Source organism: Rhineura floridana, chromosome 7 (genome assembly GCF_030035675.1).
Source record: "Rhineura floridana isolate rRhiFlo1 chromosome 7, rRhiFlo1.hap2, whole genome shotgun sequence".
Taxonomy (NCBI): domain Eukaryota; kingdom Metazoa; phylum Chordata; class Lepidosauria; order Squamata; family Rhineuridae; genus Rhineura; species Rhineura floridana.
Genome location: NC_084486.1, coordinates 22,100,062 through 22,169,491, shown reverse-complemented (window position 1 = coordinate 22,169,491; position 69,430 = coordinate 22,100,062). Strand labels below are relative to the sequence as shown.

General features: G+C 40.6%; 2 protein-coding genes across 7 annotated transcripts; one reads left to right on the top strand and one right to left on the bottom strand.

Annotated features, from left to right (window-relative positions):
• Nucleotides 1-2,497: 2,497 nt before the first annotated feature.
• On the top strand, nucleotides 2,498-6,092 carry LOC133388761 (twist-related protein-like). 2 transcript variants are annotated; one of them, XM_061635043.1, is made up of 2 exons: nucleotides 2,498-2,978; nucleotides 4,297-6,092. In XM_061635043.1, the coding sequence occupies exon 2, from the start codon at nucleotides 4,478-4,480 to the stop codon at nucleotides 5,072-5,074; it is 597 nt and encodes a 198-aa protein (XP_061491027.1). In that variant the 5' UTR covers nucleotides 2,498-2,978; nucleotides 4,297-4,477; the 3' UTR covers nucleotides 5,075-6,092. The 2 variants fall into 2 exon arrangements, with proteins under 2 accessions (XP_061491027.1, XP_061491025.1); XM_061635041.1 differs by having other exon boundaries at nucleotides 4,156-6,092.
• A 7,716-nt stretch (nucleotides 6,093-13,808) lies between these two features.
• Nucleotides 13,809-68,946, bottom strand: WAPL (WAPL cohesin release factor). Of its 5 annotated transcripts, XR_009763898.1 has the most exons (21): nucleotides 68,757-68,946; nucleotides 64,085-64,605; nucleotides 50,497-51,528; nucleotides 44,261-44,382; nucleotides 43,294-43,389; nucleotides 40,613-40,765; nucleotides 40,246-40,382; nucleotides 38,251-38,362; nucleotides 36,498-36,722; nucleotides 35,108-35,219; nucleotides 32,917-33,014; nucleotides 31,734-31,810; nucleotides 29,935-30,110; nucleotides 29,043-29,158; nucleotides 23,530-23,691; nucleotides 22,552-22,759; nucleotides 21,673-21,761; nucleotides 20,485-20,580; nucleotides 16,772-17,068; nucleotides 14,739-14,807; nucleotides 13,809-13,891 (listed from the first exon to the last, which is right to left on the bottom strand). XR_009763898.1 is itself a non-coding variant. In XM_061635038.1 (19 exons), exons 2-19 carry the CDS (start codon nucleotides 64,581-64,583, stop codon nucleotides 17,003-17,005), a joined length of 3,576 nt encoding a protein of 1,191 aa, XP_061491022.1. In that variant the 5' UTR covers nucleotides 64,584-64,605; nucleotides 68,757-68,946; the 3' UTR covers nucleotides 14,675-17,002. The 5 variants fall into 5 exon arrangements, 3 of the variants coding, with proteins under 3 accessions (XP_061491022.1, XP_061491023.1, XP_061491024.1); XR_009763897.1 differs by lacking the exon at nucleotides 13,809-13,891 and having other exon boundaries at nucleotides 14,675-14,807; XM_061635038.1 differs by lacking the exon at nucleotides 13,809-13,891 and having other exon boundaries at nucleotides 14,675-17,068.
• Between the last annotated feature and the right edge of the window lie 484 nt (nucleotides 68,947-69,430).

The window sequence follows — 69,430 nt, the reverse complement described above, 5'->3', positions numbered from 1 at the left end:
TTGACCATCCAGTGAGCCCAGCTGCATAGACATTTAAGTTGAGCTTACTTATGCCTTACTTCCTACTGGAGTCCTCCTGTCTTCAACAGGCTTCCCTCTATATTCAACAGGGTTTACTCAGGTTTACTTCTTACTATAGTCCTACTGTAATCAACGGGGCTTACATGGGTTTCTCACTGCATTTGACAGGGCTTACTGCCTACTGGCATCCTACTGCATTTTAACAGGGCTTACTATTAGCAGAAACCAGTAACGATTTGAAACTAATGCTGATGAAAATTAAAGAGGAAAGCACAAAAGCAGAACTATAGCTGAACGTCAAAAAGACTAAAGTAATGACAACAGAAGATTGATGTAACTTTAAAGTTGACAACGAGGGCATTGAACTAGTCAAGGATTATCAATACCCTGGCACAGTCATTAACCAAAATGGAGACAATAGTCAAGAAATGAGAAGAAGGCTAGGACTGCGGAGGGCAGCTGTGAGAGAACTAGAAAAGGTCCTCAAATGCAAAGATGTGTCACTGAACACTAAAGTCAGGATCATTCAGACCATGGTATTCCCGATCTCTATGTATGGATGTGAAGGTTGGACACCGAAAAAAGCAGGCAAGAGAAAAATCAACTCATTTGAAATGTGGTGCTGGAGGAGAGCTTTGCGGATACCATGGACTGCGAAAAAGACTATTAATTGGGTGTTAGAACAAATTAGGCCCTCCGTGGCGCAGAGTGGTAAGCGGCAGTAATGCAGCTGAAGCTCTGCTCATGGCCAGAGTTCGATTGCAACAGAAGGAGGAAGTCGAATCTCTGGTAAAACGGGTCGAGGTCCACTCAGCCTTCCATCCATCTGTGGTTGGTAAAATGAGTACCCGGCATATGCTGGGGGGTAAAGAAAGGCCGGGGAAGGAACTGGCAAACCCACCCCACATATATGGTCTGCCTAGTAAACGTCGCAAGACGTCACCCTAAGAGTCGGAAACGACTCGCGCTATAAGTGCGGGGACATCTTTACCTTTACCTTTTTTTAGAACAAATTAAACCAGAACTGTCACTAGAAGCTAAAATGATGAAACTGAGGTTATCATACTTTGGACACATAATGAGAAGACAGGATTCATTAGAAAAGACAATCATGCTGGGAAAAACAGAAGGGAGTAGAAAAAGAGGAAGGCCAAAGAAGAGATGGATTGATTCCATAAAGGAAGCCACAGACCTGAACTTCCAAGATCTGAACAGGGTGGTTCATGACAGATGCTATTGGAGGCTGCTGATTCAAAGGGTCGCCATAAGTCCTAATCGACTTGAAGGCACATAACAACAACTCCCCAGTAATAGTCCTGCAGCCTTACAGGGTCTTCCTTTTGCCTCCCGTGCGAAGCAGTTGGGCAGGGAAAAGAGCAGCTGCCTTTCTGATGGGGGAGATTGCTGGTGAGAAGCCTAGGCACACTAACCCTTAACCAATCCTGCCTAAAGCCCAATGGGCTCTTTGCCCACAGGACTACCCACAGGCTGGCTGCATGGCTGCTGGCTAATGCTCCAGAAAGGTGACTTTGCTCCAAAGGGAAGTGTTTCTCATTGATTTTCATGACTGACCAAATTGCACATCTTGCCAGTTTATACTGAGCTGGAAGAGGCAAGAGAAAATCTTGAAGACGTTGTTGTAGAGAGTTGCACTTTTAACTGGACAGTGTTTACACTCATTTATCAAAAATGCAGAAGCGGGGGTGGCCCCGACCAAGATAGCTGGGTGAACAAGAGGACATGCCTCCTGCCCCTTTAATAGTTGCACAAAAGAGGGAACTTCAGCAGGTGTTGTTTTGAAATTCTCTTCCACACACCTATTGAAGGGTCAGGAGGCCTGTCTTTTTTTTGCCTCCCAGGCCATCCTATTAGACTAGAGCAGCCTTTCCGAACCAGTGTGCCTCCAGATATTGTTGGACCACAACTCCCATCAGCCTCAGCCAGCATTGCCAATGGCCAGGAAAGATGGGAATTGTGGTCCAACAACATCTGGTGGCACACTGGTTGGGAAAGGCTGGTCTAGAGAGTCAAGAGGTGGGAACAGGAATAGCTAGTAATGACAGGCAAAGAACACTGATTAATTTGAGGGAGAGGATAAAAAGGCTGAGATTGGGAAATGGGGAAGAGTTGCATACCTGACCTTCAGACTCTTTCTCTTATGTTTAGTTTGTGCGTGCAGAATGAGGTGGCAATGTTTAGAGTGGCTATACTACTTCAAACGGGGAGGGGGGAATCCTGTCTTTAATGCTAGCTCATGTGAAAAGGCCCTTGCTAGTAACAATCTATCAGGGAGAACGGTTGTAATCCAGCCTGTTCCTTGCTGTTTCAGTTTTCCACTTGGATAGTGGGCTGTTTTGGTGTTACCCCAGACAACTATTCAGAAATGTGACCCACACCTACAGCCTGAAATGGTAGAGTCCACTGCACTATCTCAGAATTCTAATCCCCTATTTTGCAATATGAGAGCCAGTGTGGTGTAGTGGTTAAGGTGTTGGACTACAACTTGGGAGACCAGGGTTCAAATCCCCACAGCCATGAAGCTCACTGGGTGACCTTGGGCCAGTCACTGCCTCTCAGCCTCAGAGGAAGGCAATGGTAAACCCCCTCTTAATACCGCTTACCATGAAAACCCTTCATAGAGTCGCTATAAGTTGGAATCGGCTTGAAGGCAGTCCATTTTATTTTTTTCATTTTGCAATAAGCACAGACCAAATCCTAATGCAGGATTGCCATATAGGAACATAGAGAGCATGTCCCCTTAAGAACATTGCACCTGGGAAAGGGGACTACAATTGTGTTTTCTCCTGACTTGCTCTTCTTCCAATTTGCTGTGAAGAAAAAAAGAAGAAAATTATTTACTTCAGAAAGAACAGCACAACTGCAGGGCTCTTAAACAGCCAGGCGGAATCTCCAATATGCAGCCTGCCAATCCTACTCTGAGGGAATCACGAGGAGAGGTATCTTTCTCTTTTATTGTTATTTTATATCAGGGGTGGAGGACCTTTTTCAGCCCAAGGGCCGCATTCCATTGAAGACATCTTCAGGGGGCCATGTGCCAGGGGTGGGTGCAACCAGGCATGCAGCTCTCAGCTTTGTACAGTAGACTACATTTCAGCCATGCAAAAATTAGAAGTTTCTACACACATGCACATCTCCATTAGGGCAAATAAGAGTTCACAGTTCAAGGAGATGTTGGATCCAGGCAAAAGCGCTCAAGGGGGGCATCTTGCTGCCCCCCTAGGCTGTTTTAAGTGGAAAATAAAACATTGGTCTATCCAGCCATGGGTCTTCTGCATAACATGCACAGTATGACACAGGTAGGAAACCTCCAGACTGTGGGCTAAACCAGGCCATTTTTCTGAAACTACACACACTTGATGTTGTATGTGACATCAGTTGTGGGGCAAATACAGAAGCAGCTGCTGGAAGCAGGCCTGAGCCCGCCACGTACAGTAGGGCCCCGCTTTACAGCGCTTCGCTTTACAGCGATTTGCTAATACAGCAGTCTCAATTAGACGCAATTAGACTAAAGCCCCACTCATACGGCGCTTCTGCTTTTACGGTGGTTTTCGGGCATTACGCTCCATTCTATTCAATGAGTTCCTCTTTACAGTGGTTTTCGCTTTACAGTGGGGGTCCGCAACATAACCCGCCGTATGAGTGGGGCCCTACTGTATTAGGTGAAGAGTACCAGTGGGAAATTTTGATAGGTGGGTGGGATCACCCAGCTGTCAATCACCTGACATAGGATGATTGACAGATGGGTGGTCCCATTGAAGAGGGCAGTCAAGGTAAAGGTTCACCAAAAGGTTTGTTTGGGAAAGCTAGGCCTAAATCCTCTGTTTTTGGATAATTTAACAGAATCTATGAAAACAAGTTGTAGCTTTACAACCCAGTCTCCAGGGGAAGTTGTTCAATGAATGCAAGATTTCTATTTAGGTAGCTAATGATTATTTATCAGAATAATTTATTATTTATCCCTGCCTTCCAACGGAATGGGCCTTTAAAAAGTTTTTTGCAAACTCAAAACTGCGTGCGATCCTTCCTTCTGGAAAAAAAGAGACTGCTTAAATCTAATTACATTTTAGATTGGGGGATTAACGCCTCTTTCATTCCTGGTGCCACACTTCACAGGAGCATTCGACGGAAACTAATCCAAATTGAATGAACTCACTTAATAACTACCTCCACCCCAATCTCCCTCTCCTCCCTCTTCTTTCTTTGAGAAGTGACAAAACTTGTGGCTCAGTTTTAAACCCCGCTGGTTTTGTTTAGCCCTTTCTTCGCCGCCCAATGAGCTTCTCCACGTGTCTGCAATTCCCCCACCCAGGCTTCGCAATATAAACAAACCGGCCTTTGACCGGACATTTGCACGTGTTCTCCTTAAAGAACGAGTGGAAAAGAAGGGGGGGGTCGAAACCCAGAGAGGCAAAGTAATCTTCCAATCGGAGCTACAATGAAAGAGTTCTGCTCCCGACAGCAACCACTAGAGTCAGCCGGTTTTGAAATCTGCAACGCCTTAGAGCTCGCACAATGGAACGAGGAAGCGAACGAAGGAAGGACGCCGGTTCAGGAATATGCAAACTCTTCCCAGCCGACAATAGCACTTTGGACTGTACCCGACCCGCAGTTTCCCCGTGAATCCGGCTGTGTAGATCACATTAGGGTGGCATTAAGTGCCGCACGCCAACCGGACGAGACATCTGAGCTGCCTCAGAGGAAACCACTTGGGGCTTGGAGGCGACGCGACGAATCTCTAGGCGGGGCGTGGATCAGGCAGCGCCAGCGTTTGGCTGCCAACGTCCGCGAAAGAAGACGCATGTTGGGGCTCAACGTGGCTTTCGACCGTCTGCGGAGCGTCATCCCTACGCTACGAGGCGAGCGGAAGCTCTCCAAGGCGGAAACCTTGCAGATGGCGAAGATATATATCTCTATGCTGAACGACCTTTTGCAGGAGGTTGGTGATGGCACGCCCGGGCGAGAAGTCCAGACTCCACCACCACCCGGATGCGACAAAAGCAGCTCTCCTGCTTTCCAAGGATCAGTAAACTGACCCTGATAGGGACAGCTACAGAAGCAGATCTCTGCCCCACTCAGCCACACACCCCTGCAAAAACTACAGTAACGAGGTACATCTACCTGTGAATATGTGCAGGTCTTGGGCCTTTCCCATTCACTCGGAAACCCCCAATTATTGTCAGTGTGCAAACACTCAGGGGGCTGGGGAATAAAACTGAAAACTTGACCTGAAAAAGGGAGAGTCTGCATGCTGGCTAAGCGAAACGAAAGCTCTAGGAAGGAGAGACGTTTTTCCGTCTTTCCCTCTCTCTTTGCTTTGAAGACCTGGCTCTTCAGGCAGGCTTTTGGGGTGGGTTAGATTTTATCTTCATTGTTTTTAGATTTTTAATGCCTTTATATTGTATACCTATGTTGTACGTTGCCCAGAGTGGCTGGACAGCCAGCCAGATGGCGACTAATAAATTCAATAAATAAAATTATGTAGCAGAGAGCCATGTCCGTGGATGATGCTGTTCAAGTCATAAACACACTAGGTAGCCCAACTGAATACTACTGAGTGAACATGGTTGAGCTGTTACCTGGAAAAAGGTAAAGGTGTCCCTGCACTTGTAGTGCGAGTCATTTCCGACTCTTAGGGTGACGTCTTGTGACCGTATATATGGGGTGGGATTGCTAGTTCCATCCCCGGGTGGATGGACGACCCGTTTTACCAGAGATTCGACTTCCTTCTTCCGTTGGAACCGAACTCCGGCCGTGAGCAGAGCTTCGGCTGCGTTACCGCTGCTTACCACTCTGCGCCACGGAGGAAGCCCTATTTAACTCAGTCGAATTTACTTCTCAGTAGACGTGTATAAGATTGTACTGGTGAGACACTTTTGGGCTTGGATAGTGGAAGTAATTGTTTTGAGAACATCTGGGAACATCTTATTTATCTTAGCCTGTAAAGCACCATTAAAATGATGCAAATCTATAAGCAGTAAATGATTGGGGTGTTTTTTTTTCTTCTCAGCAGTAAGCCAGTGACAAAATGTTCAGTTCCTTTGCAATGTAATAAAAAGTGGCATTGTCTTATATTCAGAAGTGATGCTAGCAGTTGCTTGCAAGATTGGAAAATAAACAGGCAGCAACAGAAGTGTTGGTGTTGCTGAAGCCTTCTGTTGCACAAAACACAAGGGCTTAACCCTTAAACAGAGAATATAAAATATTTCTGAGCAGGTGGAAAGTACATTCCCCTCAACCTCTGAGTAACATGAATCTCCAGGTACCAGGAAGTATGTGAAAAGACTCAGATGATAAATTGCTAATCAAACTTTGATACACCTTTTCCTAGAAACTTAGCACTACAAGAATGTGACATTACTTTGCTGTAGGTGGCTGGTGAGAGATGGCAAAACAATACTTTCTTGCTGTGTGCTTTTGGTAAGTAGGAACAGCAAGCTCCCAATTAGTTAATTGTTTGTCATGACTCACTGTTGGTGCATGTCTATTTCAGAAAGGCAGAAGCTGTACAAACTCTTTATGTTCAATACAGCTCTGAAGCAACAGTGGCCAAAGTGAGGAGTTACAGTCCAATCCTACATCTGTCTACTCAGAAATGAGTTCAATGGGGCTTACTCCCAAAAAAGTGTGTATAGGATTACAGCCTTAAATGCAAAAAGTTGCAAGGGCATCTGTATCCTTGTATCACTTACAGCAACATACATTACAAATGTAATTGGTTTTATGCTAGCTTAACTCAGCACTAGAGTTCAGGTAAGATGACAGATCATCTGAGGCCCTTCTTCTTGGTCTACCTCCCTGAGATGCTTGAAGAACCAGCCATTTCGGTGGTGCCCCCCTCCCAAGCTATGGAATGCTCTTGCTAGGAAGGCACACTTGGCACCTTCTCTGTCCATTTTTAGGTGCCAGGAAAAAACCTTCCTTTTCACACAGGCCACTGGTATGCAGTCCCTTTGTTTGGGTTTAAAGTTTTGTATATAGAGACCACTGGATATGATGCAATTAATCACGGACTCTTAAGAGTTGGAAGGGCCTTCAGGGCCACTGAGTCCAACCCCCTGCTCAATGCAGGGATCCAAATTAAAGCATACCTAACAGGTGGCTGACCAGCTGCCTTTTAAATACCACTAACAAATTAAATAAATTATTGAAAATAGAAATGGGCTGCCTTCAAGTCAATTTTGACTTATGGCAACCCTATGAGTAGGGTTTTCATGGTATGCGGTATTCAGAGGTGGTTTACCATTGCCTTCCTCTGAGGCTGAGAGGCAGTGACTGGCCCAAGGTCACCCAGTGAGCTTCATGGGTGTATGGGGATTCAAACTGTGGTCTCCCAGGTCGTAGTCCAGCACTCTAACTACTATGCGACACTGGTTCTCATAAATTATTACAGTATTAAATATTTATTTTTTAAAAGTTACATCTTAATTGAATATCAGTCTTCCAATGAAGTGTAATATGGAGAAAATAGCCAAGATGTACACTTTAAAACAGTGCCTTTTTTCAAAATGCACAAGCTTCTGTCCTTCACTGTGATCTCTTTTAAATTAAGTAGTTTAAGCATCCTCTTCACAGAGACAGAGATGGTCTCTCTCACTTTAATGGCTTGAAATAACGCATAAAGACAAATTCAGGAAGGATAGGTTTATCACAGCGTTGGGAACCTGTGACCTTCCAAATACCGCCTGACAAATTGGCTGTGCTGCCTGGGGCTAAGGAAGTTGGAGTCCGACATCTGGAGGGCTATAGTTTCTCCTATCAGTAAGTATTGCCAGTGTTGAAGAACTTCTACACAGAAGCAGTATGATTGATGCTGGAGGCAGACATGGGATGAGGCTGTGCGCTGCAAGCCCTATGTAAAAGTCTGTCCAAGGCAAATTAGGTCACAGTCCTAGACATACCTACCTGGGAGGCAAAAACAGTAATGATCTTTTAAACGCCTCTTTACCCAAGCTTTCCTTGACTCTTCATTGTATTTGTGATAAGATGCAACTTCATTGTTTTTATCTTTTTAGGAAACTATATAGCTTTTTTATTATTATTAAACCACTTAATTATATTAAGAAGAATGTAAACAAAATGGAACTTACTTCTGCACAGGCATGATACGTCTGCGCTTTTAATTATTGCTTTTGGAAACAAATGAAATTAGATGGATCTCTGGTACAGGCAACGCATTCTTAGGCTTTTAAGTATGAACTTCAGCATTATCTCAAGGTTCTCTCACTCTCGTCAGCAAAATGCAGCATTTTCATAGCGTAGCCTGGGTGCAATTGCACAAATTATGTTTTTAAAATATATTAAATCCAGGCTGCTGTCTGTTTTGTGTATATGGATTGGAACAACATAAGAAGCAGCAAGGGAGTAAGAGGTCAAATTGATACATAACCAGAGGTTCGAAAACAGGGATGGGCAACCTGCAAACTTCCACTGTTGTTGGACTACAATTCCCACCCATTGGCTATGCTGGCTGGGGATGATAGGAGTTGAGAGTCCAATATCAGCTGGAGGACCACAGGTTTCCTACTCCTGGCTTAAAAGGAAGTAACATAACACTCTGAAATAATTTACTGGTACAGGCTAAGGATGGGTGAATCTATCAATTTCAGTGGCTCAGCTTCACATTTTTCCCAACTTAAGTTCACTCCATTTCTACATCAGTTTGCAATTTTTAAAAAAAAACTGCAGAAAAAATGTGAGTTTTTGTAATTTTACAAAATATACAAGATTTTTGTATGTAATCTTAATATACACATTTTTGTGAGCAATTTCCCCTCATAATGCACATTTCCCCTCAGATATTTGTACACATTTTTTGGTTGGAGAATTACATTACAAAATTTGGAGAAGTGTGATTTACTGTGCTTGTGTATTGCAAAATACACAATGTTTACATTAAAATGACTGAATTTCTTTCCCATCCCTAGTACAGGATATCCTTCACTGGATTAATTACTCTTGCTGAACTGACACCAAATGCCAACATCCAGCTCTCTCTTCCATTTCCATGTTCTGACCCCATGAAGGCAGCAAAGGTTCGGAATTAGTGTTAGTTGTCAGTTTTAAAATTGATATGGATAAACAAGTTGTGACTAAAACAAGCCAGGGTACTGTTGGTGATGATGTGGAAACGGGTTTAGCCTGGTTTTTGACTGAATTGTGCTTTCTCTTAAAAACGAGTTCTGCCATTTAGGCATCCATGTAATAGACAGCAGCTCTGCCAGCACACCAGTTGCCCCTTTTTTAGGACAAGTCAGATTTAGCCTTGGTCATTCATGCTTAATCAGATCAGATTTCAGTGTGATCTACAGAGGGGCTGGAAAACTGTAAGCAGCCCAAAATGCAACTACCCGAGTGCTGACTGGGGGGCTTGCAGTTCAGAGCATATAACACTGATTCTAGGCCATCTTCACAACCAAGTTGTTTTGAGACTTAACCTTTAAAGATCTAAACAACCTAAGATGAAGAATATCTTTTGAAAACCACTTTCTGCTATAGAGGCTTGCCAAAGTACTGAGGTTGGCTTTTGAAGCCCTGCTCACTCCTCTCCCCCCCCCCCAACAGAAAGTATGACAAGATAGCAACAGTGTGGTGTGGTGCTGAGACTATGTACCATCCTTCACATGCTGGTTCCTTTGCTGCTCATCTTATGACAGTGAAATAATACCTTTTGTCACCAGCCGTTTTGAGTGTTGTCTCTTAATACCTATGGCAGGCTGCTAATATTTCAATATGACAGGCAACTGATTTTTATATTTGTTTACAGTAAGTGTTTTTGGCTGCCGCATTTGTGTTTAATGTATCTCTAAATACCACTGGTGTTTTCTTTAACAAAAAGGCAGAATTTCCAAAATAAGTATCTTCAGGCACAGTTCCTGTAACACATGAAATTGCCTTATGCCTAGTAAGAGTATCAGAGTAGATAGATCAATGAGTCTTCCAGATCACAGCCCTACTTGAGATCCTATTTAGAGAGATATTAGAGACCAATGCTCAATCCAGTACATCTACTCAGAAGTAAGCCCTACTGGGTTCAATTGGATTTACTCCCAGGTAAGTGTGTATTGTATTGCAGCCCAAACCTTTAGGTTGCAAGGCACATATTCTACTACTGAGTCACGCGCCCCAGTGCACTTATTTCTGCCTTTAGTACACGAATGCACCTCAGCCCAAAATACACTGACCACTGAAGCTGCAACATTAGAAGCATGGAAAAGAGACTAATAATCATCCTCCCACCAAAAGAGAGTAAAGGTTCACTCTCTTCCTTCACTAAATCCTCATTATCATTGAATGACTTACTACATAAGTGCCACATTCTCCAAATACTAGGTTGTTGCCACATCAAGCCTTAGGCTTCTAGAAATGTGAGATAGTAACAGTAGATTTTCAAAGAAAATCCGAGATGAATTAGAGAAGCAATTTGCTTTTATTAAAATAATGACGGTCCTTCATAACTGCTGAAGGTGGCTCTTCCTAGACAATGTTCCAGTTAAGTGGATTTGCTAGAAGTGCTTATACTTGCCTTCTGAGTACTGTGCTGCTGTCAGCATATTTTCAGAAATAATCATTGTCTATTAGAGAGGAAGGAATAGAGGGTGAGGAAACCACTTGGAGTTCAAGTGTAATTTCTGTAAGAAGTTAAAATACGAAATTCAAAGCCAACATTTACTGCTCAAGGGGAAAATAATTTCTATATTTTGTAGCCATGACATGACATAGCTGTGAGTCAAACAGTCCAAAGCGCAAATTTTGCCCTCCAGTATCTCATTACGTGGCGTTAGACAGGCCATTGGAGAGTAATTTTTAAAATATATAATTGTTTTATTGTACACCCCTTTGGATGAGCTTTGCAGAGAAAATGCAGCATAGAAATATATTAAAATAAATTAAAAGCAATGAATATTCATTTCATATCTCTGCCTTCTTCTCCCTCCTCCCCATGTGCAATATGACATAAACTTACTATTCAAGATAGGTGAAGACTTTACATCTATAAAGCACATGGGCACAAGTTGCGGCCCATTTCCCCCAAAATGTTGTACAATTACAATAGAAGAATGATTCTCCTCCTGATCTGTACCTGCTGGTGTGCAGAGATGTCTGCCCTTCCTCACTCTAGCAGAGAGGGCCTTTGAAAGCCAAGATCCTGCTGGCTATCAGCAACATGACCCCTATATATAATATATTTTTCTCTCCCTGATGGGTTGAAGAGTCTGTTTTTCTAGCAAGCAGGGGAGAGAAAGAGAATGCAAGTATGTTTGGGTGCCAGTGCCATGCCCACTTCTCGCTCCTGCAACACCCACTGGCTTGCAGCCCATGAATACCCACGTTTGCATGTGGTCCTTGGGGGCACAAAGGTTGTCCATCCCGACAATAAAGGATTATATAAAGAGAGGACATGATCCTTCTTCACATGCAAAGGAGCCAGTAGGGATTTCCACAGGGGTTGGTAGAAGTCTGTTCTTTCCTCCACCCTCTGGGCAAGTTTTCTGTGTTGTCCGGTGAAAGTTTAACTGGCACATGAGACCTAAATTGACAGCTGTGAGTTGGAGAATAGAAGGTTTATAGATTTCAATTGGTGATGTGCAGGTTTAGAATTTTCAGTTAGGCAGTGTGATTGGCTGGGGCTGGCCTAATGCTGGTCAGCAGAGGGTTAGTTGGTTAGAGAGTTAGAGTTGCTGGTGCTTGGTGTTCGTAGAGTCAGCCAAAAGAAGATGACAGTAGAGGAAGAGGTTTGGGGAAGAAGACGACCTGAGAGGCAGGTGGAGTGGCTTAGTGACTGAAGATTTGCTGGGGATAGCAGAATCACTTGGCTCAGGCTGAAGAGACAAGGGGGCAAGCTGTCTGCAGCACTGAGGGGAGAAGTGAGAAGCAACTTGGAATTATGGTCTCTGGTGACTGGGAAGAGTGCCAGAGAAAAGATTGCCATGGAACTACAGCAAGACAAACAGGTACTTCTTTAGTTCAATAAAGGGTAGGAAAAAGAGGCTTCCAACAGAGTTCTCAGTTATAGTGCTGGTGAGGCTTAACTGAGGTGGAGAGAATAAAAGGGCAATTTGGCTTCCTTAAAGATGTCTTAGCTGAATATAAGCCATTGTTACTGTCACTTTAAATATCAAAAAGTATCCAGATAAGCTTGTGCAGTGTATAATCTTGTAACAAACGTAAATGCCTTTGTTAAATATCTGTTTCTGATTGGCTCTCTACCACACCTGTACCACACAATTACTGAGGTATCGCTATGTTACGGAGAGAAGAAGTGAGACTGAATGGTGACAGCGGCACAGGCTCAGGAAAACGATTACAGTGAGGGTTAGGCTCTGTTTTTATGAAGTACATACCTCCCTGTCCCCATCCCTCCAAAGGGAGCATATCCCTGTTCTGGTCTCCCACTATGCACAGAATATTCTAGCTCCAGAGCACACATTCCCCAGGGGTACGTGCGTGTGATCTGCTGTGAAGGAAAGTTTCCTAACTATTACCACAATGACCCTGGCAAGCAGGTTTTGACCTAGCTTTGCTCTTTATTGATATGATGGGTTATATCAGTTAGAGCTGACCCATTAAAATTAATGCCCCTAAGTTACGTCCATTAATTTGAATGGGTCAGCTCTACTCTGAGTAGGACTAAAATTGGATACAACCCAATGATTCCATAGATATGTTTGCTACCTGATCAATAGCCACAGCCACAGTATTACGAATAGGCAAAATGAAACTAAAATTAACCTTCAGATCCAGTATGCACTATAGCAAGAGTGGGGAACCTGTGACCCTCAAGATGCTGGATTACATCTCCCATCATTCCAGACCATTTGAGGCTGATGTGAGTTAGGTTTCAACATTCAAAACCACCGCTGCACTACATATTATTTCAGTTCAGCAAAGACCCATAGGCCAGCCCATTAATACATAGGACGACTATATGGCACACAAAACTAAATAACAGAAAAGTTTCTGCAAGAGTAGCATGGAAATTGTTGAGCATTTTTGAATTTTTTAATACTCTTTATACAAAGAAGTACCAGGATCTAGTTTATGTAAGCAATGCAGTCCTTCAGCCACCAAGGAGTATTTCAAACTAGTAGCCTCCAGTATCAATGACTATCTTATACCTCTACATTATTTTATCTAGCAAACAAAACATTGGCAACAGGGATCCCACTAGGGGAAAAATATTCTGGAACAGAATTCCCCATACTAGATGCATTGTTTATAACTAGTTATGTGGATTATTACCAACACAGTAAGAATCTCAATACCCCTATCAGTTGCTGTGAAATTGAGTTGTGAAAACATATGTGAAGATGCTGAGCCATGTGCCAGGTAGTTCTAAAATCAACATGTTTGGGGCAAGGATCACTTTCCACTGAAGAAAAACCTATAGCCTAAAAGAAGGAAAGTTACAAATCTTTACAATGATGCTCATGTAAAGAGGTTGCTCTTTGCCACCAGAGAGTCACTGATCAAGGACAGAATTAGCTAGAATTAGCACTAAATCTAAATCCGTAGAAAGTTATTAGTATGCAAAATAAATGTTGCATGCTTTCATTAATCAGCCAATTCATTTTCAAGTGATTTACAAACAACACTGAATGTAAGGTAAAATTACTGACAGCATAGCTGTGACTATAACATGAGAAGATAGAATATGGGCTTAACAGACAGGAAGCAGGTGCATCTCTCTCGATGCATCTCAGATTTTCAGCAAGAGCAAAGTTTCTAGCAGTTGTGTATAAAATGATAGGGATTGGCCTCAAGAATTTTCTCCAGCTGAGCTACTTGCCTTTATAATTCAACTTGTCCATAACGAATCATCTTGTTTGGCTACCTGATGGATGCAACTAGGCTGAAAAAGAGAATTACTTTGCCATTAATATTAGTATTCATGAACACTGCAATTTTTGCAGTGGCCCAATATTAAATCCTTATCATACCAATGAGAAATGCTGTTTTACCAATGATACTCAACTGATGTGAACAATGAGATGTGTTCTCTCAAAGGGCTGAAGCATGTTACAGTCACCATGGGGATACTGCTATGAACAGCCATGTGGTGGCAAGCAAGGTTGCCAGCCTTTAATCTGATCCTCTGTAGCTGTTCTTTTAATAATCGTTTGGTCTGCAGCAACTAGCAAGTGATACTTCGCCTTTGACGCCCTTTATATATTGAGCAAATGATAAATGTTTAGTACCTTCTGTTAGACACAACCCAGATCGGGTTCATTTTCTGACCAATTGGCAACCCAACGGCAACTGAACCCTACCCAAGCCAGCACTTATTGCACAGTGTTTGACCATCCCCTTGAGTCTTCTGATGTCTCCTCTACTAGCCACCACAATTGTGGAGTGGACAATATGATAATCTGCCAAGTTTCGTGGTAAAAGCTGCTTTAGAACATTATGAGTTGGTTGTGGATCACCTATCTGTTCAGTGGGCTCTCCATGCTCCAGCCCTTATTATGTTCAGCATACAATAACAGGTAAAAAACCAACTAACATCACTGTGCCACAGAATGCCACTGACTTTACTGCATGACAGTTGGAATAATTGCAAGACTGCTGCACCATCTGCTCTCTTAGGTTAAAGGTCAGTATCAAATATCAAGAAACTATGCTCATTATGTGTATGTTATGTATTGAAAGTAGCAATTTTTATTAGAGTTAAAATTATTTACAAAAACCAAAAGACATACTTCATGAAACTGGTACAAACTATTATTCCTGCCGTTGGCTTTTGCTCCAAAGATCACAGCTGAGAAATACTGTATAAAATAAAAATAGGATTGGATTCAGAAAAGTACTCTACTGTTCTAGTTTCCAATTGCGCTTATTTACATATATATTTACAGTGGAAAAAAGTTACTTTAAAACTTTAAATTTGAAGGTTGGCCTCAAGTACCCATATAATGCAGAGTTTGATGAGCTTTAAACAAGAAAACACACTGCAGCTTGCAGGGTGGTTTCCTTACCCTCCCCCCTAAAACCAAACAGTCTGCATGTTTCAGTGCTTGCTAATTAAGAAATGCTGAACACAAGACTCTAACCAATTCCCATTCAGGTTATTACCAGTGTAACAGAGAAGTGTGGCTCCTGATTCCTCCCCATCATTGCATCTATTTTTAATTATCCCTTGCCATTGCGCATACACAAAAAAGCCTAACTTAAATCTATATGAAATCCAACTAAAAATGAAAGCCATTGCTCTAAATTGTTAAAACTAAATGCCAAAAATATATCCAGTAAATCCTGCATCTCAGAAATAATTTACAAGTACAGCTTTACTAAGTTGCTCTTCCTCTCATAAGGAAGGTCTTCTGTCCAAGGGCAAATGCAGCCTCAGTATCTTTTCTAAGTTACACTGGTACATTGTAGGGGAGTTGTTTTTCAAGGTGATAAGAAAAAAATTAAAAAGCAGGACCAACACAGGATTTTGCTTCTAATCAGTCACTTCCTTACCAAATTCCCAACAATCTGCATTATCAAAAATAGGAAGACATAGAAGGCAGCCACTGTATGTAAAAAAAATTTACAGCTGGCACTGATACAAAAGCACAAGTTTGTAAGTTTATACATGGAGATAACACAAGATCTAAAAAGCAGGTTAGATTTTCTGTTATTTCTCCCACCCCTCATTATACACAGAACTAATATTTTTATGGCTTCAAGTTTTACAAATTCAATGGAGTAACATGATGCAACTACCTACACAGATAATGTGAAAAGTGTCTGTGATGCAAATGTCTCAAAATGTTTTGTGAATAATTCAAGACCAGCTTAATAAAAAATCATGAGCAATTCTGTCAGTTGGAACAATGAGTGCAAGAAGTCACTAATGTTCAAAACCCCTAAAAAGTTATTTAGCAGGGAGTTTTGTTCCGTTAAAGTCTCAACACAATCCTTTGCTGTGAACTAGAACCCCATATTGAACAAAATCTTCGCTATATTCAGCTATTTAAGGCTTTGTATTGTATGCATTTACCTGCGCAATACTAGAGAAGAAATAGAAAGATAATGTCAACTGGAAATATTAATCCCCATTAGTGTTTTAGTTCCACATTTCTTCCTTCAAACAAAATCAACAGCTTTTTTTTCTTTTTTGCTTATTATGAAGTGTAAACTACCCTTGCATTTACAATTACTGCATTTTTTAAAAAATATAGACAGCCACCAGCTGGGAGGGAATATTTTCTTCTTCCTGCATGCCTCTCTTAGAGCTATGAAGTGTTATGGTCAATCAGTTTACAGTACGTAGGCCACGACAATTTTAAAAACTGAGAAGTAGTTTCCAACAACCCAATTTTCAATCAAAACAGTATAAAAAATAAACTATCCAAGCCTCAACCTCTTTGGATTCCAACACATTTTAAATATAGACAGTAGTTAAAATCACAAAAAAGTATTTAAAAAATTTTCTATTTTTATGATTTTGGAATAATCTCTTTAAAAAGCAAGAGCAAATTAAACTCAAATCAGAGCAATGCTGCTGCCCAGAGTATCTTTATTAGAACATTTTTGATACCTCAGTAGCTAAAGCTGCCTTTGCACCTGGCTGGCATGAAAAACAGTGGCTCAACAGTAAACAGCAGTTGCACTACCAGCAGCAAGTTTTTCCCCTTTAAAGGTTGTCACAAACAAAGCCAGAAAAATAAAGAGGGAGAGTAAACCCTGCCAAATATATTTAAATACTGCACTGCATTATTATAAACATCATGAATTCTTGATTTACTTTCCTCAGATGTTTTCCCCCTCATTTTTGATAGTTGCAGATTGATGTGGTAACTGTTTCTCAGAAAAAGCTGAGTGTACGATTAAGAGACCAGGTAGCCTTAAAAATCCAAACACGAATGAGACTGATGAAATGCTCTTGGTGCTTCCTCAAGGACATCTTTCATGACTTCTTTCTTTGACAAAAGAGTAGAGCTCCAGCATTCGAGTGCCTGTTGCAGGACTTGAGTATCTAGCAATGTTCCAAGTATTCAATCACTCTAGAGATAGATTTCTGGCCTGTTGTTCCAACAGCACACTGAAAGGAGGAAAAATCAGGGCAGAGGTTTATCAAACATTACGATGTATCCCCCCCCCAAAAAAACCCTTAAAGATTATGTGAGTGTAGATCATAGTCAATGGAATTCCCCAAGCAAGCCAAGTTATATCAAGCAGCAGTTACCCATTTGCAAAGCAAAATGATCCATTTACAAAGTGCAGTCTGCATTTCATAATGTCTCAGCCTTATAAAAAGCCATCAGTTAACATCCATTGCCATTTACATAAATTTACAACCATCTTGCAACACTGTGGAGGCTGCAGTTTGTGGGGAGGCGACCTCCGGAGGACAGGATGGAGAGTGGGATATGCCTTTCCCAGCCCTAATGGGTAATCTGGAAGTAGAACTGGAGCACGTTGAAACTCCTGGGTCAAACAGGGACACAGCAAATGCAGCAGGCAGGCCCTGAAGCTGCTTCTTGGATCTCTGCTTTGACTAGCAAAGGTCCAGGGGAAAGCAGGAAAAGCAGTGGAGCCCTGAAAAGGGCTTTTGAAGCAGCTTCAGCAATCAGGGACCTCTGTTTCAGCAGGCATGTGTCCAGAGATAGTGAAGGAAAAACAGAGGAGAGTCAAACTCCTGGGTTCTCACAGGCTAAGTGATTCAGCAGGCGACTTCAGATAGAGTGGTATTCAGCAGAGTGGAAGTGGGTGACCAGGACCCAGAACCAGTGATTCAGCAGGTGATTTCAAACTGGGACTGGGCAACCAGGACCCAGAGCCTAGCACCAGAACAGCTCTAGGAGTCCAGTTTTTATACCATTCTGGACAAAAGCCTCAAAGGAGAATGCAAAACTGATTGGATCAGGAAGGTGTCCTTCCTTAATTCCCATACCTATTATGTGTGGTATGGTCAGGGTAATAATGGGCTTTTCTTTTATGAAGACAGGCAGTGGCATTCACTTTTTAGCTAGTTTGAAAACAATGGGTGTTGACCATTGAACCGCACTGTCACTGAGTTTGTTTTCCATCAAGTCTGAAAAACTGTAGCTAGGGGGAGTTATGTCTTTGCCCAGTCTGGGAACGGACAGCCAAGGCCGTTGCTATGGTAACCATCGCGATAGACTGGGAAAAGTTCTAGCAGCTATCTGTGTTGAGCTGAGTCTTCTGTGTATTGCCTCTGAACTGAGAGGTTGTCTTCTGTGTTTACCTTTGGAGAGAGATGTACCAGAAGGGGGGTGACTGAAGAAACTCTACATGTATTTACTCTTAAGCCTTTGGCCGTAATGTCTTAATAAAGACTCTTAACATGATCTAATGCTCTGAAGAAGTTTCTTGCTCAACTTAACTCCAACGTAATGTATGCTGTTTCACGCAACAACGCACACACGTCAACAATGGGCTCGTCTCTTGAGGGGCAAACTTTTACAATTACTTTGGGATTGCAATTGACTGGATTGCCAACGGGCAAGTCCTGTGCATATGACTGACAACATCCTCTCAGATGAGATTACAAACTTAACCCTTTCAGCTACTTTTTCTATCAGGTCTCAAGCAGCCTTTTGCAAAGTGAGCCAAACTGAAGCCATTTTAAAAATCATGTGGGCCATGTTGGGTAGGAGTCTCTCTCAGGTTTATAGGGTCATAGCCAGCCTGCCAATGGAATTGTTTTATATTTGTTTCTATTTTGTGGTTTTATTATTTATTTATTTTGTTTATTAGATTTATATACCGCCCTTTCTCCCAGTAGGATCCCAAACGACAAACAAAAGCACTAAAAACACTTTAACACATCATAAAAATAGACTTCAATATATATTAAAACAAAACAACTATTAAAAACATATTAAAATAAAAATCTTTAAAAACATTTTTTAAAAGCTCTAAAATATCTATTTTTTAAAAAAAGTTTAAAAACATATTAAAAAGCAATTCTAACACAGACTGGGATAAGGCCTGTATTTTAAAGGCTTGCTGGAAGAGGAAGGTCTTCAGTAGGCACCAAAAAGATGGCACCTATCTAATATTTAAGGGGAGGGAATTCCACAGGGTAGGTGCCACTACACTAAAGGTCCGTTTCCTATGTTGTGCAGAACGGACCTCCTGATAAGATGGTATCTGCAAGAGGCCCTTACCTGCAGAGCACAGTGATCAACTGGATATATAAAGGATAAGATGATCTTTCAGATATCCTGGTCCCAAGCTGCATAGGGCTTTGTACACCAAAGCCAGAAGTTTGAACTTGGCTCAGTAGGTAGGTAGCCAGTGCAATTCTTTCAGCAGTGGGGTGACATATTGGCGATACTCTGCCCCAGTGAGCGGTCTCACTGCTGCATTTTGCATCAGCTGCAGCTTCCGGATCAACCTCAAGGGCAGCCCCACATAGAGCACATTACAGTAATCCAGCCTGGAGGTTACCAGTCCATGGACAACAGTGGTCAGGCTATCCCGGTCCAGAAACGGCTGCAGCTGTCTTACCAGCTGAAGCTGGTATAAGGTACTCCTAGCCACTGAGGTCACCTGAGCCTCTAGCGACAAAGATGGATCCAGGAGCACCCCCAAACTACAGACCTGCTCTTTCAGAGGGAGTACGATGGCATTCAAAGCAGGCAACTGACCAATTATCCAAACTCAGGAACCACCAACCCACAGCATCTCCTTCTTGCTAGGATTCAGACTCAGTTTATTATGCTTTTATACTGATTGTGTATTTTTTTATTTATAAGCTGCCCTGGGTTTGGTTTTTAACAGTGGAAGGGCAGGATATAATTCTTCTTAATAAATAAATAAATAAATAACACTAGGGAGATTTGCTGCAGCTGCCATAGCTGATTTTGTTGGGATTGATCTTTGTTTGGGTGATGGCTGCTTTTGAGACTACAATAGAGGCAAGTCTGGCAGTAGGATTTGTGGAGACAGAGAAGTCTCTTGTCCTGTTCACTGTTAACTCCATGAAGTGGGGAGAAGGGGTTACAGCTCCTTGTCAGGTTGAACACTACCCCAACAGAGATGGAAGTAATGGGGAGCTATCATGCCAGGGCCTCTTCCCCTAAGTGTCCCCTTCCATTACATCAGATAGAATGGAACTGACTGGCAGATCTCTGTTTAGGTTTGTAGTTGATCAAGCAAGGGTTTCTCACTCCCAATTATTTAAAAGGACCAAAAAGACTCCTTAATAAGGCTGCTGGAAAAAAGAAAGCAAGCTTGGGGAGGAGACCAGGAGTGAATTTTTGCAAGAAAAGACTATGAGGTCAGTTCTGGCTGGGACTGCAAACATATCCTTAGAGGTGGCTCTGTGCATATCCATCCCACAAACCACTATTTTGCATCTGGCTAGTAGTTGTCCTCCTGGGATCCTAGTAAAAAAATAAACCATACCCACAAGTCTGCCCACGCTTGCATTGCGTGACAGGTGTACCAGTCATCTCAAGTGTTTTGAAACAAAACACTACTACTTACAGTAAGGTTCATGAAACTGAGAAACTTTTTGAGCATTTCTGTCATGATTGAGAAGTCCCCTTCAGGCAAATATGTCCTCACAGTAGTCACATTGATCTAAGGAAATATATGTTGAATTAGGAATGCTGAATTGCAATAAAAACGACCTCACAAACATGAAGCTAAAGTAGCTCACACATTTATTCATTTCATCTTGTTTGACAAACAACATTCTCCTAGTACCGATATCAAAAACCTATCCGCAACTCCTACAATGTCTTGATACAATAATGCTACCAAATGATCAGTAGCAGCCATTTTAAACTAAAATACAGAACTTTCAAGCCACAAATTTCAGCTTTTCATAGAAGTTGGGAGGAAACCCTGGATCTTAACTGAAAAGCTCCTTCTCTCTCCAGTTGCACACCACCTCATGTATAGAAATAACAATCTGATGGCTGGCAAATACACCACATACAGCAAAATGAAAAGGAGAGAAATCAGCATCAGGTTTGTACAAGGACTAACCCACATGATCAACTGTTTCCATTCTCTGAAAAAAGCCCCTTTAAAATGTGGCAATGCTGCTTTTATCATCTCTGTCTGTAGGTATTTGCAAGCACGTCTTAGGCACTCACCCCAGTTTAGAATTCAATATACCCCTCAGAGAAGGACATTAGTTCAATGGTAGAGCACATTATTTGAATGTAAAATTTCTCCAATTTAATCCCAATAATCTCAAGTAACAAGAGCTGGAAAAGACATTGGAGAGCTGCTGCCAGTCAGAGTTGACAATACTGGGCTAGATGGTCCAACGGTCTGACTCAGCATAAAAACAGTCTGCTTATACATTTAGCCGAGTTCTCAATAGTAAGACTGAATTTCCATTAGACTATACAATGGGAAGCATTAGACTTCTTCATTTTAACTGAAAATGCAATCTAAAACTGGGTTAATAAACTGAATAGTCTTGTCCGTTATGGAAACAGCACTTTGAGACGGCTTTAAGTCTAGGGGGTGAGGAAAACTTACTAGAGATAAGAATGTTTCCTGAAGCCTCTCGCTACACTTAAGTGTATCAACAATTTAACAGTTATAGTTGAAAACTGTAAAATATCAGTTGCTAGGACCCATTTCATGAGTTCAAGAAAGCCTGTTTTACCCAGCTTTACAGACCCATTTGATAATCATGCAGACAAGTTTTCTTACTGGACTCTCCTGGCAGAGGCAGCCCAGAAGCAATGCTGTGTACGAGGCCACAATGCAATCTTCCATGTGCTTCCCAGCATGCTGAAGGGCTATAAAAAAAACCCAATAATATCTGAATTATATATATATCAAATTCAACTACCTTTTAACGCTACTTCTGTAGTTATCCCAGTTGCTGACAAAGTCATCTTCCCCGAATACTTATAAAGCAGCTATTTCTATACAGACACAAAGTAAAATTCTACCAGTGAAAGTCCCCGTTTCTAACCCTGGATGCTATCATTTCATGAAACACAATTACTGCCCAGGGCACTAGCATTACCCCCATCCTCTCCCCGATAAGCACTGTTAAGTTTTAACAGACATATCTAGCTGTTGCATATGCATAGCAGTAAAACAAGTTTGGGACAGGAAAGGATCAAGTGGAAACCATAGAAGAAAGGGAAATAGAAGACTACAGAGAAGATAGAAGACAGGAACATAGCTGAAAAACAATGTTTAAACAAACACTAACACACGATTTGAATCAAGAGAAACGTGACAAAGGTCAAAAGAAATTAAGTAGCAGATGTAAAAAAGTAAAGATTAAGCTCAATTCTATCTAAAATGACAAGATGTCAAGGAGCAGTTTTTTGTATTTCAAAAAGGAAACTGTTCTTATGAAAAGAAACTAAAGCAAGGCTAGTAAAAAGGGAATCAAGCAAGTACTTTGATCCTTCCTTACCAGAAATTAAAGGCAGAAATTAAACTACAACAAGAGCCCAAACTGTTATAAAAAGCTGAGAAAGGATCCTAGAAGTGCAACTCAGACTGCCACTCAGACATTGTTTAATTTGGCACTTTTTTACTTTGCTGTCTTCCCCAGCAAGCCCCACCTACCTTTATTAAGATCAAGTTCTTCTTCATCTTCTTCTTTCTTATCCTTCTCCTCTGCATTCTCTGGTTTTTCTGTAGAAACCCACTGGATCTCTCCACTTGTTTCCTGCCACTCCCCACTCTTGTCATGTTGTGCAGTAGGAGCTTCTTTAATCAGCTCATCAGTTTGGCTCTCTGCCAGCTGGGCTGCTCGTTCACGCTCAAGGAACAACTGGGAGAGAAAATTCCATTGATAAATGAGTCACAAGCCCAAATGCAGTTTTGTTATTGTTTTAATCCACGAGAGAATCTGTTCACAGATCTTCCGTGACATGTCTTGTTCGGCTCTTTGAAAAACTAGAAACAGCTACTGAGGCTGTTGCTATCAATGTGATCAGCTGAGGGACTTTCTGAGTTCATCTGGATGATGCCAGTAGCAAGTGTTCACCTGCACTTGGTCTAAAAATAAAGCACAAGACTTGCATACGCCCTTTGTCTTTATGCTTGTGTGCACGCACTGCCTCTCAGGTTTGCCCATGTCTTGCGCTACTGCCATTTTGTTCAGTTCAGCCATATGGGTTGACAGGGTGCAGTACAAACTATTTGTGCACTTGGTCTGGGGGACTTCCTATACAAGAACACGTATCAACATATCAAAATACAGCAGGTTTTTTTTTTGTTCTGGGGCTGCAGCCAAGCACTTCTTTTAGATATATTCCCAAGTATAAAAGTCCTGTGCTATGTGTGTGTAAGCATCACAATAACAGCTACTCACTCAGCTGTGGGAAGAATCTGCATACTAACTCCAGCTGCTAGGAGTGTACCAGCAACCTGAGTACAACACAAATGTACTAATTACAGTGGATGGGAGTGGGGAGCATTTAACATTTGAGCATTAGAGCTACCAGCACTGCTCGTTTCTTCTTCGATGGGTGGTTTTTAATATAATGCCTTGGTTGTTACCGCACTTCACTTTTTAAAAAATTTGAAGGCGTGATTTACCTGAACTAAAGCCTGAACAGCAGCCATCTGTCCAGATGTGTTTAGGATGTCATCGGTCTCTCCCAAGCAGAAGGAATCAAAGGAACACGATGTTTCCATATTGACAAGACAGTGCCGATTTCGTGCACTGTACTCTACCAAATTGATTAGGAGACCCAAACCCTGCAAAAAAGAAAAATATAGATAGTAGAGTACAAGAACTTGTACTTTCTTGGCTCACAGATGTTATATCCCAGATATCAAGGTGTTCACAAGCATGGCCATTTCTGGCAAATGCACGCAGTTGCAAGCCTCATGGAAACTTGGCTATTGTACATACACCATACCTCACAAAAGATTCTTGCCCAATTATACTACATGACAACATTAACTTACCTTGAAAATGTCTGTCCTAAATAATTGAAACTGGTGTTTCTAATGTAATCAGGGTGGTGGTGGGGGTTTTTTGCAGTGAAAAGATTCACTTCTCCTATACATTTTTCTAATGCAGAAGTAAAGGAAAATTAAGTTCAATCTAGGAGTTACACACAACCTCCTGAGATCTGAAATTCCTACAGATACTTTGCTACAGAATCCACCAAGTTCACCTCAAATTCTAATCGCTGCCAAAGAGCATGGGAATTAGTACACAGGTGCCAGCTGGAAACAGACATTAGTGCAAGAATCAGCTGTAGTGCCTAAACTATGGAATAATTTCCCCACTGAGGTTTGTCAGCAACCCCACCCCCGTTTTGCATGCCAGACTCTTAAGAATATTTTGTTGTGGCAGGCATTTTTTTAGCTGAGCCTATGACAACTGCTGCTTACACAGATTTAATGTTTTATTATGCTGTTTTACTGTTTGGTTTATTGATACTTTGTAAAATATTAATTTGCAATATTTTATTGTAAAGTGCCTTGAGTTTGATTTTATTATAGAATGGCAGTACATAATTGCACCTTGGTACACCAGTGAACTAAGAGCAATGAAACAGGCTGGACGGTGGCTATAGAGCAAGTGGCAAAAGACTTGCCATGAGGCTGACTGGGCATGAATAAAACCATAACCATGCCTACTGTGTGACAGTGAGGGCAGTGAAGAAGGCCCACTTCCCTGCCTCCATCACATACTCAAGTAGCCATCCAGTGGAGCTTTTTCATATAGTCAGGGGTCCGTTGACATCAACTCCAGGAAATGGTGTTTTAGACATTTGGAGGCCCACTATGAATTGTTTGCAAGGCACTTTGAGGGTAAAGTTGCTCGCCTCTGTAGTAATCTTGATGCCCCTTCCACATCTACTGTAGTCCCCAGTGAGGTGTCCAGTGTAACATTTGCTGCAATGTCTTGGAATCAGTTTCAGTTGATGTGGCCTGATGAAGTGGACAAGGTGCTTGGGACAATGCGACTTAGCAATGTGTCCTCTCAATCCTTGCTCTTCTTGGTTTATTGAAGGTTGCCAAAGGGGTATGACCGAGTGGATCCAGGGTATGGTCAATGCGTCTATGTGGGATGGAGTGGTCCCAGCTGCCCTGAAAGAGGCGGTGATCCAACCACTCCTGAAGAAAGCCCACCCTGGACCCATCGGTTTGTGACAACTACTGCCCAGTCATAAATACCCACTTTTTAGGGAAGGTGATTGAGAGGGCTGTGGCTCAGCAATTACAAGTACTCTTGGATGAAACAGATTATCTTGACCCATTCTAATCTGGGTTCAGTCCTGGTTATGGGACTCAATCAACCTTGGTCACCCTGATGGATGACTTTTATTGGGAGAAGGATAATAGGAGTGCGACCCTGTTATTCTTACTTGATCTCTTGGCAGCTTTTGATACCTCTGACCATAGCATTCTTCTGAGCCAACTTGGTGAGATGGGTATTGGAGACATTGTTTTACAGTGGTTCTGATCCTACCTCCAGGGTCATTTTCAGAGAACATTATTGGGTGATTGTGTTTCAGCCCCTTGGCTGTTGTGCTGTGGGGTGCCACAGGGTACCATCTTGCCCTCAATGCTGTTTAACGTCTATATGAAGCCCTTGGGAGTGGCCATTAGAAGATTTGGGGCAAGGTGTCAGCAGTATGCTGATGATACTCAGCTCTATTTCTCTGTAATGTCTGGGCCTCTGCCTGGCCTCGGTGGTGGGCTGGATGAGGGCCAATAAACTGAATGCTAACAAGGTGGAAGTGCCGTGGGTTGATGGTTGTCCAGTTTGGATAATTGGTCAACTGTCTGCTGTGGACAGGGTTGTACACCCTCTGAAAGAGCAGGTTTGTAGTCTGGGGATGTTCCTGGATCCATCTTTGTTGCTAGAGGCCCAGGTGACCTCAGTGGTTAGGAGTGCCTTTTCCCAGCTTGGGCTGGCAAGATAACTGTTTCTGAACCAGGACAGACTGACCACTGTTGCCCATGCATTGGTGAACTCCAGGTTGGATTACTGTAATATGCTCTATGTGGGGCTGCCCTTTAGGTTGATCCGGAAGCTACAGCTGGTACAAAATGCAGTGGTGCGACTGCTCACTGGGACAGGGTATCACCAACATGTTACCCCACTGCTGAAAGAATTGCACTGGCTGTCCATTAGCTACTGGGTCAAGTTCAAAGTTCTGATTTTGGTGTACAAAGCCTTATGCAGCTTGGGAGCAGGATACCCGAAAGATCGTCTTACCCCTTGTATACCCAGTTGATCACTGCACTCTGCAGGTGGGGGCCTCCTGCAGATATCATCTTATCAGGAGGCCCCTTCTGCACAACATAGGAAGCAAACTTTTAGTGTTGTGGCCAGAGCTTGGAAAAGTTTTTTTAAACTACAACTCCCATCAGCCCCAGCCAGCATGGCCACTGGATTGGGCTCATGGGAGTTGTAGTTCAAAAAAAGTAACTTTTCAAGCTCTGGTTGTAGCACCTATGCTTTGGAATTCCCTTCCCTTAAATATTAGACAGGCACCATGTCTATTATCTTTTTGACATACTGAAGACCTTCCTCTTTCAAAAAGCTTTTTAAGTAGAAACCTTATCCCAGTCTGTGCCTGTGTTGGAATTACTTGTTTAGATGTTATTAAAGCTTTTTTTAAATATGTTTTTAAATATGTTTTGTTTTAATATGTTTTAAGTCTTTTGTTTTTAAGATGTTTTAGAGCATTTTCAGTATTTTTGTTTACTGGCCCTGGCTCCTTCTAGGAGGGAGGGGGATAGAAATTAAATAAAGAACTAATAAATATCAACCCCATCCCCCTGTGGCTGTCAGAAGTGATTCTTAAAAACAAACTCATCAGTTACTTCTTTTAGAATGAGAAAAAGATTTATTGTCTTAGGTCTACAACTAAAGATTGAAAACTTTAGTTATGTGGGACTTTATCTGTTATTTCACTTGAATATCTCCTCATAGTAGTTAGGGAGACTTCATTTTCCAGCTGATGCTTATTAACTGCAGGATAGCAATCAAATCAAGCCTATACCTATGCCGTCACCATTGTGTCTGAAATCTTACAAAAACAGTAAGTAATATATTAATCTCATCACTATGATTCCACTTAAGTAAGGGTTGGGAAGCTTGTGGACTTCTAGATGTTGCTGGAATACAACTCTCATCATCCCCAAATATTGGCTATGCAGACTGGGGCTGATGAGAATTGGAATCCAGCTATGTCTGGGAGGGCTACAGGTTTCTCATCCCTGACTTTAGTTCAGAAGTTTGGTTTCCTAAATTCTGAAAGAGTTTCCATCGTTCAGTACAACTGAACTCAATAAAATTAAACAAAAAATACATTTAGGATGACAACTTTCCTACTATATATGGTATATACAGTGATGCATGTTTTCTGTGCAAGTCTTCCGTTTTCTGTTTTATATATAGAACTGTTTTAATTGTTTTTACACTTGTTTTATGATTGTAATTGTTTTGTTTTATAATTGTATATTTTATCAGTGTAACCTGCCCTGGGATCTCATGGTGAAGGGCAGGTAAGAAATCAAACAAGCTAATAGTACTATAAATAATTAGTGAGATTTACAAAATTGACCATAAAACAGCACATCAAATTCAATTAAAAAGATCTAATGCAGTAAAAGCTGTCTAAAATATTAAAGCAAGAGGAAGCAGACAGTAAACTAGCAATTATCTATCAAAAGCCTTGGGAGAATCAAAACCTCATTACCAGGGCCAGAACCTCCCCCTTGTGTGCTCATGCACACACATACTTAAATACACCCGGTCCACCACCTTGCGTATCATGCACAAGCCTGCCATCACCCAAGGTGACAGCAGGGGCGTGCTGATGTCCCCACCACTATCTTGGGTGATGGCAGGCATGCAACGTGAGAGGTGGCACAACCAGGCATATTTATGTGTATGCCAACTGTGCGCACATGCAAGGCTAATGTCGGGTGATGCACTACCATCCAGATGTGGCCAGCAACCCAATGCTGGCAAGGATCGTGAAGTGGGAGCTCCATCCTCCCAGGCCCAGGGGCCCTCAGCCAGTGCTCGACCTGGTCATCTTCTGGCACCAAGTCTGCTCATTACAACCTTTCAATGCCATCCTACTGTATCAGTTAAAGTTACAAATAAAAAAAAGAAAATAAACAAAAGTAGCACAAAAAACATCTTCACCAATTAAAATATTTTGGGAAATAAGATATTTGGCTGATGCCACAGTAAAGGCAACAGCACTAGTGCCAGGTAAGCTCCCTAAGCAGTTTCAAAAACAGAGCATCACAACAAAAAATGCCCACCAAGCAATCCTAGTGAGTATAGTAGTGTCTGCAGTTTCCAGGACTTTTCAAAGGCAGTCCCATACATAACACATTACAGTAGCCCAAATGGGAGACTACCAGAACGTGAAAAACTGTGGAAAGACTATCAAATAAAAGTTTTTTTATATATACCAACTTAAGCTCATTGAGAGTACTCCATACCACGGAGGTGGCTTAACTCTGTGAAGACCATTTAAAAGCATCCCAAGCTGTGAAGTTGGTCCTTTTTAAGGGAAGGAAAACTATCAAAAAGGAGATTAACCACCATCTTCTTGAACACATGAACCACCACCCACAGAACCTCCCTACTGTTAACACAGAGCTTCAGTTTGTTGTTTCCCAACCTCCTTCATTGTCCCAAGGTCCAGGGTGAATGGTCAGGCTCTGCATTGCAAAAAAAAGGTCACTTAGGAGCAATTGTCCCAACTATCCAAATAATCTCCATACTCCAGAGAGACATTAAGATTGTTACGAGTAGAGCCATGCCCAAAGGAAATTCCCCAAAGGCTCTCATTTGTGTTCAGTAATGCACTGGGAACCAATGAAACACTTTCAATACGGGAATAATATGATCAAACAGTCATGCCACCCTGGGCTCCTACTGGGAGGAAAGGTGGGATATAAATCTATTAAATAAATAATAAATAATGTCCCAGTTAACAGCAAGGATGCTATCATATGAACCAAGAGAAGTTTCCAAACAGTTTACAGGTATGCCAAATTAGCAATTTTTTTAAAATATGGCCTTACATTTTTCTAGATATATTTTAAAAAAATCTTACCAGAACCCGAATATCAAATCTCTGCTCTTGAGGTAGAAACTTTGGAACCTGAAGCACACAATTCAGAGCTGTGCTGATAAGACCATCTTGCTCACCTGTTTTAGTGCTACCCCATTCTGCAAACATTAAAGCACACAAAAGTTAATTAGACATTTAAAAACCACAGGGATTCCAAACATCCAATCCACGCCACTTAACGACTGACACTCAAAGGCCATGATTTTATTACAGATTAAGGTTTTGGTCCCATAAACAAATCTTCATCAAGTTTACATCTCTTTGGGACTAAGACTTCAATCCACAATGGAAGACACTGACTCTTACCTTTCAGCAAGAATTTTACATTTGAAAACTGAACCAGAAATCTAATCATCAAAGCCCAATGCAGGCAGAAATTCATGTTTTAACCATCATGACTCTCCGAAGCCATAGCTAAACATAACTGAACTGACTAATCACCATATTTCACCTCAAATATAACTGGCTAGAAGTCAAAAAAATATTTTTTGCAATTTCTTCTCATACTTTAGTAACGTTTGCCAGGTTAATCCCAAAACTCAAGACTGCTTTATGAGACAATCAATTTGTTCTCTGTTATTTTACTTTGGCAGTCCTACACACTCCCTCCCCAATTTTGTAATCTGAGAACTAGTGTTTGCAGTACAAACACTAGTTCTGCTAAAATGACAGTTACATGCAACTTTCAGGTTTGCAGCATTGTTTTTTAGGATCAGTAATGACATCATCATGCCTCTTACTGTACACCTTATTAACCAGCCACCTGGTCTAAGCATCATCCCCTAGATATTGTGGAAAACAATCTGACTGGACAAATGATAACCTGATTTTATGTTTCCGCATGCAAATCCTGCAATAAGGATTAGTAACTTACCATTATCATTTGTTAAATTGAGTAAGACGCCAATAATGGCTCTCATACAGTCTTCCACTGCCTTACCCACATGGTTTGTTACATTCTGATGTGGCAGTGGCTTACTGTCTGCAAGACAGATGGTGTCTTCTGCACGGTTGTATCTCTGGATCAGCTCCTCACAATGCTGCAATGCTCTGAAGGTAAAAGAGGCCAAAAAATACAATGCAATTCATTTCCATATAACCAAGGAACCCAGCTCCAATTCTTAACAGCAAACTTAGTTTTAATCTATTATGCTGGTTTAACGATAATTAGCAACACAATTCCCAACGCTATCTTTGAAAGCATAATCTCATATGCTTTTTATTGGATTAAAAAGCCCAAAGCATACCCTACATAGCTAGTTATCTAGATTCAAAATTCTTTACGTCTTTTGAGCAACCTGCAATGCATTAGCAGCACAAAGCACTTCTGACTCAACCAGACTTGAAGTAAGGCATTAAAAAAGCAGAACCATAACTGGCATATTTGTCTATACCTTTGATGTGTTCTACGTGATTGCTCATAAAACATATATGAATAGGGCTCTGTGCTCTCTACACCAAACTTCTGATTAGAATGACTGTTCGTGAAATATTTGGCAGAGAGATGGACCCATGGAGAATAATCTCTCATAGCCACAATGCTCACTCCAGACCCTGTTGACTTGAGTCTGTTAACAGAATAGCTTCTCCCCTAAACATACAGTCTAGAGCAGCCTTTCCCAACCAGTGTGCCTCCAGATGTTGTTGGACCACAACTCCCATCAGCCTCAGCCAGCTGAGGCTGATGGGAGTTGTGGTCCAACAACATCTGGAGGCACACCGGTTGGGAAAGGCTGGTCTAGAGACTTGCACAGAAAACATGCATCACTGTATATGGCCATATAATTCACCTTAAAACTGATGATGAAAACGAACATACAGTAGGTATACAGAATTTATTACAAATTCCCCTCACTGAAACCTATAACCTACATATGAACTTTACTGAATTTTCAAAGTAGCTGGGGGGATGTCAGTATTTTTACTCCCACTTGAAAGCTCACAACGATTTTTCAGAGCACCTCTTACATCATGCACCTGAACTCCAGCATGAAGTCTGTGATTTCTGTGAGGAGGTTGAAGGAAAAAACTCCCCCAAAACTGATATTCACATATAAGGATAATATGCTTGTCTTCTTTGATTACAAAATGTTATCATGCAAAAAAATTATTACAGAACAGTTACTGTCAGTAGATACAAAACAAAATTAAATTAAGTGGAAGCAAGAAGCTATCTAACCAGCTTTCCCTCTCCTGTGAGAGTACTAAACTGCAACATATACATGCTGAGGAAAGCTACCACAGACAAGTTCACAGTGCTAATATTTGTGACTGCAGACAAGTACTGATAGAACAAGGTGAGCTATGGCCACATTAACACCAGCTATTTATTCCACTGTAAACTTCCATGATTTTCCCCCTAGGAAGTATAGTTTCTGAAGGGTGGTAAGAGTTGTTACGAGACCTCTATTCCCCTCACAGAGCTACAATTCTCAGAATTCTCTAGGAAGAGGGCCTGACTGTTAAATCATTCCAGGAATTGTAGCTCTGTGAGGGGAACAGGCATCTCCTAACAACTCTCAGTACCCTTCACAAACTATACTTCCCAGGATTCTTGGGGAAGCCATGATGGTTTAAAGCGGAATAATACTGGAATTAATGTCTGTGTGAATGTGGTCTAAGTAAACCTTTTTAAAAAGTGGACCATTTAAAAATGCATTCATTTCAACTTACTTAGCTGAAGAAACTATGAGCTGTGAATCCTTATAAGCTATCAGGTAACTTTGATTCTCTGGATTATGAACTGTTACCTACAAAAGAAAATACCATACAACTATCAGAAATTCATCCTTTGGTATGCTGGTTAATCTCCTTTCATTTTTCAAAGAAACTCAACACTTGTAACAGATTTCTCAAGCCTCTAGCAAACTGCCATTAGCATTTCTGCTGTGTGCTAAATAAGTATCATAAAACTTTTTAAATTTCCAGAAAATTTTGTAGATGTGTTCTTCATTCTAGGGGAAAGGAAAAATAGAAAAAGCATGAGGTCCACTCATATGGGCATGCATATTGTACCTGAAGGAAGGCCCTGCAGCCAAAAAGGTTCTGGCATGTTTTGTACAGGCTTCCCATGTGTGTGCCTGCAGCAAGACCATGAAGAATACCAGGAACAATAATAAAGCAGAGCTGGGCCAGAATCATTCAAGCTGCAATCATCATTTTATAATTGTTTTCATCATCAATACTACCACTTATTTATACACTGATTTTTACAGGAATATTCAAGGCAGCTTACAGTAATCAAAGAATAAAACAATAAGGAAATAAGCTAAATAAAATACAGCAAAAGCCTTATATGCAGTTACTTGGGAGTAAGCTGCATTGAGCACAGTGGACCTAAATCCAAGGTGGGCATGGAGTTCCCTAAGCAAGCACACAGACTAGCACACAAACAGGTATAACATCTTACATTCTCAAAGATCCATACTGTGATATGTATAATGTGCCAGTCTACATACACAGGCACAAGTATATACATGCTCCCTGTCAATGTGGTTGCAGGTCTCTATTACTCTTCCCCTCCAAAAGGAAAAAAAAAGTATAGAAAGGGGAAACAAAGAAAGCCTACCCCCACCTTCTCAGCAACATCTTTCACCTCTACATCATTTGGGAAAGCACTGCTAACTAGACATTTGCTGAAGTGGGCTATTTTCTTTTCATTAAACTCAGAACACCCGATTTGAATATGGCCCATTAACCTTAACCCAGGGCTAAACCAAAGGAGGGTAGTAGCTAATTAACATAAACTGTGAAGGAATGGTAAGAAGCTATGTGGATATAACCCAGGTATCTGACTTTTTCCATCCCTGGTTCTGGACCATTAAAAAAATCACTCTTCACAAAGCTTAATACTTACACTTTCTAAAACCCGTAAACATCTTTCTGCTCCCCATAATGAAGCAACCAATTTCTCTTCATTTTCATCACTGCTTAAGTGATCCACACATTCTTTAACTAAGAAACAAAGAGTATATGCGGTTACGAAACTGTTATGAAAAGAATTTTTACTTTCCAAAAATTGTAAGTAGTGATGAAACATGCTAATACTCCAATTATGTTTTATCAATTTACTTTAAGCCAAATTTACTTAGTTAAAGAGGCTATATTAAAAATGCATAAAGGCCATATATGCTATGTTCACACTCAGTGCTAAACCACAGTTTAGCATTATGTGGATGAGCCTGAATGAGTCCAAATGCTTCCCCATTCTCCTAGGAAGAAGGCTTCAGGTGAGATGAGTTTCACTTATAGAGAATTAACTTTCAAACCAGGAACACACTCTGGACAATTTCATAACTTGTTTGTGGGCTTGTTATGCAACTTACCTACAGTTGTTTAAACCAAGATCCCCAGTTCAAATGTAAAGCCAGGATTCAGTAAACTTCTGCAAATACTAAATTGTGCAGAAGTCAGGAGGAAGAGGAAGGGAGGTGGGGAGTGTGCAAATCAACACTTTGCTTGGGCTTGTTCAGGCTCATCCACTTAGCACCAAACCATAGTTTGTTTGTTTATTTAACATGACTTGTATACTTAATTATTTAAAAAACCCTCTAAGTGGTTTAGCAAGGTGTGAACACAGCCATAGAATTACATGCTTGGGAAACCTAAGCTGTTCAGTTGCAAAGAGTACACAAAGACAGATTACCATTTGCTATCATTAAAAAGGACAACATTGATTTTAACATGCAATCCTGGCTCCTCTCAAAGATTTGATAAAATGAGCGCTATTGAGTTTAAGAGCACCACAATTTTGTACTTCATAAAAAGTAGATACCTCAATGCTCAAGACAATTTACTTTACTCTTAATTAAGCCTAGTTTTGCCCAGTTTGCCCCAAACCTCTGCACAACGGTCAGGCCAATCCCATGGGCTTTTTTATGGCAGTGGCTGCTAAGCAATGCTTGCAACCAGGATAACATAGGATCCAATGTTCTCTCATCAACATAATCAAAAACACAATACCACTTTTAGAAACAAAAGCTAATATAGCAGCCCGGTCACCACACACTAGCAGCTCTTGGAACAGTGTCAACACACCAACCAATCACGACACTTACCCTGCAGCTTTCATGTTAGGATGTGTATGAAAGTCAAATCATAAACATATAGTGGCATGACTACCGCGAATGTCAAGGGAATCCAGTCCATACCCCCTCCCACACACAAGGTGCATGCATACACCTAGGAAAAGTTCGCAACACCTTGCCAGCATATGTTTTCTTACAGGCCAGTGCGGAGCAACTGATACCTACAGCTTTGAATACAGGGTTACAATCCCATGGCAGCTGATAAACCCAGCCAAAAATCTCCATATAATCTGACAGGTAAAACCCAGGCCTACATAGGCTGCTTCTCCTAAAATACATTCCCCTCGTTAACAACACAGCAACTGAACCCTTCACATCTATGTGAAGCTCTTCTCACAAGTATTACAAATCCATTGTTCCAGAAGTATTAGAGTATTTTCTTTACTCCAAAAATTATGCATCATCAACATCAAAGCTCTTGCTCCCAAGGCATCATGTAAACATTTAACTAGGTAACTGAACACTCCATCACTAGGCAGACTCAATCAGCAAGGAGTATCACCTACATGTTTCATCTGCAATGGTGAGGGTGAAGCCTAAGACAGACTGAACTATGATAATTTATTCCATTAATAACTTACATGTAGAACTTAACAGGGTAATTTAGGAGTTGTATTTTTGTTGTTGTGTTCTACTGGAAACACAAGCTCTTTTCCTATCTTTTCTAATATATATTTACATTGTGCAAAAGTTGAAACTAAGGTCATATCACTACAGTTTTATATAATGTAATATTGCAATAGCTATGTTTAACTAGACACTACAGAAGAAAAATATCTTGGGGGAAACTCATAACATCCCACTGATATTCTACATGGGCATATTAATCCAATGTATCAGGAAATTTATATTTGCAAGTATTCTAATATAATAAGCAGTCCTTTCATTCTACTAACATATAACCTTCCTTCCAATAATAAAACCTATGTACTTTAATTCTCACTACAGCGAAGTGCATACCTTTATCTACAATATGATCAAGACCACCAAGAAGTCGTAACTCTTCTTTAAACCAGTCTCCAGCCCGTTTTGAAGTAAGAGACAGCAGTGTTTCCATTGCCAAATGCCCTGTCTAGGGGGAAAAAACCCAGCAAATTGGTTTATAAATTAGAGCAACATTCTACCAGTTACTTCTTCCTTTAGTGCTGTAACTTGAATCTCACATTTTACACGATTAGGTATTTAGGTTATTTAGCCATAAAAAATATTTTACTGCTCTGTGTTTTGTAAGTTATTATTGTATCTTAACAAAACGTTGTTGAAGTATCATCATGGTTTCTTTCCTTACAACTCTTGAAAGGAACTCTTGAAAACAGCACTTGCTGCACACATACAAAAATGATATGCTGTAAAATAAAATGACATCACAAGCTGCATAGGGAAGGTCTGATGCAAGATATGGGTAACATTAGACAGCAAGGCTTTCCCTCAGCCAAACAATGATATAAGTTGAGTATGGGGCATGTTCTATCACTTAGGTGTGAGAATGTTTTATAGACATCAATCCCTCTATTTGCCAGTACAGGCATGAGTGATGCTCCTTATGTAGCCAAAATGGCCCAAATAATATTCAAGAGGCAAGGTTTGCAGAAATAAACAAAGACTTTAGGAAAAAAAACCCTAAGGGGAATAAATCACCTATAACAGCCCATATGAGAACTTAGCATGCTCAATGGCCACAGAATGCTGAGTGTCGGGGTGGAGGGTGGGGGAAGGAGCAGGAAACAGACAAAAATGGTTCACCTTGGAAAAGGGACATGGTTGCCTATATGCCTAAACAGCAACACTCCACACTGCAACATTTTATACTTGTAGCATGTGAACCCAAGTCCATACCAGATAATGTAATTTAGCCCTAGGAAGGTTGGACATGTTTATATACACAGAATTTTAAAAATGGTTTTTACAGCTCCCACTCTTATCAACTATATTATCAAGTTCATGAAATTCATCAGTTTTTAATTGTAGAATCAAGTAAATACAAGATTTCAGTGATCTACTTGTTCTACATTGACTGTCAGTTTTCATGAAGGAACAAACATACATGAGGTGAAAACTCCACTGTTAAATACTTAAAGTGTCTGGGTTTTATCTTTCCAGAGTTCAACACTCTTCAACTGCCTGGTTAAAGTTTTTAGAAGATGTGAAAGAAAGAGGCCATTACTACAACAGAGAACAGCTACAGTGAAGATTGCTGTTATTTCAGAAAAGTGTGGGTTTAAAAGCGTCTGCTCAGTGCTGCTTTAAAAGCGTCTTTTAAAAGTTAACAAGTTTCTATCCATAAATATAGCACCACCACCTGTAGCATTTTCACATTACGGAAAAGTTAGGTAAAAGTCACGTAGCCCACCGTTATATTTTCAAGATCAAGGTGTTTATTGTGAACAGTTTCACAAAGTCTTCGGATTTTTTCCTTAATTTTGTTCATGTCCTTTTCATTGAACAACTTGATTGAACAGTCTTGCTCTAATTCCAGAAGCCGGATCATTAAATCTAAGCTGGCTCTATCTAGATCCATGTTCAAGCGATCTCTGCTCAAGATATACATTAAAGCAGCTGTACAAAGAGATAAATTCTTCAATGGAAAAAAATGGGGAAACAAAGTATTAACATATGTTAAGAGGTAGTAGAATTCCAGTAAGAAAATGTCAAAAAGTTGAAGCACCTGTGTGTGGGGTGCAAAATCTCTCCAAAATGCTTAATTAACACTAGCTAGTCTCCCAAGATCTCTCTCTGTATGGCCAAACTCTTCAATACTCACTAAGAAGTTTTATCAGCTACATCTCCTTGCTGGAGACTGTTGAAGATCCATGATTTATGGAAAGAGCTTTGGGGGTGGGTATGAGGTATAAAGGGGTAATCCATAATTTTTTGTGGGTTGGCTATTTTAATCCATTCTGTTAATCCCCTCTTTCTCTTTTTAGACCCTTCTCTCTGAACCCTTCTATTAACCCTCCATTTTTCCTCTCTATTCACTATCGCACTCATCTCTCTTGGACCCAAATGCACTCACAGTTCTCTCACCCTTCTCTGCACACATTTGCATTTTTTTGTCTTCCCATTCACACATCTTTCTGCAGCTCCATTTCTCAGTTACTTACTTCACTGTCTGTCTCCACAACCCATCACTGCCCCTCATAGTTCTCTTTGCCTCCATTTCTCACTTCACCCCCTACCTTTTTTGTCTGTCAGTCTCTTTATTTTTGTATCCCTTCTGTTTGCCATTATTTCTTCTTTTTACTAAGTTCAGCAAGAGCAGCACTGGCAGCATTAATTCTGCCAGTACAACCCACATACATGTGTGACATGCACCATGGCTGATCGCAACAGATTAGATAAATTGGTTCTAATCCAACACCTCTGTAAATCCGGAGAGATGTGATGCAACACAGACTTTCTTCTCACCTCACTTAGGACACGCTTGGGAAAGTCGGACACATCACCACACATGTGGGAAAGCACCACTACAAAAAAATCTGAAACTTTAAAATAGGAACCTATAATCATCTTACAAATCTTTGCTGTGCAGCTTTGAACCAAGGGTACATCCAAGCAAAATCTTTTTGCACTCTCAGTTAAGGCTGTAACACATACTGAGATCACCTCAGTAAAAGATGGCATTTTTCTCTCCTTCATTCACTTTGAAAATACAAATCTAGCTGTGTAGTCAGTGTCAACATCCAGCCAGTTCTTTCTGTGATGCAGGCAGGTAGAACCAATTCGGGAATCAGTGTAGTATGAACAGTTTCAGAAGAGCATGCTGCAGGATTTACATGTGCAAGCATACTCCCAAAACCTTGCAGAACTTCCATACCAACTCTTCCCAATTCATATGTGGTGACAAGATCTATTTACATTTACCCATCACCAAATATTTAAAAGCACATGATGCTAAAGACAGCAAACTCCAAGAAGCAACAATCCTTTCCATTATAGCAATAATGAAATGGAGCAGGGGGGTGAGAGAGACGGGGAGGAGAACAAATGCATCCATAAAATGAAATCCTTAGCCTGTATGTCTTTGCAAAGACATTTTGCTCCAAGAAAAATGGAGGTTAAGGCATATGTCTTGAAATATCATTAAGCGTATGTAACATGCATACCTGGTGATGCTGCGAGTCATCCAGTGTTTTGAAGACCATAGCTACCATTCCATGTGCTCTCAAATGCATTCGGAAACTGGGCATGGCGCACTTTGTCGCCAGGCTGATAACACTAAAAACAAACAAAAATCTAATGAACTACAGTGTCCACAAGTCACAATTCACAGAAGAAAATGCAACATTCAGTGGAGAGCCCAAGATGGCTGCCCCTCAACGCCTACAGTCACAATGGAGCACAGGATAAAAATTGGCTGTAGAGTTAATCACAGTACACCGTTTAAAAATTGACAGGCAACCTCTAGCTCCGATAGGGTGTGCACCATAAGACAATGTCATTCTGGCCTCATCTCAAGCAAACTCAAAGCACATGGGGATGAAGCACTGTGCTTGTGTTGTCAAGGCCATTCTAATCCTTTCCTGGAGGCATAGGCTGTTTCCCACCTAATCTGATGTAGCATTTGGTTAATTATGGAGGCACTGAGAATTCTGGCAGAATGGTTCTGCATTGTGTGTACACATGTCTGGGAGTGGGGTAGTGTTTTATTTAGGAGAGTAGAGGTATTACCTAATTATCCTAGTGTAAGCTCTAGCATAGTGGCAGCAATCTTGGACTGGACACAGAATTGCTCTGCACATGTACAAAAGCTGTGTCTTGCTTTTGTGCTAAAACATGGCTTGTTCCATCTGAACTGCAAATTTCTGTGTCATCACCTCAAACTGCACAACACTATTTTAGGGTTATTTACAGATACTACACATAGTCGCAAACATTAGAGAGATCCTATTCATCGCAAACATTAGAGATCCTATTCATTTTATATATACACTACACTACGAGAGGGGGGGCTTTATTAAGAGCCATTGTCAAGTCGTCTTTGATAGTGGACCAGCATGCTGATATGCAACTACTTCTCCTTTTCACCTGATCCAGTAGCAGAAGTCTAGTGAATATGCTATATTTGGATCAACATAATGTTAAGGATTGGGGGAGGGGGGCTACCTATTGTCAGCAGTCTCTCTCTATATACCCCAGGATACAACACCCATTCGAAACCACATTTCTTCACATTTCTAAGAGGGGTAAGACTGGCGGCCTACATAGGCAATTGATTAATTATTAACCTATTAAAAGCAACTGATAAATTATTAATCACTTAAAAGCAATCTGTGTGGGTGTCTGAACAGTCAAACCATCTGAAGATGTAATCCAACTATGGCACTGTGGTTGAGTTATTTTGTTGGATTTGTATAATTTTAGTGTATTTTTCCAATTTTATTGGAAAATACAGCAAGCCCCCGTGAGCACACCCTGGAGATGAAATATGGGGTAAAAACTCAAAAAATACCTTTGCGACAACTATGCAGAAAGAAAAAACTAACTAGGTTATAAAAACCAGTATCATTTTACCAGTGTTATATAAACATATTAAACCAAGTAACCATTCACATGTCACTGAAGCCTGGAGTAACCCCAGTGTCATATGCATGAGGATTTCTGAGTAAGGGTTTGTCAACTACTGTAACTATTTCTTTTTAAGATTGTGAGAAACTCTTATTAAAAGTAAGGGGGGGGGGAAATCATCCTCCACACTACACATCTTCAGAATAATAGTGGGAATTTACTATTTACTGTGAAGGTGTTGGGAGATCAAAGTTTGACTGCTATTTTCTCTTGAGAACACAGAAAATAGCTCTACTTATTAACAATACCTCACAATATATAGAATGGCTTCCATTCATTATCACCCCAATCACAATACTCTTACACAACTGCACCAGTGTAAGGCTTCTCCATAGTACATTACCAAAGGAAAATAAAATGCTACTCATATATTAGCTAGTAGCCTATCTACTCATCTCACACATGAATAGATACACTTCTGCTTTGACCTCCAAATGGCACAATATTCTTCAATGCTTATGAAGAAAACACATGTAAGAAAAGATGCTATTTATTAAATACAGAATTGTTATCCCATAATAGAAGGGTCTTACCTAAGGCAACGTGTGTTTAGGGGCTGATTGCTCTTCAGTCCACTTAACAAGTATTCAATATCGTCTGTGAACTCTTGATTTTCTCCAAATTCTACTACATCATTGAAGTGCTTCACATGTTGTACAACAGTGTATAACTGGAAGGCAGATACATAAAACTATTAGTTTTATAGCTCCCATTTAAGAGACTACTTTTCCTGGCAGCATCAGAAATCACTAGCAGGCTCAGACTGACAAGTTATGTACTTTTAATAGGGAGGTTTCTCCACCTGGACACTTGTTCTTCAGCTTGTAACTAATATTGCTTTAAAAAATCCTTTCATCAAGTTTATTTTGGAAATAGGAAAGTTTTAGATACTCCACTTACTTCTTTATCTTCTTTCCTACATTTCAAAGCAGTCACTATCTCTTGATAAGGTTGAGTAGGTAAGGTCACAGTTTTTATCACTTTGGGAGGTGGTGCAGGAGCTTTGAACACTCCATCATCTTTATGAATTGTCTCCTTTGAAGACAGCCTTACCTATTAATGAAAAGTACTTTAATGGATAGATGTTTAAGCCTTACATGAACACCAAGTAGGTAACAGAAAATGATGTGAATTTGTAGCATTCACACACTGAGATTTTCAGAGACTGCAAACTAAATGACACATGTTGCATGTGCAAGATGATTACAATTACAGGTGTCCTAGGTTTAGCATTTTTTACAGGGCCCCTAGCGAGCAAATGAAATGAAAGTACAGTAAAGATCTCACAATTTATAATCCAGACTAATGGAAATACATTTAAGCTTTAAAAAAAACACAAAAAATGTTTTTTAAAAAATTTAACTGCTCTCCCCTTTTGTGTCCAAAACCCCATTCATGCTGAGAGTCATAGAATCGAGTCGTTCAAAACATTATTTTCCCAACTAAACCATTTCATACTTTCATTCTTAGCTGTATAATGGAAACACTTTCTGCTTACAATTCTCACCTCTAGTTAAATGAGACTAGTCTAATAGATGCTGATTTTAGGGGATGTATTTGACAATAAAATTCTCAATATAAAATCTTATGGAGGTTGAGGACCTTCATTAAATTTAGCATGATTCACTTTCATATTAAACTCAATCAACTAGGATTTTTCATACCCTTTAACTTGGCACACATTTTATGCACAGTAAATGCCACCCAATGACCATCACACCATATAACCATACTTTTAAGACTGGGACGTGTGCCTTTTTGCACATCTGTCTGTTCCGCCTGAGGACACTTTACTTACTCAGCCATCTCTAGTGTCTCAGAACATGATTCAAAGGTTTTTCCAATTAGCAGTAACCAAATGGATATGAACTTGCTCATTTCCCCATAACATACTCATAATGAAACTGATTAGACAGGGAACAAACCTTTTGGGAAAGAAGTGGATGAGAGGCCCTATAGTAACCCACACATGAGTACAAACAGATGGGAATTTTTTTAAGTACCTATTAAAAAGTAGATTAATTATTTCAATTAAGACTTTTGATTAAATGTGTGCTGTAAATAAAGTACAATATAACTTTAGCAATATAAACGTAAAAGTAACAGTAAAAACTAATAGCAACATGTTTGGGATTGTACCAGAATTCATAATACCAAGGTCCTTCTCAAATTTGAGAAATTTCCAACATAGACAACACTTCCATGTAGGAAGCATGTAAAGCCTGCTTGTATTGCATGTGCAGCAACTCTACCCATTTATCTATTTTGCTGCATGCTCATGTATTAGGAAGCTGCAACCAGTGTTGTGCCATTACTCCTCAACGGTTATCTTTTGGTACTTTTTATCAAATCTCATTCTGGAATTATAGCACTGAGGTAGTTCAATTAAAGCCTGTGAATGATATGTGGCCTGCAAGAGGCTTTCACCCAGAGTAACTGACTTCTATGCTAACCTCTGCTTGGCAGTACTGTGGGCTGACGGAAGCACCTTGATGGGCTGGTACGTAAGCCTTGTATTGCTTACCCCATCAAAAGAATTTTTTTGACCAATGTTTCTGCTTGTATTATAAGGTGATGGCTGCAAACATTTATGAACTTAGCTGCCAAAAAGAAAACCTTATTGAAGCAATTTATATTTCATATGGGCAGAGCAATCCATATTCAGGGGAAGCTGGCGTAAGTTGTGCTGGTGCAAGAGAAGCCAGCGTAAAGTTTTGCTGCATCCAACTGCCATTCAGGAGCCTCTGGCTTGGCCGAACACCAGCTCATCCGGGAGCTGTGTGCAAGGACCAAAGCGTAAAAGCCTGCTCTCCCAAATACCCCTACTGGGGAGTAAGCCCTCTCCATTGACTTCTATTGCAATTTTTTTCTTAGACTGACCTTCTCCCCGGCATAACTTTGGCCTGGATTAGGACCTGAAGGAGCACTCCAAACACAAGTTGGATGTGGTCTCAGTCCCCTCACCTCAGCTCCTCCCTTGACAAGCTCCTGACACACTCCTTTTTTGGGCCTTATGCTGGCTTATGCCAGCTCAACTTGCGCCTGTCTCAGCCATATTGGCTGGGTCCCTGCTGAGCTATGCTGAGGGACTTACACTGGTGTAGCACGACTGAGCCAGGATTCAGCCAACTCAGCTGAAGATCTGCCACATCCAACTCCCCTCAGTCTGGCATAAATGCAAATCGGATTGCACCCTAAATCACATAAACCAATCCAGATGCTAAAATGAGTAAACATACAGTGTTTGGGTCTAAGCTGCATAGCCAGGTACAAAGCAATAACACATAGCCTAAAACACACAGCCTAAGAAACAAATGCCAATGGACAACATTCACCTTGCAAACAAAGGGGGGGAAATTATATTATTCCTGATTAAATTCAGAACAACTGTCATTCTAAAGATATGACAAACAAGGAATTCACTACGTTTTTTTAACCTTAATACCATGCAGTATGTGAAATACCATTTCTGATGTTTACTATTGTAATCTTTTCAGCCAATTCTCACACTACTTCTCCTGGTACATATGAATAAGAAATTAGTATTTAAGCAAGGCAGGGGAGAGTGATACACTACTCACTGGGACACTTGGATTTTTCAACACTTGAGCTGTTGGAAGAGTCTCAGATTCTGGCTGATTCCAGTGCCTAGCATTGTATACAGCTTTTGTTGGTGACTGCAAAACAAAACAGTTGAATATTATTTGGAATATAACCAATTCATTCTTTCTTGTTTCAAAACAATCTCCTCAAGGAGATTCATTTTACATCATCTTTTCTCTCTTCCACAAAACATTTCATGCAAGTTTTGAAGATTGGCACTGATGACATTTTCTTTAAATTCTAAGAGTGGCAGAACAGAACTCATCACAAGATAAGAACACCATGAGAGTATGGGAAAAATTAAGCTTTAGAAGATAAAAATTTGCCTCAGATTCAAGATTTTCTGTCAACTGACATACTCAAGGGGGGAAGGTTAACAAATCTTTTATTCTTCATCTCTTGAAGAAAGCTCCATTTTCACTAATCATAGACCTATAATCACTGACTGTTTACTACCAACCATTATTTGTTGCTATAATCAATTACCTCCCTTTCCATGTTCCAGAAGAACTGGGGAGGTTTGGGGAGAGAGATGTAGCCTTCTCTCATTTATGCTGGAGTATAGAGAAGATAAAAGTCTCTTCAAATCAGTTCTTACTTTCACCAATCCACAGTTCAAATAAGAGCTGGGAGGATATCTGGTGAAGAGGACGCCTAGCAGCATACAGAGAGCCCAGAAACACTCACCTCTGATGCACAAATTGTGGATGCCTGTTACTAATTAATCATTACCAGAACATATGAGAAATAAGGGAAGTAAAGAACCTGAAGAGTAACCAGCGGGATTCTAGCATACTATAAAATACACGTGTTCATCCTTCTTTTATATTTTCCATATGCATTCCTTCTACAGGACACATGCTATGGACTGTAGGCCCTGCCACTGCCTCTTAAACAAAAGTACTGCTAAAATCATGACAGTCCAGTTTCAATGTTACTACTTACCCTCTTTGGTCCACTAAATATCTTCCGTGTGTTTTCCTTTGACTTGTCACCTTGTGGATTTGTGGATTTCTTATTGCTTTCAGGAACACTGGATGGATCTTCTGGAAACTCCAGTCGTTCTGCTAAAATAAGGGTAAAACATGAAGTTGTTGTAATTTTTCAAGTCTGTGTCAAGAAGGTGGTTTCCATTATGGAAGGTGAAAAGCTTAAATACACTGAGAACTGGGCATTACATGCTGAGAGGGAATTAACTAATAGTGCTATGCAGAAAAAGGGGTGCTACTTGCTTGTTTAGCACAAAAATGTATGTATTTTAATTTTTTTTAAGAATGTGCAGCCTCCTCCTTCTGACATAAAAAAATCACAGGCTTCTATCTATTCTGTTTTAAAAAGGAAACTGGGGACTCCAGATGACAATTCTAGTTGAATATGTAAAGTTCTCCCCAAAGGATTAAGAAAAACTGGGAATTTGTGAATAGTAATCTTGTAGAAAGGCAGGCAATGAAGAAAATTTTATAGAAGAAAAGCTATTGAAACCTTCCCTTCCTCTAGAAGACAAGAAAATTCAGTTTCTTTAAAATAATTTAAGTGGGGCTGTTGGGGTCTATCACAAATTATTCAACTGTGAAAAGTACAGTTTCAAATGCGCATTCTTTGTTAAACAAAGCAGCATATCAATACAGAAAATGCAATGTTAGCTGATTAAAGATAATTTATGATCAAACAGAAAAGGCTGATACAGCCACTGAAATTCATGCCAAAGATGAGAATTGCTCCGTTAAATAATTTTTCATTTTTATCTTATATGCAAATAGCACAAGGTATTAGGTATTCATCTATCTCAAGACCTGGCTTAACTTTAAATACAAAGCCAACCTTTAATTAAAAAAAAATCCAAACCAACTGACAAGAACCTACAGAGGATAGTAAATTATTTCTAACGTACACTTCTTCATCATCAAAACTTAAAACTTCTCCAGCATGAAGACAACATAAGCAGTAGATTATATTGTTAACAATAACCAAAGACCTTTGTGTAGGTTCTTTCATCAATATCAACTTCAGAATAGCCACATAAATATGAAACATGATTAGCTCATTGAGAAAACACAGTACACCATAACATGTACTGTCACCATCACATCATATAGAAACAATGCCCCCAAGTTTTGTCTGGGCTTACTAGCGATATGTCTTCACTATCAGCTCCTCCAAGTCCTCTTCATGTACCAGAGAACTCAAGGAAGGAATCTTATATTGCACTGGGCTTTGAAGACAGACAGAAGCAGCAACTCTAATAACTACTACCTACTCTAAAGCTCAGTGCGTTAGGAAAAACTCCATCTCCTTTCCTTCAACGAGGGAGAGGGGAGAAGTCTCTCTAGCGCTGAGCAAGGGCTCTTTTCCCTGACAAGTGCTTATGTATATAAAAATGAAAGCAAGAAATTTCAGTTGTCTTGAAAAGACATAAGCAGGCCCACAACAACTTACTAGTTCATAAAATAATCTGAATGATCCAGAAGAAAGATGGAATCATCTTATAAAAGCTAATTAAACTGCACACAACAGGAAAACAATAAACTCACAGGCCTAATGAAAAACCTTATGTATCGAAATTAAGCACTCTCATTTCAGGTATTAAAACTGGTTCACCAAAAATAATTACATTGGAGGCAATCTGGAAGTGCTCTCTGAGCTTTTATCTGTGAAATCGTATTAAAAATACAGATGCCATGATTTGATACTGCAGTCATCAACATGTGCGAGTGACCCAGGCTCTCAAGTGCTAAACTATTTTGATTTGCCTACTAAAAATGTACACAATTTCTGGTTACATAGTTTTAAAACAACACTTTCACATCCAAGATGCAGCAAATTCTTACAAACCTATATTTTTACCACAATGGGTTCTATTTAACTTTGCTTTTACTCAGAGCAGACTCACTGAAGTTAATTGACCTTAGTCAGTCATGGATTTCAACGGGTCTACTCTGAGTAAAAGTTAGTTGAATACAAACCAATAATTCCTATTTCACTATGCTTACTCTAGGCAACATGCCTCTTAGTTCCATCATTCCTTTTTAAACGTCCCCACCTCCCCAGAAATTGGGCAGATACAGGAATCATGTATTTACTTAAACCTTTAACTTGAAAACAAACCTATTAGGGATCAAATATTTAGCATAAGGTTGACATTTAACATTTTCCCTCCAAAACAATTTTCTCCATTCCAAGCAGAAACCACTTCTACTTCCGCATTTTGGGAGTGGGGGTGGGACAGAAGGGCAAAAGTTCTTTGAATGGTAGCCCCTCATATTTTATTGGGTGCTGCTCTGGAGGAGCTAAATCTTGTGAGGGGGACACTCCTAGGTCCACGGTACTGTTGCTTCAAATGTAGAATTTAAAATAATACTCATGTGCCAACATAGTCACTCATGCCAGTCTGGATCCTGGTCATTGTCAATTGACTTGTCATGCCATTAGAAATGCTAATGATTAAACAGTATATGAATGTCTTAAATAACTGTATTGGTTTATCACATTAATTAGAACAGTAACAAAAACAGAATTTAATGCAAATTACAAAAATAATAGTCTAAGATACACCAGTCCCTTCCAGAAGCTTCACTGAGCACTGTTCCAGATATGGAGAACATTTCACTCCACATCAAATACAATGCATTCTGTAGTAGTCATTTGTGTGTTTGGTTCCTCCTGGCCTCTGGGTTCCTGCTGAAAGATGCCTACAGGTACAACAGAAAGCCAGTAAGAAACTGTGTAGGCTATGCGGCTTAAATAGAAGAGTAGTGAGCAGGAACAGTCTGAAGAGAGTTGCAAGGCACATAATGCCTGCCTCAAAAGAAAGGTTGCATGCATATGTCTCCCTGTCTCTTACAATGGTGGAGAGCAACGGACCTCATTCCTACCATTGCTACCAAGCAACCAGGGCTCTGAAGTTGGTACGCCAGACCTTCGACTCCGACTCCTCTATTTTTCTGCTGTCCGACTCCTTCATAAATGGCAAATGTATATTAACTAGTAATAACACATTTACTGTAGTAAAATGGTAGCACAAGGCATTTCATCACCCACCACGTGAATCCAGAGCTTGGAAAAGTTACTTTTTTGAACTACAACTCCCACGAGCCCAATCCCTGGGGCTGATGGGAGTTGTAGTTTAAAAAAGTAACATTTCCAAGCTCTGGATTCATGTGGTGGTGATGAAATGCCTTGTGCTACCATTTTACTACAGTAAATGTGTTATTACTAGTTAATATACATTTGCCATTTATGAAGGAGTCGGAGTCGGTACATTTCTACCGACTCCAACTCCACCCAAAATTGCTTCCAACTCCGACTCCCGACTCCACAGCTCTGCAAGCAACCCTATCATGCACTGAAAAATGTAGGCCACTACTTACACAAGGGTATACTTTATTCCATAGAATATCTGATTATCTAGACAGGTCAATTAGACTCAACAGCAACCCAACTGTAGTATTTAGCTGGAGTATGAAGACATCAAATTTTTATGTATAAGTTAATTTAAAGATTCATTATTTTAAGGCACTTTTAGGAGTCTTAAAATACTCTACTTGACCACTGGGGGGATTACGTTTTCTTTAAAGGATAAGAATAGCACATACATTATGATCCAATTTTGTAGGGAATTTCACATAAAAGGTACATCACTAGAAGTTAAAATGATGAAACTGAGGTTATCATACTTTGGACACATCATGAGAAGACATAATTCATTAGAAAAGATAATAATGCTTGGAAAAAACAGAAGGGAGTAGAAAAAGAGGAAGGCCAAACAAGAGGTGGACTGATTCCATAAAGGAAGCCACAGACCTGAACTTACAAGATCTGAACAGGGTGGTTCATGACAGATGCTCTTGGAGGTTGCTGATTCATAGGGTCGCCATAAGTCGTAGTCGACTTGCGAGGCACATAACAACAACAGAACATTTTGGCCTTACATCTTGGTGAGCCACCATCTCCAAAACAAAATGGTGACACCAAGGGCCCTTTTTTTTTTACAGGGACATACTCGAGGTTATTTTTTTTTTTTAAAGGAAAATAAGTTTATAAATGAGTGTGGGTTTTACAAATGTTACTCTTTAGCTACTCAAGTAAGAACTGAGTTCACATGCACAAATCAATGAGTACACACCCTGCTGAAGATAAGCAGGGTCAGGTCTGGTCAGTGCCTGGATGGGAGACCACCTGGGAACCATATGTAAGCCGCCTTGGGTTTCTCTCATGAAAAGAAAGGCGGGGTATAAATGTAAGAAAGAAAGAAAGAAAGAAAGAAAAAGAAATTAAATGTAATCTCAATTTTCATTAGAAGATTCAACCAACCAACCTATGGCATGGGATCACAATGCAGGTAATCTTTAATACAACAGGTTGTTGCAATTTTTAACATGGCACTATAAGGAGGATATAAGAGTTGTTTGTTGAAACTAAATCTATTCTAGCGTTTATATTTTTAGGCTATTTGGAGAACCAGTAAGAGAGGACTTCATTTTGAAATGTTTACAGGGAACCAAGACTCATCTTTAAAGTAGCTGGGCTGTAATCTCTGATACTTAATTCTACTTAAATCTCTCCTTCTCTGCAATTAATTCATGTTTATTTTGGCTAAAGCAACCATCTCTACAGTGACTAACCGGCTTAACCTGTCCACCTTGCTGATGAAGCATTTCATGTGTTTTACTCCAACAGTAGTACATCCTTCCTCATGCCGGTGACATGAGATTTAGCTTTTGCAGACTGAACATTCAATGCATGAAATTACAGCAATGACTTCCATTTATTTCATAGGACCACAGTTAATCACTGGAGGAGAAGGTCTTCATCAGATGGAATCAAACATACAAGTTCTCTACCATGATTTTGACTTACTTAATACCTCAATGAAGTTCCAAGCTACTTCACCAATATATATAAGAACATAAGAACATAAGAAAAGCCTGCTGGATCAGGCCAGTGACCCATCTAGACCAGCATCCTGTTCTCACAGTGGCCAACCAGGTGCCTGGGGGAAGCCCGCAAGCAGGACCTGAGTGCAAGAACACTCTCCCCTCCTGAGGCTTCCGGCAACTGGTTTTCAGAAACATACTGCCTCTGACTAGGGTGGCAGAGCACAGCCATCATGGCTAGTAGCCATTGATAGCCCTGTCCTCCATGAATTTGTCTAATCTTCTTTTAAAGCCGTCCAAGCTGGTGGCCATTACTGCATCTTGTGGGAGCAAATTCCATAGTTTAACTATGCGCTGAGTAAAGAAGTACTTCCCTTTGTCTGTCCTGAATCTTCCAACATTCAGCTTATTTGAATGTCCATGAGTTCTAGTATTATGAGAGGGAGAAAAACTTTTCTGTATCCACTTTCACAATGCCATGCATAATTTTATACATTTCTATCATGTTTCCTCTGACACGCCTTTTCTCTAAACTAAAAAGCCCCAAATGCTGCAACCTTTCCTCATAAAGGGGTCGCTCCATCCCCTTGATCATTCTGGTTACCCTCTTCTGAACCTTTTCCAACTCTATAATATCCTTTTTGATATTCAACTAAACAGGATACACATATAAGGCTCTCTCTACATGGTCAAGGATTCTACAGGTCATTTTGGAGACTGATTCCAGTTTGCTGTTACCTAAACTACTTTTTACTACTTGTAGAGAATCCAAGAATGCTTTAGGTTTACTACATTCCCCTCCTACCTTAGGCCTAGGTGGTTGAAGATTTCAAACCTCATATACTTTTGCACACTCAGTATAACTCTACACCATCACCTTATGTAAATAAAGGAAAGAGGTCTTAATTTTTCAGTCTGCATATTTACCACTACATACCAAAAATAAAAGTCAATACTTTGATCTTGTTCAGAAAGACACGAAGCCATCACCAAGTTCAAGGATTTGTTTTTTATTTCCAAGACAGGCTGATATAAAGTACAAAGAAATCACCTCAATGTCCCAATATTCTGATGAGACTTCAGTGGAACGTCTATGAAATCACTTGGCAAAGATTAAGCCATGGTTCCCCAATTAAAATGCAACAGGAAACTGTTCTAAACTAAATAGAAGAGAAGCATTGAAACTGGCATGCAATGGGGGGGGCGCAAGAGAGAAACAATCTGATGTCCACTCTTGGCTTAATAAATCAAGTAATTATCAAATTACACCTGTTAAATTGTGATACAAAGGCAACAAATTAACCTTACCTGGATTGGTGCTCGACTGACTGTCCTGTGAGTAGTTCTCACTTCCATCAGAAATGGACTGAATTGAAGAAGATGGTGCTGTTCTGTTTCTTTTCTTAACTTTTCTTTCTAACTGCCGCTCTTCATCGTCATCCTCACTTTCACTCAAGTCATCAAAACCAAAATATTTAATTTTATAATTTGAGCTTCCAGACGTTCTAGAGCCACCTTCACCACCCCCTCCTTCATCACTGTCATCAAACCCAAAGAATTCCAATTTGACATCTTTTTTGGATTTGGTATTGCTAGGTCGAAATCTAGTTGTTGTCTTGGTTGTTGCCATATCGGCTTTCTTTCTTAGACGTCCTGCTTCTCCCAAATCAGTAGGTGCAGCTGTTGCAAATTCATCAATACGATCCATGGTATCTTGTATAGTAACGTTACAAACCGATAAACATGATGGATGGAGAACAGTGTAGTCTCTAGTCCTTCCAATTGTCCCTCTACAACTGGTCCCACTACTTAAAGCAACTTTTCTCACTGGGTTCAAACCATCAGTATTTGAATCACTGTTTGCTTTGGCTAAAGGTTGAAGAGTGCCATCCAGTAGCTTATCAAAATTTGTCATCCCCTGTGATTTTGTTTTGTTGGATCTACAATATGTCCGACAATTACTTGGCCTGAGAACAGTTTGCACCAGTTCTTCGCTAATGGCTTCCTTTGGACTTTTCATTTCTTCTTTAACCAGATCTTCATCCTTGCTTTTTATTTCTGAAAGTGGTTCATCATCAAAACTCAACATATATTCTCCTCTTTGGGTATCTTCATTCTCATCTTCCCACTCATACAAGCCAGTTACTAATGATCCCGTAGTATGTGATACTTCTGATGGAGAGTCTGTCTTCCCAATATGGGAGTCCCAAGAATCATGCGATTCCTTGATTTCAATATTATACCCAGAGATTTCAGCTGTTTCAGCATTAATTATATTATTGTCTTCAGTATTCTTGTAGATGAAGTGACTGTTCTCATCATTAAAATTGTGTACTATATCTATAAAACAAAAACCAGTAATTAAATATAGCTGATATTGTAAACATTTTTTCTTCTATAAATGATAAAAGAATAGTCAGAGGAATGTTCAACAGATAGCTATTTCCCAGTGTTGGCACATTAACAAGACAGTTATTTGATATTATAGGCTCACTACAATATTACCCTCTGTTCTTTAGTGATACAAGGCAACCATCAGGCCAGTGAACAAAACATATCTCTACCCATCTGCAAAACAAAATAAGCAACTGGCAGGGTAGGAGACAGTAACTCCATAGCTGCAGTTTTCTTCTACAGCAAAAACAAAACAAACATTTGCATAACATGCCTGGTGTTTGCTAACCAATGTTGCCACTCTACCCACTTTCATCACACTCCAACCCAGGTTACCCAATAATACCTCAATGCAAACTCAGCCTGGAATGTTAATAGAACAGCATCAGCCATAGTCTTGCATAAGATTACTCTTATATATGCATCCAAACTCTCATTAGGTATAAGTTATAGATCCTTGGGCCAAGCCATGTTAACACTGTTTAGGATCATACCAAACCTAGACCAAAACCCATAGTAAACAATGTTAGAAAGACAGGTCAGATCAAGTTATTACATTTAGTTGAAGGTACTTTTTTCCTTCAAGCTTTCCAGATCCCATCCTCAGTGCACTGTGCCCGCACCCCGATTTTATTTCACTATTCCCCCCCATTTTTGTTTCCTTCAGCCCACTTCCCTTCTTTCACTTCCCTTGCATTTTTCCTTCAAAATTTCTTACTTTCCCTATTTCTCTTTCCATTCTTATTCAACCAATTTTCCTCAGTATATTTTCCCCTCGTTTCTCTCTTCTTCATTTTTTTTCAATCGTTTTCCCTTTTATTTCCCCCCTTTCTTAGATTTCTGCTTCATCACTTTTTCCCTCAGTTTCACTCATCCATTCATTTTCCTTGTACTTCGTTGTCTTTCCCAAATCCTTTTTTTTTAAAAAAATCTCAACATCTTCCTCCCCACCATGTCCCTCAGTAAGCACCATTTTTAACCCACCAGGGGTCCCCGCCCCCAGATCTGTCTTGAAAAACATTTCCTCCATACCCCTTCAAGCCACATCTCTCTACAACTAATATTTTCCCTATTTTGGGACCTATTTTAGTTAGGTTTCATTTTAATTTGTGGGGCTGATGAGTTTGCAAGCTCCAGACTTGGGCTAATGGCTTATAAGCCTCAGAGAGCGCCAGGGAATGGGAGCGGAACAGAGGCAAAGGAAAAGCCTGAGGAAGGCTGCCTCTGAAAGGAGGGTATTATAACTGGCATCAGGTGAGTTTGGCCACTTGCCCACCCGCTACCATGACAGGCAGGTTGCTCTGGTAAGACTGAGAAGAAAGCGAAGTCTGCATCTGATAGAAGCAAGGACAACTGTCTAAGTTCTGAGGGATCAGGGACCCTGGGAATGTGGCACATAGCATTTTATATAGCCTTCAAGAGAGTTCAAAAAAGTGTTCCGCAAACAGTATTGTATAGACAGCTCATTTAAATTGCATTCTTTTGTGCTAGAATATCCGCTTACAATAGCTGTGTAGCATCCCTGTTAATAGTGGTGTAATATCACATTCTGGGATATACTTTTCATGACAACTGCCAAGATCCATATTAAGCACTAGTTTCCTGGGACAAGTTTTAAGTTCAAGCAATTGACTTTAACGGAGGTTAGCAGAACGCGAAACAATTTTCAGGTAAACTTAAACAAAACCCCTCCCCAACCAAAAAGATGTAGATTCACAGCATACAGGGATAATTGAGTTGCAGCTTTGGTCCCCTAAACATCTGAATGATACACAGAAAAAGACAGTAAATAACAAGAATGAGAGAATGCACTGAAATAAATATAGGGGGAAATTATTTTTTCCAATAATTAAATGAATTTAAGTTTCCAATAATTAAATGAAGTGAGTTATTGTCCCAAAGGGCAAAGTAAGATGAGGTTTTGAATACAGTAACACACCTTAACCTGCAGGTGGGTTTGCCAGCAGTCCAGTGGGATGTCAGTTATGAGAAACCTCTTCAAAAAAGTTTAAAAATTTCCTCAGTACTAGAAATTTCTGCATTCATTGTTCCAACATTAAGTGCAACTTGTCAGCTAGATAAGACTAGTAGCTCCCTTACTCCTGTAAACAGATTAAATTGTGCATAACAGGAAGTAACTGCAGTTACTGTGATTCACTAGGTCAGGTACTGCACTGAAATTTTTAGAGACCTAGGTTCAAACCTCTGCCCAGCTGTGACAATGTAGGGGCAATTCCAACAAGTCACTTTCTATTTTCTCGACCTCAGTTAACATTTTATAATTGGTGAACGTTTTCACAGGATTGTTGTGAAGTAAAGTATCAGATCACATCATCATTAGAAATGCTTTTTAACTACACTTAACGGCAATGTTAAATGTGGCTGTCTGACCTTCTTTCCTGTGAACAATTTGCATCACTCTGACCTAGAAGTATTTGCAAAACTGACAGGACTTGTGAATTTTACTCCTGCAGAAAAATCCATATAACAATGCAACCAACTAGATGTAATAGAAGGAGGCTAGTAGGAAGAGAAGTCTAGAGGAAGAAAAGCAGTTATCGTACAAGACCCAAATCTTCACATAGCCATAGCATCCATTCTCTCCAGTTTTGCTGCTGTTACATTTCTCATGAACCTTGGGGGCCTCTTTGCCTGTTTAATCCAGCAAACCACAAGCGTAACTATGAGAAGTGAGGTTTTCCTGCTTCACCCTCCTCCTGCTACAGCCCCTCATCCAGTGAAAGGCCACTTCTGAAGATGACACAGGGAGACTGGACCCCCCTTCCATGAAGAGAAATACCTTCTACTTCCACTATCACATAGTTGAATTCAAGTCTTGTATCTGTCATTTTTGGCTGAGGTGGCCAGAGAAATAAGCAGCAGGAGGCATTTATCTTCAGTTTTACACTGTTCTCTTTTGTAAAGGTAGCAGTGGTGTCGCTAGGGCTGGTGTCACCCGGTGCGGGAACTCCTTGGTGAGCCCCCAAATCTCCTGTTGAGTGTGCGCGCACAAGTACTCGCGAGGCCAGCCAGCCAGCCATGCCCCTGGGAGGGCGCACGCCAGAGGGACACCCAGCCGGAGAAGCAGGCCTGGGAACGCCAGTGCGCCTCCCTCACCCCACCAACGCTGCTCCCGGTCTCGCCTGCCTGCCTGCGAGGAGGTGGCTGCTCCGACGCTGACCCGGAGCACTTTTTGGCTCCTTTGCCGGGCAACGGCACGGGCGCCCTGCCCCGTGTCGGGGCGGATCTGGGTGTCACCCCCCTCATGGTGTCACCCGGGTGCGGTCCGCACCCCCTGCACCCTGCTAGCAACGCCACTGAAAGGTAGGCCTGAAGGCACTTAAGTTGTAGAATTCCCTTTCAACTGAAGTTTGTCTTGTAGAGTTTTAAGTATCGACTTTTTTCATGAAGGCTTTATGGTTGCAAATAAATAGTTTTTGTGCTATTTATCATTACTGTTTATCATTGGTTTTATTTTGAAGCTACTCACCTACTTATCACTAGCAACAAAGAATTTCATCCAGGCAAGCAAGCAGGCTGACAGTGGGAAAAATGGAGCACTCTCCCACCCCACCGCCAGCAGCCTGTTATGTTTCTTTGCTATGTAATCTTAAAGTATATGCCAATCTCTCATCTCATTGAAAACTTGCAACTGAATCCCACATTTGCATCTTTATGATACAAGATGCAGAATCAAACCTGCCATTGCCTACACTTGTGTCCAGGAAAAAGTAACCCTCCGCTCTCTGCAACACAGGAAGTATCAAGAATGCCTCCATAAGCCATGCTTCTGTACTAAAGGGAGACAGAAATGTCACAAGAAATCTCCAATCAGTCCTGCCACCTTACATTAGCAACACTTCCTCCTCATGCTGGTAGCAGGTAGCTCTCCAGGGGAGACCCACCTCTGCCAGTGATGAAGCTAATGGGGAAGGAAATCTTCCCATGTATACATAATAGAGAGCATCAGCTGCCATTAGAGTGAACAGGAAGCATGACTAGTGCAGGTGGGAGGGGTGGTGTAAGGAGCTAATCATTTAGGATTGCTCCACTTAAAAGTTTGTTTTATATACTGCCTCTTCACAACCTTTGTTGGGTGAGCAGTTGCTCTAATCTTTATGTAACCTTTGCATAGCCTTCTCATCTAGACTCTTTCCAGCAGCTGTTCTCCTTAACCCAGTGGCAGCTGGTGCCCACTGGGCAGAGCTAGGTAAAGTTACTTTTTTTGAACTACAACTCCCATCAGCCCCAGCCAGCATGGCCACTGGATTGGGCTGATGGGAGTTGTAGTTCAAAAAAGTAACTTTTCCAAGCTCTGCCACTGGGACTGGTAGAGCAGAAGGCAGGGAACCCAGGAGCAAGTGAAGCCAGAGCCAATGATAGGCAGCTCCACCCCTGATTAGTTGTACACAAGACAGCAGGCAGGTGGGGGCTAGCTAAGGGCAAACTGAGGTTAGTGGAACAATGCCCTATTCACCCAAATGGACCAGCCTCTATTATCTTAACCATTTCCATACCATAACATGCTTGTGTATTTTTATAGACAATGATGGCTGATATTTAATAGGAAGGGTAGACAGCAATAAATATAATGAATGTATATATCTCTAAATTCTAATCTGAATAATTTATTCAGAAATAACTATGCATGCCTCTACTGTATTCCTACAGTTCTAAGGGACAGAAAAGACAACAGAACCATCCTTTAAGCTCAATACCAGTAGTATCAAAGTGCACAAATATAAAGTCCATACTTTCAGGAATTTAAGTCAAAAAGGAGCAGAGATAGAAGGACTGAACTGCGTTTGTAGAACACGTGCCTGGAAAGAGTTGTCTCACTCTACATTTGTAAAGATTTGCATAAAATAATCACTCACTATTAAAGAAAATTGCACTACTCATGAAAGAGTAGTGCCTCTACTCAAAGGCTGTGTGACTGTCAAGTACTAACTCTGGGGCTACAGAGAGGGGAAACGATAAGCCTAGCTTGACTGCACTTAATCCCTCTTAAACTGGCATGCCATCTATATACCTCCATTTCACCTACATAAGGAAAGCAAACTCCTTCAAACAGATGTTATTCTTAAACCCACCCAGTTTTAAGAGAGAGGAAAGGCATGGAAAGTACTTTATGTTTTATTACAAAAGCTCTTCATTAGCATGATCTCTCATTCACAGAGCTCAAGCTTCTATCAGGAAGTAAACATTAAGTAAACTCCTCCCAACTACAACTCATGATTGCACACACTAGAGTGTTATCAAGAAAGCCAGAAGGCAAGATCAAACCCTCTTCTCTATACACAAAAAACTCATTCTAACTTTTTAACAGCAGATCTCTCTGGAATATAAACAGGCTTTGCTTGGTCTCTAGATCATGGGTAGCTAACCTGTGGCTGTCCAGGCATTCCTGGACTACCATCTTCCCTGACCACTGGCAATGCTGGCTGCAACTGATGGAAGTCATAGCCCAGCAACATCTGGAAAGCCACAGGTTAGCCACCCTGTTCTAGATTTTATATATTTGACTTTGTATAATTGCAAAACCTATTAGCTTGTACTATGGTTTGCAGGAGGGGGGCGACATCTACAATAGCTACATAAACAATTGCCATTAACGCTCATCTTAATGTCAGGCCTATCCGTGGCTCATATTCCGATTTTAAAAAGTATACACAGTGGCCATATTGGCACATCACAGTAAACCAAGGTTCAGTGTGATATGAATGAGAATAAACAAGCCGCAGCAAAACGCAGGCTCATTTGCTTCACCCCGTTCCTCCTCCCACGTGCCTGGAAGAAGTTCAGAAGTGTTTGTTCGCATTTTTGAATAACCAGAGCTTGCCATGACATCTGGATCCAGAACTGTGGTTAATCTTAATAATGTTTAGTTGAAAGAAGCCAGCTTCAATAACTATTGTTTGAAGGTGACTTGTATGAAACTAACCAATGGTTGGTCTAGCCAACATGACAAACATGTTAAACAAAAGTGGACACTTCTGAACTTCTCCTCTAGGCTGGACAGGATCACAACAGGATAAGGTGAGGAGAAAGCAAACCCAAGGCTCACTGTGGCTTGTTGCTGCTAAGCTATGGTTTAGTGTTACGTGTAAATATTATCAATCTGATGGTAAATCAAAAGCAACCCACTTTTTAAATGCATTAGAATCGTCACTATTAGACATGAGAATATAGTAGAGCCCTGTTAACTTCAAATCTCCAGTAGCTCCACACTTGCTGTAGGGACCACATTTTGTGAGATGTCGGACTCCTTTGAGTGCCCAATTATGCGTTTAAGAAAGTAGATGATGTAATCATTTGCTGGGTCACAGCTTAGAGATATCAGATCTAGAGACTACACAATCACGTAAATATATGTGGTATACTACCATGATTTTATTATCTATGCAAGCACATGCTTAGCAAATTAACACTTGTTATTTTATGAAGTATTTCAGGAATCCAGGTGAGTATTACTCTATGGGATTTAATTTGAGCACACCAGAGATTTCTCGTAAACATGATTTGTTTTTCTACAGTTCTTGAGCAGGTGGATTTTGCTAATGAATAGTATTACTACTCTATGATTTTCACCTGAACTTCATATCCTGTTATACCTCAGACCTTTTATCCAGCTTTTAGGCACAAGAACTTCAGAAACTAGTAACAAACACACCTGTCTTTGTGTTAAATCACAAGCTATGTATGAAATGTAAAACCATTTGGACATTATGCCAAGCCTTTTGCTTTTGTGAGTAAAACAGAACCACAAGCAAGTCAGTCATCTGTTTTCTCTGCTTCTGCAGTAACATACAGAAGTGTAGACCCCTTGATCTCATATACCAAGAGTGGTGAGCCTTTGGCTCTGGAGATGTTATTGAACTACAACTCTCATCAGCTTCAGCAAGCATGGGCAGGGATGATGGGAGTTGCAATTCAGCCAACAGCTTGGAGAACCAAAGGTTCCCCACACTGTCATACAGATGTGATTTATAAATTCCAAGTAACCTTTAGTGCTGTTTGTAGGGAGGATGCACAAGCCCCAACTCCACGTTACAGCAGGTGCAGCAAAAGCAGAAGCCTGATTTAGTAAGTATTCACAAAATACAACAAGAATTCACAAAAGCAGATTATTTTTCACTTGGAGAGGCAGCAGAAGTTCACTAAATTTTTGATGGAGTATGGGGAGGGTTGGCTTTTTGCTTAGCAGACACCTGGACATACAAGGTAGCAGAGCACCGTTCTTTCTTTAGTTTTTTTTAAAAAAGCCTTGCACCTTTGCAGCCTCATCAACAGGCCATGCTTCCAAGGTTCCCATGGGAAGCTGCAGAGATGCTAGAGCGCTGCAAGGCTTTAAAAATGTTTAAAAGGGAGAACGACACTCAACTACTTCTCAGGGTTCATAAAAATCAATGGTTTTTTTAACAAATTGGATTTTTAAATTTTTTAATTGATTTCAAAATTTTCTTTAAAAAATTAGTTTAAAAAGAGCCTAGATCAAAGATATCATCATGAATACTAATTACACAACTTCTTGTTATATTATATGAATATGTTAACAGTAGTTTATGTAGATGGGAGATAACCTGATCAGTCCTATTCTGCAGGTGGTGTGCATAAAGTGCACATTCTCTCTCTCTCTGCCTTGCCTCTCTCTGTGCAAAGATAGAAAAGGTTAATGAATAGAGAATGTGGGCAGATTGAGGAGATCTGAACAAGGAGGAGACCACTGAAGTGGTAATCCATTTGAAGGCAGTAGTCTCTTCCTCAGGTGCAGAGAGAATTTTTTCTTCCTTTGGACTAATTCATTCAAAACTGAGAAATAAGTTGGGAACCAAAAAAACCAGGAAAGCTTGCAGACAATGAACAAGGAAGACAAAGGTAAAGACTGAGTTAACTGTATCCAATATTTTAAGTTTCTCATGTTGACTTGGCTGAAATTGCCTAAATGTTTTTTAAGGAACTTTATATTTATCTAAAAAATGAAATAGTTAACCATTCAAAAATCCATGTGCATGTTTTGTTAACGTTGTTTGTTGAAGAAGAAAACTAACCAGAAGATTAAACAATCTTATTAGTACAATTTAAAAGCCTGTTTGGTGGTGGTGATTCTGGCACATCATGACAAAAATATCATGATTAATTCAACAGTCAGAGCTGGTTCATCTCCTGAATGACTCCACAAGTTCATTCTGCTTTAGTACTAAAATAAGCAAATTACAACCCATGTTTTAATTAATCTGAAAACTATTCAGAATAATTGCTTAATGTGTACCTATCTTCTAAGAAAACCTACATCTCTGAATATGTATTAGGTTATATTAAATAATAATGTACTTCTCCTACAAAAAGATGATTAAATAGACTTTTCCTCACTAGTGATTTAAATTGTGATTAAAATCATTAAAACTGAGTCCAGAGAAGCGATTTAAATCATGATTTAAATCAATTTGATTTAAATCAAATCAACCCTGCCACTTCTTAATGTTATCAAAGTTAAGCACCAAGCAAAAAGCCAAATCCCTGCCACACATAACATACACATTTATCTTGGCCCACTCCAATTTTAGAAGGTAACTTCTTTTCACTCCACACACAAATGGCTAAAAAAAAGAGAAACAGTTTTCAATCATATTTCCGCTTTCCTTATTTTTCCTACTATGCAAAGTGGAGATCTCAGTATTTCTACATTTTCAAAACAATTTAAAAAACCAAAACCAATTATATTGCACTTGTCATAAGTTACTTTTTCTTTCAAAACTAAAATACCCCTTATGCTTTGATCACAAGCAACTGGTTATGGTTTTTCTGCTTTTTACCGTTCTAAAATAATATTATAATCTGAGAAGTTGACAAACTTGCAAGATATTGGGAAACAAGTTGCACAACAGGAATACTATCTTGCAGTTTTTACAAGGATTACTAAAATAATGTATGTGAAGTGCTTTGAACATAGGCAAATGTGTTACATAAGCACTATTGAAATGTATACTTAGAATTCTAACATATGAATACAGCAAGTCCAAGTTTGCAAACACACAAGGAGCTAAGATTGGCTACAGCTTCCTGTTAAGTGTACACTCTGTGGCAAACATTTGTGAAATGACCTCAAAATCTTCTAAGAGGCAAAGTCCACATCCTAAATTCTAAGGCGGTCCCAAAATGTGTTCTGTGGATCACCAACGGTCCACAAGCTTCATTCAGGCAGTCTGCAGCATGTCCTGATTAAATATTCATATTAATTTTAATTGTATTTGTATTGCTCCTTTTCCTTCATACTGTATTTTAGTATGTTACAATTTGAATTCTATGGAATACAAAATGTAGTACAATAAAATACAATATAAGAAATAATGCAAGCAATAAAAATACAATTAAAAATCATATAGCACCTAGCCCAGCACATTACAATTGTTAAACATGCAGAAAAATCATTAAGTGATCTGCCAAGGCCATCAACAATTTTTCAAGAGGGGAAAAAGTCTGGGAACTACTGTTCTAAAAGCAAACTCATTCTCAGATTGCTGGTCCTTATGTAGCCAAAATGATACCAGCTACACACACAGGGAAACTATCAGCATAATTGGGCAAAGCCCAAGGTTTGCAGAAGCACAAAAACACTTTAGAGGGGGAAAATCTTAAGCAAGGTGTTGATCCAAAAACAGCCCAATGGGAACTGAACAGAGAAGTGCTGAGGCATGGGGTGGAAAACCAGGAGAAAGGAAAATGGAATAGAGCATCAGGGGAAAAAACATGGCTGGTTGGCACCCTGACCACAAGCACTCTCCAGGGGAGTATTTTGTTGCAGATACCACTTGTGTAATATCTAGACTAGAACTAGGATCATTTGGTTTGTGAGAGACAGCTCACATCACACTAAGCTAAATGCATGGGTTCCCAGTCTGGAGATTGCCCCCAGTCCTGCTGCACTTAGGGCTAAACCATGGTTTATCTTAGTGTGTCATCTGAATCCAGGCTCAAAGTTTGTTCAAGGTACTGGTATACAAAGCTTGGCAGCATGATACCTAAATGATAGTAATCCATTGGGTACGTAGGGGATGAGACTATGTTCTACAGAACAGATAATCCTGCAGATGGCATCTTATCAAGAGGTCTGTTCCACAAAATGTTGGAATTGAGCCTTTACTGTGGTGGCACTTACTCTTTGCAACTCCCTCACATTATATATCAGACAAGCATAATCTCCATTGACCTTCTGGCACCTGTTGAAGATTTTCACCAAATCTTCTAAGCAGTCATTTATCTCAGTCCACCAAATTTGAATTGATTATATATGTGTTGTAGTTTTAAGTAGTTTATATATACAATTGTTTTAGCTTACATGTGTGTGTATGTATGTATCTCATTGTGTATGTTTGTTATTATATTGTAAATTGCTTCATAATAATAATACTTTTATTGTTTGTATCCAATGGCCATCACAATATAGTACAACCAGTCAAATATCAAAAGGCAAATAGAGCCCAATACACTATAAAAAAAACTCCTATTATAAAAGCTCACACAGAAAAAGGCTTAGAATTAAAATAGACTAGTCGGAGGCGGGCCCCGGGCATGCACCCACAGTTACTAAATGTCCGGCTCTCAGTTTCCCTGCCGCCAAGGGTAAATTGCTTCAGAATGCCTCATGGGAAACAATTCAGAAATGAAATACAGTAGGGCCCCGCTTTTCGGCGCCCCGCTAATACGGCAGAGCCAGCAGGGTGATCAGCTGGAGCATGCGGAGCGCCAGCCACCGCGCTCCAGCTGACAGCGATCAGCTCCAGCTGATCAGCTGTAGTGCATGATCAGCTGGAGTGTGGCGGCTGGAGCTCCCTGCGCTCCAGCTGATCACGCACTCCAGCTGACTGCGATCAGCTATAGCGTGCAAGCTCTCTGCGCTCCAGCTGATCGTGCGCTCCAGCTGATTGATGTCATCTGGAGCGCTGCAGCTAGAGCTCCCACGCTCCAGCTGATCATGTGCTCCAGCTGGAATAAAGTTGGGCCCCACTTTCTGGCAGTTTTCACTTTTCGGCGGGGGCCTGGAACGTAACCTGCCGTATGAGTGGGGCCCTACTGTAAATAAAACAAAGAGCAAACACCTAAGTTAATAGAAATTGGTTACATGCCATTTTACCCAAATTAAGAATGTTTTCTTTGCTACATTATTGTTAGGAATGTAGCCTCTAATTGGTAAGTGGGAGAACAATTAATTATTGAGGGGACATTATAGTGAATGTTACTGTAATATGGAATGAAAAGAGAACATTAAATATACATTTTCTTAACTACAAGTTATAGTTTGCGCTTATTAAATATAAGTTGTCTTACCCTTCCTTGCATATCTTAAAAAGGAATTTATACTGATGCTTTGATCATATTTAATTTTGATGTATTTCTTAAAAATATGATCAACTAGTAGCCCTGCTACCCTTGTAAAAGTAGACTTTAACAAAAAGGTTACAGCTACACATTACCCCAATTATCCATTTTCAGTAACTGTGTACTTTAGTAACAGAAAATTTCCAAAAGTATCTTGGAGAACAGCATTCCAAAGGTTATGTTCACATTGAAATTAGGGGCTATCAGTCAGGAACCTAGATAACAGAAATTATATAAAGCCAACTTACACAAATGTTTCTTCCGTGTGCTGTGTCACATATTATGCTATTTAGAAAGCAGAGAAGAATGAGACACTAAACATTGATACTACCCGTTATAAAGTAAGAATAGGCTGTGGAAAGAAGTGATACTCGCAAAATTTGCATCAGACCTATTAGCATTGAGTTTCTCTGAACTGGTTGCAACAGCAGCAGAAACAGCAACTCTCCTGGCACTCAAGTTTTACACAAGGATTCCATACAAGGATATATAGGAACAGTGCACCCGTCCCAGACCCGCCTTCAGACACTTACAATTGCAGTTCAGGATGCTATGGATAAAATAATATCACATATCTGCCACAATGCTTATCAAGTTTGTGTACCATCAACTTTCAATTCTACAAAGGCAGAATCATCATACAAATTTAGTAGTCTAACAATATAAATTTCACCTGTCACACTTGTGGAGGCTGTTGTGATATATATGATATATAACCATTGTTAAGCCTACAGAACCACTGTAGAGGGTGAATTCAATGTTGTACTAGCAGACTTAAACTCATACACTGGGACTTCCTCTTCTTATCCTCTCCCTGCACACCTTCAAAATATGCTCCAAAAGACCCCCCAACCAATTACTTGCTTCCTTGATTTTTAACTTCTCATTTCAAATAGCTGCTAAAACGAAAGCAAGTTTTATCAAACATTCCAACTTGCAAATATGTGAAGTTTACAAACCCTTCTCTCCACACACGCACCCCCAAAAAACCATGTCAGAACAATTTGAGTGGTGGGTCCGGTAAGCAACTGAATCTGGAAGAAAATGTTATTTGGCCAAAAGAGTGGCCAGCTTGCAAGGCTGACCAAGCTATTAACTTTGAAATCTCCTATATTAAGCCTACCTGCTGGTACAGTGTTAACACTGCTGCTTTTGATGTCACTATCATCCATGTTTCTGTTAGAATTCTTCTCTTTTAATCCGTGTACTGTGTTCTCAAAAGACACACATTTGCTAGACAAAATATCTTCACTGATTGACTGATTAATTTTGCTATTGGATTCAAGTACAGAAGAGAAGTCTCCAGACTGAGATGCTTCAACAGACTCCAACTGAGAGGAACCTTTAGCTTGTGACACATTCTTTGAAGATACTGGCAGGGATTCTTCATCACTGTCAAATCCAAATGGATCTTCTATTGCTTCCTCTTCTACTCTGGGTTTTTTAGGAATTTCAGAAATGTCTGGCTTGATGTTGGGCCTCTTCTGTCCTAGCTTGGCCATAAAGGTAGTTTCTCCCCATTTTGTACTAAGAGTAGTCCGTTTGTTGGAAAAAACTTCATCAAATTTTGAACTGCCATGGCCCCCTTTCCTGCTATATGTCTTCCCAAATCTGGATGTCATTTTGACTCCTGTTTCATATTCTCTGTAGAAAGAAAAAAGGTATATTCTTAAAACACAATTTTTACTACATCAAAACTTACATATAGAAACTTCTTTCAGATAACCAATAGTTACAACAAACAATACCCATGGCATTTTTACATAATATAACCTAAAGCAAAGCTGGCTAGCCTGTGACTCTCCAGTGATTACTAAATTACAGCTTCCATCAGCCTCAGGCAGAACAACCAATGGTCAGGGATGATGGGAGTTCTAATTCAGAACAAGTGGGGGATCACCAGTTAGTCACCCTTGACCTAAAATAACACAGGTTATGAATAAAAATAAAAATCTGTAAACTTAATTTTTTTCACACTGCATCCACAAACTGCACCTGATGAGTTATATTGAAAGAAAAATACCAGGTTTCCCCCTAATCAATTGTATACATAGTCCTGTGTCTTTTTACACTAACAATAACACAACATTCAAATTAGAAAGGATTTGCATCAAGTCTTGAATGCAAATTTTCTACCCAGGGTAGAAAATTCTCCCCTTGCTATTCCAAGGCAACCATTCCATCAGGCTTCAGTAGAGAGGAAGAACCAAGGCCACTTCTCTCTCTAAAATGTTTCCATCCATGCTGGTTGTTGAAAGAACTGATAAATGTTTAAGAACTGGTGCATGAATTTGCTAGTTTTCCATCATCCCTCCACAGCACTTTTTCCTTTTGTGCCGTATCTTTTCTAAATTGCAAGCCTGAGGACAGATATGGCTTTTTTTTTAAAAAAAAAAGATCTATAAGGCTGCCTTGGGAGCCTTTTTTGGCTGATGCGCAGGTAAGAATGCTCTAAATAAATTAATGAAGTTAAATCATGGGATGGGGGAGAGGGCAGGGCTCATACCTATGGCTACAGGCTTTTGCCTCTGACCTCAACACTATTCAAGGCTGCCACTTCTAAAATGATTAACATCAGTGGCTCATTCCCTCACTCTGTTGCTACCATATAACAGCTTTAATCATCACTGATAGCAGGGCTTGTTCTTGTGGTCAAACCACAGTCATGATATTGGTTCTGTTCTTAGCAATAAATAGCCCATACTTCAACTGTGACATGGAATCAACCTTGGGAACTCTTATCTAACATAGCTCTTGGTAATTTTCCTAAGAATCTTGGGATTTTATCTATATTGTTTTTAAGGTACATTTCTAGACCTCAGATGATATTATTGACTACTACCACAGTGCATCCTACTGAAATTGCAAAAATCAAAAAATCCCAAATCTGAATACTATGAGTGAGGAACTACATTCAGCTAAAGAGAAGAGAACCAGATGTTTCAATATACCACAAATGTTTTTAAACATACCACACAATTCAATACAAATCTTGTGCAAGTAAGCCAATATCGCTAAAGTAATTCTGTTTACTGTTACCACCCACCCCAATCATATGACATTTATACGTATATATTTCATATAAGTACAATAAGCAATTTAATTGTTCTTGTTAGTGAATTGTTTTCTTTCTACCTCAGTCTAAGGCAATACTGTGGCAACTATTTCTTTAGGTTTACATCCCATTATCTTCTCAGAGAATGGAAATGAAGTTGTTCATGATAGTACACACACAACAAACAGCCACGAAAATAGCTGCAAAAACAGCCACAGCTTCAAAAACCCCAAAATAGCTCTTAAGCAGAATATAATACACTGTAGTAGATAAAAGTAAAGAAGTACAAAGTCATGGCTGATTGTTATTAGGCCATGAAAATAAAAATCACAGATTTCTCACCAGATAAAGATTGTGAAAAGCATCTGTAACAGCTAATATTCTAATATTCTATGTACAGTACATAGTCCAGGAATAGCGTAAGACTGTGCACCTCATTAATGTAGGACAAATAAATCCTCTCAATGATAGGCATCCTTACTCCCACAAGACTAGAGATTAGAGGAAGGTTGCTACATAACTACTGTTACCCTTATCACAAGATTTCAGAGCTAATGGGAATTAAACATTACTGGTTACTTTAAAGAAATCCTATTGATATTTAGTTTTTCAAGCTGGTTTAAAGTTGCTATTTGGCAGAAGAGTACAAATATCAGCAAACCCTACTATATAGCCATTTTACACACTCACGTGGATCATTTTATTAAACAAAAGATAGATCAGTGGATCATCATATGCTCAATTGTACTAGAAAATGCTGGTGAAAGGGGCAATCGAAAGGTGACCTGCCCTAGTATCACTCTGTCGGCATCAATGGCACCACACTGGTGTAACTTTTCAACTTATACTTTAGGAGTTGTTAACAAATAGTGTTACTTCCCAAGGGGCACTTGACAGTCAGAACAGCACACAAGTATTCTGAACAGTATTTTTTAGAAGTTACCTATTTAAAGAATATGATACCTTATTTTTTTACCTTACTGTGGGGATGGGGAAACTGGGGTCCTCCAGATGGACTCCAAATCCCATCAGTCCAAGCCATCACAGCCAATGGTCTGGGATTAGGAGAGTTGTAGCACAAGATTTAGAGGGTCTCAGGTTCCCTATCAGTCCCTACAATTTAGTTCAATAAAGCTTGGAATTATTGTAAGTTCCAAACACTGAAATTAGTCTAAAGTTCAAAATCAGATGAAACATTAAGAGAGCATTACCATACTCACTATTAAGGAGGAAAACTAGTCCTGAAATGTTAGCAACTAAAGTAACTTCCCCTTTCTCCCTTCCACTCATCCTGGAGTGCTTCAGTTTTATTTTCCTGTTCGCAACCTAGCCCTTTCATACTACTTGCCACTAAGATAATAACAGACTGGGACACTGAAAAAGAAAAACAGATACTATAAAAACATAAAGTTTACTACATTATTAAATATTAATACTATATGATTTTCCAAAATGCTACATTTAGAGTCTAATTCACCTGATCAATCCTTTTAAAGATAACATGCCTTAACAATGCATTTTCCGGAGCTGCGCCTTAGGTAATGGAAAATGGGCTTCCTAGGTTTAACTTAAGGCACGGATGATGATGCTTTATGACGACAGGGGCGGGAGAATAACAACAGGGTCGTCCAGAATGAAAAGGGAGATGTCGTCATTTCCCTTTTGTCTCTCTCATCTCTGCTACTTTCTTCCCGCCTCCCCATCCACGAAACCAGCAATAGCCAAAGCACCAGAGCGACCACAGGGGCAAACTCAGCAACAGAATTGCGGCCCCTGTTTCCGTACTGGGGTCCATACAATGAGGGGTGGGGAGGAGCCACTGAACCCAAGAAAGCGTCTAGCCCCACCCTAGCAGGTGCGGGAAGACCACATGAGAGCTTGACAGGAGTATGCCTCCTGTGTAGTTTCACCAACTATCCCCGAGAGGTAACATCCGAGTCGAAACGGGCGATTCCACGGGAGATCAAACGCGTCTCATCAGCACCACCACTTACCCCGGAAAAGGGAGGGGGAAGCCGCAGCACTAAGAGTCAACGCCTCTTGCCCTGGATTTCGATCCACCTGATCCTTCCGTCCAGCCTTCACTGAAGGCCCTCGCTTCCAACAGGCCCACTCCCCAAGGGGAGGGCGAGGAAAGGAGAACAGTTGCCTTGTGCAACCAGATTCTATATGGCGAATAAGACCCACATATGCAGGCATGTAACCCGACTCGCCACGCACGTTTCCTCGGAAGTCACTTTCACCGCGTTCAGCCAGGAACCGAGTCCTTCAAGTGCGTGCTCACAGGAGTGCAGCTCGATCACAGATGCATGTCATCGTGTGCAACGGGGGAGGAGGGGGTCTTACTACTGAGGAAGCCAACATAGGCAACGCAGCCTTGAAAGTTAGCACCACAACCGCCTCCTGCTAGGTCAACTCCGCACACGAGGCCCGCACAAATCCCCTCTCCTATCGTGTCCAGAAAAATAATAAATCCCTCCCGGCTTCATTCCCGGGGCCGCCTCAACTCTCCCCGCTCCCCTTTTGCGGCCTGCGAAGTTTCCAATGCAAGAGTCGTGGGAAGAAAGAGAAATAACGACCCACCACCGCCTTCCCTTCCTCCCCTGCCTCTGGAGGACTAGGCAAGGCCGAAAGGAGTTCGGTCGGCCTTTTTCAATACTTACCTCAACAAGGCCCAAGAAGGGGAGTGAGCGCGCGAGGAAACACACACACACACACACAACCAAAAAAAAAAACCTGCCGGAATAGGTGGAGAGGGGCGGAGGTGGCAGGGGCTCCCCGGTCTCGTGCGCAAGTCACTCTTCGAATTCCCAACCGTCACCGGGACCAGCACACCGTCTGACGAAGTGACCGACTGGGCTCACTTCTTCCCCTCACTCGGTCTCTTCGGGCGACGCCCCCGGGCCTCGGCTGCTTCTCCTGCCTTCCCCGGGCTAAAGGCCTGGTTTCGCGTTCTCCCAGCAGCAGCGCCACCGCCTTCGTCTTCTCCTCCTGCGCCGTCGCTTTCTCCGCGCCGGGATTATTACTACTACTGCGGGTGCTCTTTCAACAGGGCCCTGGACCATCTCTCCGCCATTTGCCCCCGCTCCTTCCGTCACTGCGCTTAACACATTCGGCCTCGCCGCGGCCAATCACGGCCCGTTTTACTCAACCGACAAGCCGGGCGACGTTGCGCATGTGCCTCCCTACCACGGTGGACAGGTCTCGAAGTGCGCGCGCGCAACGAAGGGCTGATAGGATTTGTAGTTGTCTGTCGGGCTCGTTTGAGTGCCGCCTCCCGCCGCCGCCGCCGCCGCCGACTTCCCTTTGGGGCCCTTTTGGAGTCTCTGGAGAATTATGCAGCCACAGCAGTTGCCGCAGCCTTGCTGACTCAGCGCGCCAATGGCTCCCTTGATAGCATACCTACTTAATATC

Coding starts and splice junctions, on each gene's coding strand:
- LOC133388761 (XM_061635043.1), top strand. CDS start 4,478: ATGAAAGAGTTCTGCTCCCGACAGCAACCACTAGAGTCAGCCGGTTTT.
- WAPL (XM_061635038.1), bottom strand. CDS start 64,583: ATGACATCCAGATTTGGGAAGACATATAGCAGGAAAGGGGGCCATGGC. Junction 21,762..22,551: donor AGAACTTGATCTTAATAAAG/GTAGGTGGGGCT, acceptor TTTTTTTTATAG/CCCTTCAGCATGCTGGGAAG. Junction 17,069..20,484: donor TCAGTTTCATGAACCTTACT/GTAAGTAGTAGT, acceptor TCCTCCTTTCAG/TGTGCTGTTGGAACAACAGG.